The sequence below is a fragment of the Solanum verrucosum genome, unplaced genomic scaffold, assembly GCF_900185275.1.
Source record: "Solanum verrucosum unplaced genomic scaffold, falcon-dt-bn FXZP01000152.1, whole genome shotgun sequence".
Taxonomy (NCBI): Eukaryota; Viridiplantae; Streptophyta; class Magnoliopsida; order Solanales; family Solanaceae; genus Solanum; species Solanum verrucosum.
Genome location: NW_026020179.1, coordinates 28249 through 100337, shown reverse-complemented (window position 1 = coordinate 100337; position 72089 = coordinate 28249). Strand labels below are relative to the sequence as shown.

General features: G+C 36.1%; 2 protein-coding genes across 2 annotated transcripts; both read right to left on the bottom strand.

Annotated features, from left to right (window-relative positions):
• Positions 1-16968: 16968 nt before the first annotated feature.
• Positions 16969-17889, bottom strand: LOC125829150 (uncharacterized). The gene is made up of 2 exons (XM_049508403.1): positions 17596-17889; positions 16969-17352 (listed from the first exon to the last, which is right to left on the bottom strand). Exons 1-2 carry the CDS (start codon positions 17887-17889, stop codon positions 16969-16971), a joined length of 678 nt encoding a protein of 225 aa, XP_049364360.1.
• Positions 17890-40417: 22528 nt separating this feature from the next.
• Positions 40418-44778, bottom strand: LOC125829149 (uncharacterized). The gene is made up of 8 exons (XM_049508402.1): positions 43942-44778; positions 43530-43893; positions 42808-43397; positions 42514-42636; positions 42253-42423; positions 41593-42079; positions 41110-41274; positions 40418-40935 (listed from the first exon to the last, which is right to left on the bottom strand). The coding sequence occupies exons 1-8, from the start codon at positions 44776-44778 to the stop codon at positions 40418-40420; spliced, it is 3255 nt and encodes a 1084-aa protein (XP_049364359.1).
• Positions 44779-72089: the final 27311 nt, after the last annotated feature.

Below are 72089 nucleotides of genomic sequence, written 5' to 3'. Positions count from 1 at the left end.
TGGCCTGCTAATTGTTATGATTGGCTATACTCTGAGCCAAAGGCTAGATCACATTACGAAATTATACATTTATAGCCCGATGCTTTTGGGACTCAAGGAACTGCGTTAGCATTGTGTGTATTAGCATTCCAGGAGTTAGATCTATGAGGAGGTATGATTTGAAGCGCATAATGACATATTAGAGAGGAGAAGTTGAATCATATCTCACACACGATAAGAATAGCAAAGAAAGCGAAGTTTTCTTAAACCACTTTATAGCCCTCTCCTCATAGGGTTGGCGCTATTCACACTGATGAAAGGAACTCTACTTAGCACAACTCTCAGGCATCATAGGACTCTTGAACCTAATTCTCTGATATAATGTTTCTCATACCCCGAGGATACCCCCTTGACGTAACACGAGACCTAGGATCATGAGTGACCCCAAGCTAACCCTGATTATGGCATATCATAAGCATACTGAAAATAACTAAGTAAACATGAATAAATAAATTGATATTTGAAGAAGAACAAGCCCAACTACTCTGAATGTAAATAAAACATAAAATTTAAGTTTTAGTGAAGACTTAAACAACACTTGACAACTGCCATGATGAATCTACTACTATGTCTGAAAAGCCTCTACTAAGTTGAGTTTCTAGGACATGCCCCTAGCTAACTCTAACAAACTGAAAACTGAAAGTAAAGATAAAAATGAAAACATGTCTATTGTCCTCCAAATATGAGGACTCACAACTCAAGCATCTAAATGCGGATCGAGATTCGATCTATGCGTGATCTGGATGCTGAGTTCTTGAACCTACATCATGAAATGAGGTAGCCCAAGTTATGCGTTCGTACATGAATTGTATTGAGCATGCAGGCTATAGATACTAGGATGAGCAAATTACATAGGATGAACAATACATAACTGAGTAATGATAAAATCTAAACAGAAATATAGATATGTATTGAAGTATAACTGCAAAGAACTAATTGAGTCCAATGACCAAGTGTTAATCATGAAAGTACATATTGAACTGAATACTCAAATGTATATACTTAAAGCCTGGTCAATGCACTAGGAGTCTGACTGTGTGAGCTATTATTAACTGACATAAAGCACGAGAGTTAAACGTGGAGTCCAATGTATACACCCTATCAAGAGGACCCAACAAATCTTGCTAGGGCTATAGAGGCAGGATTGTTGCGTGATAACTAAATATGATGCCCAACTGAGGGGACTTATAAATCTACGCAAGCACATAGGTCTGGGACTTTGAGGGTACGTTGAACACTAGTCTAACTCGGTGCTAAGTCTCCTCCCATCAGAATACATATGAAGCTAAAATGCACTAAATGCTGATTAGCTCAAAATACTAACATGCTAACTGAGAATTATATACTAAGAATGTGACATTCGAAATCTAGAGCATGATTTTTATGTTTAAGTGACCTAGCAAGTATAATTCATGAACTAAGACAATTTACACAAACTAGGGTTTTGAGTTTATACAAGGAATTATGCAACATTTCTAAGAAAACTTATTATTTAGACTATGGATTTTATAGCAGCTGAAATCACAAAAAAATCCCAAGATTTTACAAGCCATAGGTCTAACAAGTTTTGTAGAATCAAGGAACTTACTGAATTCTACGCCTAATGGATGAAAAGAACCCACTAGTCAAATCCCACATACCTGGTGACTAAATCTACGAAGATATTCCTTGGATTTCAAGGCTGAACTTCAAAGAACACTGCTACTAGCTTTTGGGAGGTTTTGTTGACTTTTCCTATTCTTTTTGCTCTAATTTGGGTGGTTTTAGCAGAATGACGATTTTGAGTAGATTCTGACTAAGTTATTAGGCTTAGACTGAATATAAAAATGTAGTTTAGGCATCAAATGACGTAGTTTAAGTGCCCAAAGCACAGGGGAAAAGACCAAACTAATCCTGAATTAAATATGTCAAAGTTCCATCTACTACGAGATTGATGGACCGTCATTTGAACTACCGGTCCTCGTCTGGGTCGTGATTCATACTTTTCCCAATAGGGCTTCCTAAAATGAGCATAACATTTTACTTTGAGATTTGAATTTAGCAAACTCAGTGGCATTGGAAAGGGAATTCAATTATCTTTATTTTGATAGGTCCTAGACCACCGTATTCATTTTGTGCTAAAATATATGAATGCTTGAAGTTGACCCAAAAGCCATTTTCCTCTAAATAGTTGTTGACCCTCACCTACGGTCCGTAGGTCCAACCATGGACCATGCTGATCTGATGTGGGTGGGATCATAGATTCCTAAGTCGGGAACGCAATGACAGAACCCCACCTAAGGTGTGTGTTCTCACACACGGTCTGTCAGTGGCTTTTGTTGGTTCTGACACTAGATCTTGGAAAGTTGTATTTTTCCATCTTCTTGAATTAGAGGTGTTACAAACATGTGTCCTTCTGTATATATGTTAGTTAGTCTCTTTCCTTTGAGAGAACTTGCTGTGGTCCACTTTTTGGACTTTCATTTTGTTTATACTAGATTGCTCTCTATTTGTGACTTCTAGGTTCTCGGAGGGTTTCCATTCTATATAGTTTTTTGTTTTTCTTATATTTATGTCTTTTCTACTCGTTGGTGTTATTTTCTATTAAGTTATACCATTGAAGTCAGTACTTATCATTCTAGGTACGGTTGGCTTACCCACTGGTGGATTATAGTAGGTGCCATCATGACACGGGAAATCGGGTAATGACAATTTAATATTAGATCCCCAGGTTCACCAGCCTTACTTGTACAGAGGTAATACATAATAGAGTCCTACAAAGTGATGTGGAGTTATCCGTGACTTATCTTTGCAAGGCTACAGTCAGTCATTAAGAATTTCTCTCTTTTTGTATTGTTTTAGTGAAGTGTGTGTTTATTGGTTTCTTGAGATCTCACGTCTTTCAGTCTTTTCACGGGATTGCTCATATGCACTGCACATCGGTTAGGGTTAGAGGTATAACATCCCTAGATTGAGAGTAGGGTTCGGATAATACAGTGGACCCTCTAACGCCCCATGTTCTTGAACAACCGGTGGGGCCAAGACCTATTCAGCCACCATCCAGAATGGCTATGGCTGGAGACCTTCAAGAAGCCATTCCACAACTTTTGACTGTGCTTGGAGGAATTTAGTAGGCCATAAAACTATAACCAACACATGCACTAGTACCAACACTTGTTCCAAGTTAGTAGGATCAGCCTGTAACAGATCCACCTCAGGCCTTGGTACCATTCGAGGAACCCAGCCTCTGATTGTGGACAGCGGTATACCTCTAAAGGAGCAGAAGATGCTCAAAATGTTCTTAAGAATTTCACATCTACGGTTTTTTTCACGACCCACGAGTACCCCTTAGATGTAACACGGCGTACTCGATCCCGAAAGGGTATCGTATAAGCCCTTAGCATATCATGACATAAGAAAATTAGGAAAAATGGGGAAAATTATAGATTTTTCTTTACACTCAAAGTCTTTTATAAAATGAGAGAGTCTATACACTATGTCTCAACCCATCTTTAACATTTGGATTTAAAAGTCTTGAATATAATCCTAGGGACACCGCCCTTACAAAAAGGCTAAAACGTCAGAGAAAGACATAAAGGACATATGGTCAACTCCTCGAATACTATGAGGACTCACCAATCTTCTTCTTCTCGATCTACGATTGTACTAGCCACGAGGATGGAATCCAATATATCCAAACCCTACACTTACAGAAAATGTAGAAATATGGGGTTAGCACAAAACGTACTAAGTATGGAAGCCATGTATAAATATCTTTAAAACATGCATAAAAAGGGACATTTTATTTGAAACCATGCTATATGCCACTTTTCAACATCATAGTCAAATACCAAGATCATTTCATCATAATAGAACCATCACATAAGTAACCTTAAGCTCTACTTGTGCAATGCATAGATAGGACCCTATAATCTTATATATAGTAAGTATCACTTCTAGGCTACCATGATCATGTATAACATACCTTGACCTTATCCATAACCAACTACAATATACAAGGAGTCATTCATGTTCATATCTTGTAGTAAGTAAGGTAACTGATAGCAATAATCCATATCATGCATACATAAGTTCATATATCTTGCTAGCATAAGGAACTCATACCATAACCCCTTTACGAGTCTACTTGTGCAGGGTATAAGTGAAGTCCCATACCCCCACTTACACTAAGTAAAGCTCATGAAGAATTCATTAGTATAGTTCATGTTCATAATTCATATAAAGAATACATTTAACTTATAATTATCATATCATAAAAGAGACATGCCATGTCCACTCTCAAAGCCTACTTGTGTAATGCATGAATGAAGTCGCATACCCCCATTCATACTTGAGTAGAAACTCTTGAGTAATAATAGTACATACTTATGTTATTTTCATAATTCATATTCTTATCATATAGGGAAATTTAGCCTTAACCGACACAGACCATGTGAGCTACCTAGAATCCGGTGTTCTACCCCCACACCGAAAAAAGATGTCCTACTTGCCTAAGATAGAATGTACATTTTAGCTTTTAGGTGGATCCACATGCTAAAGACTTATGTGGTAACATAGTTATGGGATACAGAGATTGTTACTAGAAACCCTAACTACTAACATGGAGGTTTCCATCTCATGAGATAACCGTATTGGGAACCCAGCTACTAGCGTGATTGAACCCATCTAATACTCATATCCACTCGGTGCTAAGCATAATTCCCTTTAAAAGTCCTATTAAGTCTTTACATAAGTTCATGTTCATGGAAGAATGCACTAGGCACTCAAACCAACATAATATCATAATAGCTCATAGATTCATTAAGTGAGAATGTCCTTTGAACTTTAGAATCATCAACATGTGATTACACCTTTCACATCATATTTATAGTGGGTTCATGAGCATAGCCTTTAAATCAGCACAACAACATAATCATAGTCCTAGACAATTCATACATAAACATGTGTAACGGTAAGATGAGAATGACCTTCCAACAATTACCTCAATTACACAATAGTCATAGGATCTTCACTTTGTAAGTGAATCATGAGTTTATACACAATTCTCATGAAGATGTACACACCCTCATAACTTTGCCCTTCAAGGGCTATGAACCACAAGCAACACCTTAGTCACATCATAATCAGATTCATGCATGTGTGTGTGTGTGATTATCCTTCCAACGACACAACAACAACATTATCATAATTGACACTTTATCCTCAATGTATTCATAAACATGCATATAATATCATAATCATGCATAGACCTCATATCTTATATTCAAGGGTCATATTGGGCCAACACATTTAGCATTCTATACATGAAACATAGGTACAACCGTAACTCAAGTAATCCATTCATCTCATGCATACACTCATATGATCATGTTATGGGTCATTTGGGTGAAGTCATTTAACAATAATGCCATCTACAATTCAGCACACATACTAGCTTCCTTCTTAAAGCCTTATCATCCTTAGCTTATTCATTTTAGCTCTTTACCCTTAAGCCCTAGGAGTTATTTTCATGCTACAAGCCTTACCCTCAAGCAACGCCTCACATGATCATCCTGTATAATTAATTCTCAAGGTGACCTAACCACATGACTCATTCTAGATCAATTATAGTGATATAGGAAACATATAAACTCAATCTCAATTCTACACTACCATGATCCATCATAAGAGGACTAATCAATTAGTTTATGTCCCCAAGCTTTACTCATAAACAATTGATGTCTAGGTTATCTAATCTAAGGAAATTCATCAAGAAGTTCATCAATCTTAAAAGGTCACATCTAAACCCTCAATTTTCCTCTTTCATGACATAACCCTACAGTATATCAATTTCATTGTAGGATATTAGGTTAATCAACTATACATGTAGAATTATACTAAAATCATGCAATCTCATCATAATTTAATCACAACTAATCAATTGGATAAACGTGCAAAAATATTCTAAATATGAGGAAGAACCATAGCTAGGATTGGGGGACTCATGTATTCTTTGAATAATTTTAGTTAAAATCATATAAAATTAGTGACCCATTCATAAAAAATCATAATTCAACCTTTAAAAGCAACTTTAAAAGGAATCCATGCGGTTGAGTTGAAACCCTAGCTATTTGGGTTTTCTAGATTTGAGATAAAAGCTTTTGAATGGACTCCTTGGGTGATTGCTACCCAAGGATGAAAATTTCCATACCTTAGGTGTAGAATCCAACCAAATTCATATGAAAAAGCCCCCTTGTTCAAGATCCAACTTGGTCTTCTTCCTTGTTCTTCAATGGAGGTTCTAGAGAGAGAACTATTGGGAGGGAGAATAACTTTTGATTTGATTTGTGTTTTGGAGAATAAAGGAGTAAATGAAGTGTTTTAATACTTAAGAGTATTTATATATGTGATATAAAACAATTAAAAATGATCCCACACAATAATTAATTAAAAGGAAATTACCTAATAACCCTCAACTTGGGCAGCCCCCCGTCAGGGACTACGACCAACTAAACGGCCCTTCAAGTGGACCATGGCCCGTGGTCCCTTGACCAGTAGCATCCCTTGGCAAGCCAACCTTCCGCCATGCTAAGGCATGACCACAAGCCTTCCCATGTGCCGTGGTCATGACCATGGGCTGTGAAGTGGCTTGTGGACCTTTCGGCTGTGACTAGGCTCCAAGACATGACTTCCCACTAGACCAAGGGGTCTCCAAGGACCCCTTCACGGACCGTGGTCAAGACAACTGGTTGTGAACCCTGGCAGTGCTTGGTCAAAGGTTGGGCAGCCTTGGCTTTTGGCTAGGGTTTCCCCCACCCCCGCCTTGGCACATGCCCTTGTAACCCTATACCAAACCTAAAAAGGTCATTCAACTATGGAGTCTAACGCATACCTTAACGTTGACCCTCACGTTAAGGCTCTAGTTCACCTACTAGTTTTCCGGGCCGTTACATTATCTCCCCCTTAGGAACATTCATCCTCGAATGACACTTTAAACACTTTAGGGGGATTACCGACTCAAAACTAGTTACCCATCATGCATGAAACATCATAATGCACATAAACAAGGAGAAAACATCACTCCATCTCAAGACATTTGATCAATGCACTACAAGGAAGTATGGAATACATCTACAAACCCAAGATGCATGAAATGCAACATATCTCATGTTCATAGGAGAAACTACCTTCTCCAACTAAAAGCAATCTCAACACGACATTTGGGAGCCAATATGCCATTTCATCAAAACCATACAAAGCATGTTCGTCAAATCATCTCATGAAGTCCAATATGCCATTATCATACTAAAATGCACAATCATCATGAGGAACATATAAATCGTGGAAAACTCATTTTATACAAAACAATAATCTTTCAAGAGCATGCATAACATTAGTAGATCATGGAAATTTTCTAAAACACACATGACTCCAAAACATAATACATGCCCAAAAAGGAACTTTTGGTCTTATTTTGTGGCCACTTCCTCCACAACCATAAGAACCTTTCATACCGGCTAGACACTTACCATAATGCTTCCTTCCACATGTTTTGCAAGTAGGCTTAAGTAACACCGATTTACTATTGCTTCCTCTTATGGGCTTAGGGTTAGAAACCCTCTTTTGGCCAAACTTTGGAGAAGCCTTGGAAGAGCTTGGCCCCAAAAATCTTTATTGAGAGGAATTATCATCACCAATCCCATACCTCTTTGTTCCTCTAGACCGTTCTTCAAGTTTCTCCCTTTCCACCCATTGAGCATGGATCACAAGACAATCAATATCCATACCATTCTTAAGCATAACCATACTATATTCCTTTGCTATCAAGTCAGATACCCCAGACACAAACTTACTCATCTTCATCCTAGGGTTAGCCACTAGGGATGGAGCATATCTTGACAACCTAGTGAACACCCGAGCATAATCCTTAACACTCATCCGACCTTTGTGAAGGTTAATAAACTCAAGTATCTTAGCCTCTCTAATTTCTAAAGTGCAATACCTATGAATTAACCCATTCTTAAATCTTTCCCATTCCATGGGGCCTGCTTCTACTGGCCTCACTCCTTTCCATTAACTAAACCAAATTAGACCAACATCCTTCAATTGGTAAGCGACCCATTCCGCCTTCTCTACCAGAGTTACTCTTATAATTTTCAACACCCTAGAGATCTCATCTATAAACTCTATAGAATCTTCCTCTATCTTTGACCCATAGAATTTCGAAATCTCTATCCCGACTTGGGTCAACAATAGGAAATTATACCTAATCTTTTCATTAAACACATACTCCCCTATAGGGACAATTGGAACTTAGAGAGGAACCTCTTGCTCCACATTGTCTTCCTCTTTACTTTCAACATGAGCCCTTGGAGTAGTCATATCCTGAAAACCATACGACACACATTAGGAGAAATATCTAATAAAGCTAAACTCTAGGGCACAACTTAGAGAATGAAGAAGTAAATTTTTTCATAACATCTGATAGCCTCCTATTCATAAAATGTGGCGCGCTTCACATTTATGAACAAGACTCTACTAGATGTGGTTTGAGACATCCTAAAATTATCCAAAACCTTATTCTCTGATACCAAGTTTGTCATGATCCACGAGTACCCCCTAAACGTAACACGACGTACTTGACCCGGAAGGGCTCTCGTACAAACTCTTAGCATATCATGACATAAGAACATATGTAAAAATGCAGAAAATTTAAGACTTTTCTTTACACTCAAAGTCTTTTATAAAATGAGAGAGTCTACACACTAGGTCTCAACCCATCTATAACATCTGGATTAAGAACTCTTGAATACAATCCTAGGGATACAGCCCTTACAAAAAGGCTAAAACATAAAATAAGACATAAAAGACATATGCTCAAGTCCTCGAATACTATGAGGACTCACCAATCTTGTTCTTCTCGATCTATGATTGTCCTAACCACAAGGATGGAATCCAATATCTCCAAACTCTACACTTATAGAAAATGTAGAAATATGGTGTTAGGACAAAAAGTACTAAGTATGGAAGCCAATCATAAAAATCCTTAAAACATGCATAAAAAGGGACATTTTATTTTGAAACCATGCTATATGCCACTTCTGAACATCATCTTTGAACTAGTTGGAGAATTTTACTTATAAGACAACTCACATACAATTCATCATATCATAAGAGATATCATTATAATTACAAGCATAGTCTCCAACATAAGCATAATAGATATCCCAATCTTCACAAGACATAGTTCATACACATAGTCAAATACAAAGATCATTTCATCAAAATAGAACCATCACATAAGTAACCTTAAGCTCGACTTGTGCAATGCATAGATATGACCCCATAATCCTATCTATTCTAAGTATTACTTCTAGGCTACCATGATTATGCATAACATACCTTGACCTTATCCATAACCAACTACCATATACAAAGAGTCATTCATGTTCATATCTTGTAGTAAGTAAGGTCTCCAATAGCAATAATCCATATCATGCATACATATTTTCATATATATTCCTAGCATAAGGAACACATACCATAACCCTTTTACGAGTCTACTTGTGCAAGGTATAAGTGAAGTCCCATACCCCCACTCACACTAAGTAAAGCTCATTAAGAAGTCATTAGTATAGTTTATGTTCATAATTCTTATAAAGCGTATATTTAACTTATAATCACCATATCATAAAAGAGACATACCATAACCACTATCAAAGCCTGCTTGTGCAATGCATGAATGAAGTCCCATACCCCCATTCATACTTGGGTAGAACCTCGTGAGGAACCATAGTACATACACATGTTCTTTTCATAATTCATATTCTTATCATATAGGGAAATTTAGCATTAACTGACATAGACCATGTGAGTTACATGGAATCCGGTGTTCAACCCCCCACACTGAAATGAGGTGTCCTAGTTGCCTAAGGTAGAACGTACATTTTCGCTTTTAGATGGATCCACTAGATAAAGACCTGTGTGGGCACATAGTTTTGAGATAAGGAGATTGTTACTAGAAACCCTAACTACTAACGTGGAGGTTTCCATCTCATGAGATAAGCTTATTGGGAACCCAACTACTAGCGTGAAAGAACCTATCTCATACTCATATCCACTCGGTGCTAAGTATAATTCCCTTTAAAAGTCATATTAAGTCTTTACTTAAGTTCGTGTTCATGGAAGAATGCACTAGGCATTCAAACCAACATAATATCATAATAGCTCATAGACTCATTAAGTGAAATGTCCTTTCAACTTTAGAATCATCAACATGTGAGTAAACCTTTCACATCATATTCATAGTGTGTTTATAAGCATAGCCTTTCAATCAACACAACAACATAATCATAGTCCTAGACAATTCATACATAATCATGTGTAAGGGTAAAAGGAGATTGACCTTCCAACAATTACCTCAATTACACAATAGTCATAGGATCTTCACTTTCTAAGTGAATCATGAGTTTATACACAATTCTAATGAGGATGTACACACCCTCATAAATTTCCCCTTCAAGGGCCATGAACTACAAGCAAAACCATAGTGACATCATAATCATATTCATTCATGGGTGTGTGTGTGATTGTCCTTCCAATGACACAACAACAACATTATCATAATAGACACTTTATCCTCAAAGTATTCATAAATATGCATATAATATCATAATCATGCATACACCTCATGTCTTGTATTCAAGGGTCATATTGAGTGAACACATCTAGCATTCAATACATGAAATATAGGTACAACCATGAGTCAAGTAATCCATTTATGTCATGCATACACTCATATGATCATATTATGGGCCATGTGGGTGAAGTCCTTTCACAATAATGTCATATACAATTCAACACACATACTAGCTTCCTTCTTAAAGCCTTAAAATCCTTAGCTTATTCATTTTAGCTCTTTACCCTTAAGCCTAGGATTTATCTTCATTCTATAAGCCTTACTCTCAAGCAATGCCTCACATGATAATCTTGTATACCTAATTCTGAAGGTGACCTAACCACATGCCACATTCTTGATCAATTATAGTCATATATGAAACATATAAACTCATCTCAATTTTACACAACCATGATCCATCATAAGAGACCTAATCAATTAGTTTATGTCCCCAAACTTTACTCATAACCAATTGATGTCTAGGTGATCTAATCTAAAGCAATTCATCTAGAAATTCATCAATCTTAGAAGGTCATATCTAAACTCTCAATTTGCCTCTTTCGTGACATAACCCTAGACTATATCAATTTCATTGTAGGATCTTAGGTTAATCAAGTATACATGTAGAATTATACTAAAATCATGCAATCTCATCATAATTTAATAATATCCAATCAATTGGACGAACTTGAAACAATATTCATAATTTGATGAAGAACCATAACTAGGATTGGGGGAATCGTGGACTCTTTGAATAATTCTAGTTAAAATCATATTAAATCAGTTATCCATTCATAAACAATCATAATTCAACCTTTAAAAGCAACTTTAAAAGGAATCCATGGGGTTGAGTTGAAACCCTAGCTATTTGGGTTTTCTAGATTTGAGATGAAAGCTTTTGAAGGGACTCCTTGGGTGATAGCTACCCATGAATGAAAACTTCCATACCTTAGGTCTAGAATCCAACCAAATTCGTATGAAAAAGCCCCTTTCTTCAAGCTCTAACTTGGTCTTCTTCCTTGTTGTTCAATGGAGGTTGTAGAGAAAGAAATATTGGGAGGGAGAAGAAATTTTTATTTGATTTGGGTTTTTGAGAATAAAGGAGTAAATGAAGTGTTTTAACACTTAAAACTAATTATATATGTGATATAAAACAATTAAAAATGACCCCACACACTAATTAATTAAAAGGAAATTATCTAATAACCCTTAACTTGGGCAGCGCCCCGTCAGGACCTACGACCAACTAAATGGCGCTTCAAGTGGACCATGACCCGTGGTCCCTTGACCAGTAGCTTCCCTTGGCAAGCTAACCTCCCAGCACACTAAGGCATGACCACGAGCCTTTCCTTGCGCCATGGTCATGACCACAGGCGGTGAAGTGGCTCATGGTCCCTTAGGCAGTAGCTAGGCTCCAAGAAATAACCTCCTAATAGACCAAATAGACCAAATGGTCTCCACAGACCCCTTCACAGATAGTGGTCAAGACCTGTGGTTGTGAAGCCTGGCAGTGCTTAGTCAAAGGTTGATTAGCCTTGGCTTTTGGCTAGGCCTTGCCCCCCTTGCCTTGAAACATGTCCTTGAAACCCTATACCAAACCCTAAAAGATCCTTCAACTACGGAGTCTAACACGTACCTTGACGTTGATCCTCACGTTATGGCTCTAGTTCACCTAATAGTTTTCCAGGTCATTACAATTTTCTTGAGTGGTGGGTAAGGATGCCCACAAGCTTTTGACAACTTTCTTGGAGTGACTTCTTAAATTAGGTCTAGTGAAGTCCAGAGGATCCGACTTCACTACATATCAGTTTGATGGGCCAGCCATGTAATGGTGGTGTACCGTTACTGAGACCAGGCCAATTTGAGCTTTCTCCGGTCACCTAGATCGAGTTTTCTAAGGCTTTCTTTGCAAGGTTCATCCCACATAGTGGTAGAGATCATCTCAAGGATTAGTTCTCTATATTAGAGCCCATTTGTTTTACTGTGTATTAGTATGAGGCAATATTTTATGAGCTCTCTTGCCATGCTACTTTGATTCTACCTACTGAGGAGGCGAGAGTTTGATACTTTGTCTGTGGGTTAAGACTGCAGTTACAGATTGAGACTCATCCCATGGTCTCTGTGGCTCACCTATTTTTAAGATGTTGCTGACAACTCCTGCACTATTGAGCAGCTCCATCGTGAGGCCAAATGGGGCAATGACAAGAGAGGTAGATATGATGGTAGATATAGTTTGTCCTATTCAAAGGCTAAAGATGCACATGATAGGACTCAGCAGCGCTTGTAGCCAGGTCATCCCAATCGACCTGTTCATGCCTCATTATAGAGTTCAGAGGTTGACTGGTATAGCCAGAGAAACAATGGCTATAGTAAGAGTCATGAGCCTCAGTCTAGTAGTTCAGGCTGTGGTGGTTGTTATCTTGGGAGCAGATCATCATCTGGTAGTTTTGATTGTGCGGAGTTGGATAATTAGGCCAAATATTGACATGTGCATAGATGAATCGTTATAGCTCAAAATACAACTCTACCAGCTCCACTAGCACCACCTCCAGTGTCACGACACGAGAGCACCCCCTAGTCGTAACATGGCGTACTCGAGCCTGAAAGGGTCTTATACCAGCCACATAGTCATTCATTGCATTCAATAATGAGAATAGTGCAGAATTAAAAACTTATTTAAATGTAAAACATCAAAATACTCATTTATACATCTTTCAAAGACACAACGGAAGACTAAGTCTCACATGGCCATCTTAACAATGCACTTGGAAACTAAAGTAGGGACACAACCCATAATAATCCAAAACACTTGAATTGTCTATTACATGACTAAAATAGGAAATTTAAAAAGGACACTTGTCCTCGGTCAATGAGGACATACCACTCTTAGCTTTGGAGAAGACTCAATCCAAGCTCTTCAATCTAGATGGAAGCAATCACTTGCCGTAACCTACACTTGTAATTAAAAAGTTAGAAATATGGGTTAGTACAAAAAAATATTCTATTAGAAACCATGCACTATGCCACTTTTTAGAAACATCATGTACAATAGCACAAAAGACATACAAGACAAGTAACACATCATACAATTCATAATATCATACCTTGACAATATCAACATGGAAACCTTTACCTTCACCTAAAACCTTCACTTTTAAATGACCCTTATGCTATACCTTGTGCAATGCATGGATGGCGTCCCATACCACCATCCACACCAAGGCACCACATTAAAGCCACCAAGAGTGAACTTACCATTCCTTCCTTTTCAACTTTGCACAATATCCATATAAAATAGACATATCATATCATAAGGCATGACAAGGGAAAATAACTCATAATATAACCCAAGTATAGCATACATATCATATTAAGCATTTAAGAGCCCACATTCTTTAATAACTTCATTTAGGACACATTCATGTCATAGCCATTAGGATTTAGAGAAAATCACTATGACCCTCTCAAAGCCTACTCGTGCAATGTATAGGTAGCATCCCATACTACTACCTACACTTTGTAGAACTTATCAAGGAACCACAATGAAATCTCAAATGATGGGAAGTAAGAGTTAAACGGCATAGACCATTAGAGCTTCTTATAGAATCCGGTGTTATAAGTCCCCACACCGTAAAGAGGTGGTCTACTTGCCTAAGGAAGACCGGTTCATATATCTTAGGTGGATCTACTAACTAGACCTATGAGGGAACATAATATATTGGATAAGGTAGACGATCATTGAAACTCATGCCGAACTTTGGGGGAGTTTCCATCTAAGCAAATCCACTCGGTGCTTAGCCTACATTCCCATACAATAGTTCATTTCTTTGACATTATCACATATGAGAGGTGCCATTGGCCAACTGACTCCAATTAATTAACACATGAAAGGGTGCCATAGGCCTACCAATTCAAGGCTCATCGTTAACCTTCATTAGTAGAAGGGTTCCCTTGGCCTACCATTCCCAAGGTTGATTATTAATAGGTGTGGAAGGGTGATACTAGCCTACCCATCCAAGGATTCAACAATCAACAATACACTCATTTATATAAGAGGAGGATGCATAAGCTCTACCAATTCGAGATATACCATATATTAAAGAACCTTTCATATTCTATCATCAACATTCATAAGTGTCACATTTTGAAAATAGCCATTTAATAATAACACATTTACATTCAAAACATGATCACAATAGCTTCATTGAGCTCCCATTCATACATACAATATCATGATAACACTTCAACTTATCATACTATGCCTTCAAGGCCATGATCACAATGTACATAATAAGGAAACACCACCACCTTCCAAGTGGATCAATATACAAGGTAAGTAAACACCTCCCCTTTCAAGTGGATCAACAATTCATAAACAATTCTACTTTAACTTCTAATTAGGTCACAACTTGCCCCTTTCAAGGATATGATTACAAATCATCAATACACAAACAATTTACCATAATTAAGATATATATATATATATATATATATATATATATATATAATGATACAATCCAATAACCCAAAACAATTAAGGTATATTTCAATCATAAGCTTTCATAATCATCAAACCCACTTCATAAAAGCACAATTTAGGAATTGAGAGTAATAATGGGTTCATGGAGTATCTTCACCATAAATCATCAAGTAAATACAAATATAATCAATATATGACATTATAAGCCATTTGAAATCATTTGGAAGAAGAACCCATGAGATTGAGTAAAACCCTTGGTTTTCAGGAAGTTAAAAAGCTTTGAAAACTTCTTTGAAATTGACTCTTGGGTGAAGACTAACCCTTGATGAAGGATCACCATACCTTTTACTAATATTTACCCAAGAAATTTGTTGAAGAAAGCTTTGAATCCAAACCCTAGCTCCCACTTCTTCTTCTTCCTTGAGTTTTATAGAGTTATATAGAGAGAAGAACTTTGGGGGGGGGGGGTTGATTTTAGTTCTTGGAGAAATAAGGAGTAAAGGAAGTGTTTTAAGAGTTAAAACTATTTATATTTATGATATAAACCATTTAAAATCAACCCCACATAAATTAACATTAAAACAAAATTATTTAAAAACCCTTAATTTTGGCAACTCCGTCAGGAACCAAGGGAACTTTGACTGTCCGTGAAGGAGGACCACGGCACATGGTTCTCTAGGCAGTAGCTTCATTTTGTGGCCAAGCCTCCACCAGGCCAAGTAGCCTTCACCACCACTTCTACGGGCCGTGGTCAAGACCACCAGCCGTGAAGTGGTCCATGGGACTTGGGCAGTTGCTTGCCTAAGCTGCCTTGCTTGCCATGCCACCAAGTGACCTTCACGGCCACTTTAATGGACCGTGGTCAAGGTCACTGACCGTGAAGTGGTCTGTGGTCATGAGTCAGTGCTTGGCCAAGGTTCGGCAGCCTTGTCCTTTGGCTAAAGTCTTGTTCCCTTGGCTTGGCACCTGCCCTAGCAACCCTTAACCATCATCAAAAGGGGACTTCTAACAACATAGTCTAAAGCTCGGGACAATGTTACACCATATCAAATCCCTTTCCAAACCCAGACACACACACACACATTAGGTTCTAGCTTAACCTATAATTTTCCGATTCGTTACATTATCTCCCACTTAGGAACATTCGTCCTCGAATGACACTTTAAATACATAAAGGGGTAACGACTCAAGACTAGCAATCCAACAATCAAGACATATCAATATAATGCATATACCGTAGGATGAAACTTCAAATCCACATCAATAAGCTCGATGCAATACAAAAAAAGTAGGGACTACAACTACAAAATCACTATGCACGAAACATTAGCATTTATCATTTCATTGGAGGAAATTCCTTCTCCGCATCACATCATGCTCATTACCACAGTATAAGTCACTTAATATAACTATTTTCAGGAACACATTTAACCATGTACAACAAGTCAACTCATGAAGCATTTAGGCAACCCACCATAGATGCATATCAACATGAGGAATAAAATCATTAAAGCTCAATTTCTCATATGCACATAAATTTCATCAAAACATGCATAACGTAAGGAGACCATGGAAACTTATTTTCATAAAAGACTCCAAAACATGAAACAAGCTACAAGGAACTCTTGCTCTCAAGCTTGAATAGGAATAAGAGGAAAGAGATAAGGATATAAAAACTCACCACAACCTACTATTCAACATACCATCCCTCACTTAGGAGAACACCCAACTAAGGATAACATAAAAAACAACATAGGATCCTCATCCAGACATTCATGACCATAAGGAACTATCACTTACCAGTGCTTTCATCCGGATTAGCTTCTTTGTTCTTGTTAGCTTGGAGAGCATAGAAACGGTTCCTCTTTTGAGAAACTAGATCCGGACCACTAAGAGAAGCTTGCTTAGTCTCCCTTTTTCTAGCCATAAGAGTAGTACAATCTTTCACCTTGTGATCATTTTTCCCACAACGATAGCACCCATTAGTACCGGCTAGGCACTTCCCATAGTGCTTCTTGCCACAAGTGGTGCGAGTATGTTTAGAAAATTGAGATCCACCACCTTTCTCTTGGTTAACCTTTGGAGCATCTGAAAATTCTTGGTTTGGAGCCCTTTTCTTGAACCTAGGTTGACCTTGCTCATCGGATCTACCCCTCTTCAAATCCCTATTCACCCTCTAAAGTTTGGACTCCTGAATGGATTGAGAATACACCATGAGCCTAGAAATGTTCATGTCATTATGGAGCATTGCCGTATAGCACTCTTCCTTGACTTGGTCGGATACACCGGTCACAAACCTACTCATCTCATCTCTATGGTTGGACACCAATGATGGAGCATACTTAGACAATAGGGTAAACTTTAATGAATATTCCTCTACATTCATGCCACCTTGCCTAAGGTTTATAAACTACTCAACCTTACACTCCCTCTTCTCACAGGGAAAGTACTTACCAAGGAAAGCTCCCTTAAACTCCTCCCATTCTATAGGACCTGCTTCTAAAGGCCTATTGGGTTTCCATTGTGTGAACCACACTTGGGAAACATCCTTGAGTTGAAAGGAAGCCAACTCCGCTTTCTCCCTAGAGGTTACCCCCATAGCTTGGAATATCTTATAAACTTCATCTAGAAACTCTTGGGGATCCTCTCCCACTTTAGAGCCAAGAAAAGTGGGAGGACTCATTCTCACAAAGTCTCTCAACGTTGAGGCCATGGTACTCTCATTAGCATTCACCCTACGTCCCACATCTCGATTAGCTTAAACCGTCATGTTTTGAGCTAGAGTTAGAAAAGCCACCCTAATCTCTTCATTGGCCATGTATGGAGGAACCATTGGAACTTGATTTCCTTGATTGCCTTGAGGACCTTGAAGACCTTGGGGAGGAACTCCCTCGTTCACAATCTCCTCTTCCATCCTTCTTGGGTTAGCCCTTGTATTCATATTCTATAAACATAAGACAAGGGTTAGGAAAAGGACATCTATAAAGCTAAACTCTAAGGCACGACTTTAATAATATGAAATAAGTGTAACTTTCTAACGTCCTATAGCCTCTCGCTCATAGATGTGTCGTGACTCACACCAATGAACAAGACCCTACTAGACGTGGCTTGTGAGACTTTGATCCCAAAACCATTTACAAAATCTTATACTCTAATACCATGTTTGTCACGACCCGAGAGCACCCACTAGTCATAACATGGCGTACTCGACCCCGAAGGGGTCTTATAACAACCACTTAGTCATTCATTGCATTCAATAATGAAAATAGTGCGGAATTAAAAACTTATTTAAATCCAAAACATCAAAATACTCATTTAAACATTTTTCAAAGACACGGCGGAAGACTAAGTCTCACATGGCCATCTTAACAATGCACTTGAAAAGTAAAGTAGGGACACGACCCATAACAATCGAAAACCCTTGAATTGTCTATTACATGAATAAAAAAGGAAACTTCAAAAAGACACTTGTCCTCGGTCAATAAGGACATACCACTCTTAGCCTTGGAGAAGACTCAATCTAATCTCTTCAATCTAGATGGAAGCAATCGGTTGTCGGAACCTACACTTGTAATTAAAAAGGTAGAAATATGGGTTAGCACACAAAAATGTACCAAGTATGATGACCATGCAAAAACATGCTTTGAAAGGAACATTTTTGGTTAGAAACCATGCATTATGCCACTCTTTAGAAATATCTTGTGCATTAGGAGAAAAGACATACAAGACAAGTAACAATATCATACAAGTCATAATATCACACCTTGACAATATCAACATGGAAACCTTTACCTTCACCTCAGACCTTCACTTTTAAATGACCCTTATGCTATACCTTGTGCAATGCATGGATGGAATCCCATACCACCATCCACACCAAGGCACCACATTAAGGCCACCAAGAGTGAACTTACCATTCCATCCTTTTCATCTTTGCACAATATCCATACAAAACACACATATCATATCATAAGGCATGACAAGGGAAAATAATTCATAATATAACCCAAGTATAGCATACATATCATATTAAGCATTTAAGAGCACACATCGTTTAATAACTTCATTTAGGACACATTCATGTCATAGCCATTAGGATTTAGAGAAACTCAGTATGACCCTTTCAAAGCCTACTTGTGTAATGTATAGGTAGCATCCCATACTACTACCTACACTTTGTAAAACCTATCAAGGAGCCACAATGAAATCTCACATGATGGGAAGTAAGCGTTAACCAACATAGACCATGAGAGCTTGTCATGGAATTCGGTGTCATAAGTCTCAACACCGTAAAAAAGTGGTATACTTGCCTAAAGAAGACCGGTTCATATAGCTTAGGTGGATCCACTAGCTAGACCTATGCAGGCACATAGTTTATTGGATAAGGTAGAGGATCATTGAAACTCATGCCTAACTTTGGGGGATATTCCATCTAACCTAACCCACTTTGTGTTTAGCCTACATTCCCATAGAATAGTTCATTACTTTGACATTATCACATATGAGAGGTGCCATTGGACAACTGACTCCAATTAATTAACACATGAAAGGGTGCCTTAAACCTATCGATTCAAGGTACATTTAGGAAAGCTCATTAACTCCTCTTGAAAGGGTGCCATAGGCCTACCGGTTCAAGGCTCATCGTTAACCTTCATTAGTGGAAGGGTTCCCTTGGCCTACCATTCCCAAGGTTGATTATTAACAGGTGTGGAAGGGTGATACTAGCCTACCTATCCAAGGATTCAACAATCAACAATACACTCATTTATACAAGAGGAGGATGCATAAGCTCTACCAATTCAAGATATACCATATATTGAAGAGCCCTTCATATTCTATCATCAACATTCATAAGTGTCACATTTCGAAAATAGCCATTCAATAATAACACATTTACATTCAAAACATGATCACAATAGTTTCATTGAACTCCCATTCATACATACATGATCATGATAACACTTCAACTTATCATACTATGTCTTCAAGGCCATGATCACAATGTACATAATAAGGAAACACCACCACCTTTCAAGTGGATCAATATACAAGGTAAGTAAACACCTCCCCTTTCAAGTGGATCAACAATTCATCAACAATTCTACTTTAACTTGTAATTAGATCACAACTTTCCCCTTTCAAGGCCATGATTACAAATCCTAAATACACGAATAATTTACCAAAATTAAGACATATATAATGATAGAATCCAATAACCCAAAGCAGTTAAGGCATATTTCAATCATAAGCTTTCATAATCATCAAACCCAGTTCATAAAAGCACAATTTAGGACTTTAGAGTAATCATGGGTTCATGGAGTATTTTCACCAAAAATCATAAATTAAATACAAATACAATCAATATATAACATTAGAAACCATTTGAAATCATTTGGAAGAAGAACCCATGAGATTGAGTAAAACCCTTGGTTTTCAGGAATTTGAAAAGCTTTGAAAATTTCTTAGAAATTGACTCTAGGGTGAAGACTAACCCTAGATGAGGATGACCATACCTTTTACTAAGATTTCACCAAGAAATTTGATGAAGAAAGCTTTGAATCCAAACCCTAGCTCCCACTTCTTCTTCTTCCTTGAGTTTCAGAGAAAAATATAGAGAGAAGAACTTTGGGGGGGGGGGGGTTGGTCTTGGAGAAATAAGGAGTAAATGAAGTGTTTTAAGAGTTAAAACTATTTATATTCATGATATAAACCATTTAAAATCAATCCCACATAAATTAACATTAAAACAAAATTACTTAAAAACCCTTAATTTTGGCAGTCCCGTTAGAGACCAAGGGAACATTGATGGTTTATGAAGGAGGACCAAGGCCCGTGGTCCTCTAGCCAGTAGCTCCATTTTGTTGCCAAGCCTCCACCAGGCGAAGTAACCTTCACGGCCACTTCTACGGGCTGTGGTCTAGGCCACCGACCGTGAAGTGGTCCGTGGAACTTGGGTTGTAGCTTACCCAATAGTAAACAAACGAATAATAAATAAAGAAATACAAGATATTAGGCTAAAAATCCAATTAAATATGTACATTTAGGAGGAACAGAAATACTAATAAAAGCATGTTTTAGAGAAGGAATAGATACACCTATAGAAATATACTTAGCGGATGATAGAATTATACAACCCATAGAAAAAAGTATAATAAGTGCAGTAAAATGTAGCCTCATATACCAAAAATTTAAATTTATAATAAGTGCTAACTACTCAGTAGCAATAAATGACAGAAACATAGATAAATCACTTGTATTATATTGGAAAATTTCAGGGATAGAACTAGTCCCAGGAAGTAAAATATTTACAGCTAGATGTAAAAATTTATATGTTTTAACAACAAAACATAAAATAACAACAAAAAATAAAATAAAATAAATAAAAATAGAAAGTCCTTTTGAAAGGATAGTTATAGTCATAGATAATAATGATTATAGTTATAATGAGATTGATATAGAAGAAGATTTAGAAAAAGTAAAAGAAAGATTAAGCACATAAAAAAGAATAAACTATGAAATACCCCAAATATCATAAAAAATGAGTACCTCAAGAAGAATGGATAAAACTCCACAAAAATCAATAGAAGAAGAAATAAAACTATATCATTACCACATAACGGGAGTAATGGAACAACGAGAATATCTAATATTGATAAATACAGGACAAGAAGAAAACTACATTACAAGGGAATTAGTAACAAAAGATGAAATAATTACTACAGAACAATTATGCCCTGAACTACCAAAGGCATTAATATATACCGAAGAAACTACAGAAAAGGAAATGATCATTGGAGGAGTACCAATAGTAATAAAGTTTAAAGTATATCAAGGAGATAAAAATATCATTTTAGGAATAAAATGGTTAGAACAAGTAAAACCATATAATTTAGAAGACAAACAGTTAACAATAAATTATAATAATAAGAAGATAATAATAAAAAGAACTTTCTTATGATAAAAACATGAAAATATATATACTTGCAAAAATGATAATGGAAGGATATTACAACAGATATTATACACCAATGATAGACACAGGAGCAGAAGCTAACATATGTAAATACAATTGCTTACCTGAAGGTAAATGGGAAAAATTAAAAACACCGATAGTAGTAACGAGATTTAATAATGAAGGAAACATGATCACATATAAGACAAAAAATATAAAAATACAAATATGGGATAAGATATTAAATATAGAAGAAATATATAACTTTGAATTGACCACAAAAGATATGCTATTAGGAATGCCATTTTTAGAAAAATTATACCCACATATAATAACAAAAACACACTGGTGGTTCACAACACCATGTAAACAAAAAATAGGAGCAAAAAGAGTAAATAACAAAAGACGAAAAACAACAGAATGGATAAAAGGAAGTGAAAAATTACACAAAAATTAGAAAATATAAAAGAAGAAGACTCTAAAATAGAATTAATTATATTCTCTATAGATAAAGTAAAAATAATCCAAGATAAGTTAGAATTATTATATAGTGAAGATCCTTTACAAGGATGGGAAAAACATAAAACAAAAGTAAAAATTGAGCTAATTGATAATAATAGTATAATAACCCAAAAACCATTAAAATATAATTTTAATGATTTAACAGAATTTAAGATACATATAAGTGAATTACTAGAAAAAGGATATATACAAGAAAGCAATAGTAAACATACAAGCCCAACATTTATAGTAAATAAACATAGTGAACAAAAAAGAGGAAAAAGTAGAACGGTTATTGATTATAGAAATTTAAATGTAAAAACTAAAACTTATAGTTACTCAATACCAAATAAAATATTAAAGATAAGACAAATATAAGGATATAATTATTTTAGTAAATTTGACTGCAAATCGGGATGTTACCACTTAAAGTTAGAAGAAGAATCTAAAAAACTTACAGCATTTACAGTACCACAAGGATTTTATGAATGGAACGTATTACCATTTGGATATAAAAATGTCCCAGGTAGATATCAACACTTTATGGATAACTACTTTAAACAACTAGAAAATTGTGTAGTATATATTGATGATATATTACTATATTCTAAAACCCAAGATGAACACATAAGATTATTAGAAAAATTCATACATATTATAGAATATTCAGGCATAAGCCTAAGTAAAAAGAAAGCAGACATATTGAAAAGCCAAATAGAATTCCTAGGAATACAGATAGATAAAAATGGAATAAAAATGCAAACACATATAGTACAAAAAATAATTAACTCAAATGAACAACTAGACACAAAAAAGAAATTACAATCATTCTTAGGACTATTAAATCAAGTAAGAGAATACATACCAAAATTAGCAAAGAATTTAAAACCATTACACCAAAAATTAAAGAAAGACATAGAATACCAGTTTGATAAAAAAGACCAAACACAAATACAAAAAGTAAAACTATTATGTAAGAACCTACCTAAACTATATTTTCCGGATGAAAACAAAAAAATCACTTATATAGTAGAATCTGTCGCCAGTGAAAAAAGTTATGGAGGAGTTTTAAAATACAGGTATGATAAAGAAAAAATAGAACATCATTGTAGATATTATTCAGGAACATTTACTAATGCAGAAATAAGATGGGAAATAAATGGAAAAAATTTTTAGTCAGTGTATAAATGTTTACTATCATTTGAACCATATATTGTATATAACAAATTTATTATAAGGACAGATAACACACAAGCAAAATGGTGGCTAACAAGAAAAATACAGGATTCAGTAACTACAAAAGAAATTAGAAGATTGGTATTAAATATATTAAATTTTACATTACTATTGAAGTAATAAAAACTGACAAGAATATAATACTTATTGTAATATTCTTCTGATAGTTATCTTAATCTGACTATTTCTTTAATATTATTTGTGATATATTCTAGATACAACATATCTTGGGTTCTTAGGTACATATGTAAATTATTTTTCATTAATTATTCTAACAGTTTTATGTCTTTCATAGCTTCTGTTATAAATATTCGTAGTTCATTTTAATCTGAATTTATTTCTAAATCATACCATTCTATTCTTTCGAGGTCTAAATCATGTAGGTCTATTTCATACCATTGTTGGTCTAATATATATTCTGATTCGTTATCATTAAATATTTTTTCCATATGATTCTTCTTAATTCAATTATCTCTATACCTCTTAGTATATATAGGATTAAAGTTTCATAGTTTTCTATTATTTCATCATGCATGTATGTAGTCATGTTCGTTGTTATGCAGATTTTTTATTTCCAATTATTCCTTCCTATCATATCCATAATTGATTAAATTCATATTAGATCATTATGAACTAGATTATCTGTTTATCATGTTCTCCTGTCACTACGAGCATCGTACTTTAGCAGATACTTCCTTCTTATCAGCGCCTCAACTTTGTTTACTCCCCTAAACGGCTTTCCTTGCCTACCGGTTTCAACATTAAGATGACATAGTATAAAAGTTTTCTCCCTGTTTCCAATGTGCTAATAAACTAGAAATCATGATTCAAATAATTCTAATACATAATAACTAACATAACTTTATTCAATCATATATATGATATTCAGGAATATATGAAATTAGTTCTGCATATTTGTTGAACAATATACCTTTGCCTCTTGCTTGTCTGTGGTATCTGAGGGTTGCTCCATTATCTTTTAAGTATGAATATTGAGAGAGTGTTTTTATGGAAGCTTGCCTCGTTTATTGAAGGCTTGCCCCTTATGTTACATGTACATTCCTTTATATGGAAAGGAAATTCTATCCTATATCTACTACACTTATATTTATCTGCACACTACTTTAATAATGCACACCTACCACACCTACCGCTTTACACTTGTCCATTCATAATGCACTCCACTCCACCTACCACTTTAATATGTACCTACTTTAATAATGCATACTACCCTACATTTGTTGACTAATTTACATAATTTATTTCTACTCTACTAACTTTCTTACAATAAGACGAAAAATAATGTACCTAATAATTTACAATAATGCTCCTACATAGTACTATTTACTTTATACTATTTACTTTTGGCTTTTCTAGCCAAATATGTCTTCTTTACCTTATCACTTTAGTTGTCTTTATCTTCTTTGTCCCTATCTTCTTTGTCTTCATATCTCTTTGACTTTATTCTAGCTGGACATCGGGAATCACATTGTCTTCTCCATTTCATTTTGAACATATGTGATCAGGATATTTGTGTCCAATTAGCTTATAATATCTGGTTAATAGTTCTGAAGAAATAAATCCTGCCTTTAATGCTCTTGTCATAGGCCTTTCTTCTGATTTTAATAATGATAAAATCCATTTCTGAACTACATCCATATCTGATTTCCTTAGTTCCCTTTATTTGGCATAAATCACTATTTGATCTCTAGAATAGTAACTCCATATAGCATTTCCATTCAAATAATTGTTGGGTAGTTCTTGTATTATAGTTGATATACCAATTATTCTTTTATTGGCATAAAGATTGGGTATCTCAAATTTTGGTATTTCTGGTTCTTCTCCAATATCTTTCGGTATTATCATTTCTTTGGTCAGGCCTTTCTTTACAACTTGAATAGGAGGTTTGGTCGTCAATGTGGTCGTGAACATGGGGCAATACTTGACTTAAAATGTCTTGGCTTCCCTCATCCTAAGATATCATCACGAGCCTTCCCACGAACTGTGGTCAAAACCACTGGTCGTGAAGTGGCTCGTGGAGGTATGCCACTTAGAGGCAAACCCTAGGGAGCTACTGCCTTGGCCTCACAAACCGTACCATGAGCCATGCTCCACGCCACTGGTTCTGGTGGTGGTCGTGGACTTGACGAAGTGTGCTCCAAGTTTGGGGCAGCCTTGGCCTTTGGCTTAGGCTTTGCCCCTTTTGCCTTGTCACTTTCCCCTGTAACACTCAACCAAACCTTAGGTTGTCTTCTAAGTTGTAGGGTATAACACGTGCCTTGACGTTGAACCCCTAAACCCCTTATTCTAGGTACTGGAAGTCTTATCTACGACTCTAACCTTTAACATCAAAATCTAGAACCCTTGCTTGAGGCTCTAGTTTGGTCTACTAGTTTCCGGGGTATTACGATATCTCCCCATTGGGAACATTCATCCTCGAATGATATTCCTAAACAGTTTTTTAAGGGAAACGACTCTAGACTAGAAGCCCATCATGCATGCAACATCTAATGCAACACAAGGAAGTAGAAACTTCATCTAACAACCCATTATGCATGAAATCTTATAACTCATCATATTCATAGGAGGAACTACATTCTCCAAACTAAATCATGCTCAACAAACACTCATGGAGCTCATATGCATTTTACTCTAAAAAAACATTCATTGAAGGAGGAATCTCTCAACTCCAAACTAGAGCATGATCATAGATTCCTCTCATGAAGTCTATATGCAACTATAGTCAAATGCACTACAACATGAAGTAAAACAATGCATATAAGTCATTTCTAACAAGGACTAAGTAGTTTCATGAACATGCATCATATAAGGAAATCAAGGAAACACATAAACACACAATAACCTTACTTTTTAGGAACAATATATCCCCCTTGGGAGTAAGCCTATTCAATCACTTCTTAACATCATTCATGCTAAAGACAACTTTAAGGTCTAACATAACAAGTCACAAAAGACAAGAAAATCTGAAAATTACTAAAGCATAAAACACATATTGAAAACAACATGAGGAGATCACTCTTGATCTTCTGTAGATTGGAAAGCATAAAACCTATACTTCTTTTGAGCACTCTCATCCGGACCACTAGAGGCAACCTTCTTATCCTTCCTTCCCTTAGCCTTAAGAACCGGACAATCTCTCATTTTGGGCCCATCCTTCCCATACCCATAGAACCATCCATGTCGGCTAGGCACTTACTATAATGACTCCTTCCACACTTGGTGCAGGCAGATGTAGGAAATAGAGACCCACTACCCTTTTCTTTGTCAAACCTCGGGATGTTGGAAGAATCTTGGCCGGAATACCTTTGTTTAGATTTAGGCCTACCTTGTCCATCAGACTTAGCATTAGAAAAGTTCACATCATTGGTTCTAACTCTTTTTATCTCCTTATTCATTTTCTTGTCCTTTTGCTCCTCAAATTGTTCGGCATGAACCATAAGACTTGAAATATTCATACTTGGGATATGAATTGCCGAACGACACTCATTCTCTACCAAGTCGGACACTCCCATCACAAATTTATTCAATCTAGCCCTCGTGTCTTCCACTATAGTTGGAGCATACTTAGATAGTTGGGTGAACTTAAGAGCATACTCCTTCACACTCATACCTCCTTGACGAAAGTTAATGAATTCTTGCATCTTTCATTGTCTTAACTCTAGAGGAATGAACCTATGTGGGAATGCTTCTTTGAAACCTTTCTACTCTATTAGGCCCGCTTCTACCTGCCTATTGTCCTTCCATTGTTCATACCATATTTGTGCAATATTCCTCAATTGATAAGCGGCTAGCTCCGCTTTCTCTAGCGAAGTCAATCCCGTGATGGCAAGCACCTTATACACTTTATCTATAAAACCTTGAGGATCTTCCTCCATTTTGGATCGATAAAACTCCCTTTTTCTAGAAGCAACCATCCCACTTATTGGGTTTGCCAGAGCTACAACTTCTCTATTGTCTTGCGCCGTCAAGGCTTGAGCCAACAATTCCATAGAAGCGCTAAACTTCGCAAGAGTTACATTCTTAGCTAGAGGGTCAGTTGGAACTTGAAGAAGAGCTTAGTGTGGGACTTGGAGAGTAACCTCTTGCTCCACATTGTCTTTTTCATCTCTCCTGGAATTTTCACTTGTATTAGCCATACCTTGAAAAACCATAGGGCACAGATTAGAAGAAGGACCTACTAGAGCCAAACTCTATGGCACGACTTGGAGAATGAAAAAGTAAGATTTCCTAAACATCCAATAACCACTTAAGAATAAATGTGGCGCGCTTCACATTTATGAAAAAAGACTCTACTAAAGGTTGTTTGAGAGAATCCTAGAACCATTCTAAACCTTCTGCTCTGATACCAAGTTTGTCACGAACCAGGGGTACACCGTAAATGTAAATGGCGTACTTGACCCCGAAGGGGTCTCATACAAGCCCTTAGCATATCATAACATAATATAATAGACAAGAATGGAAAATTTAAAAACTTTTATCCATACAATCAAAGTCATTTTCATAAAAACAAGCGGAAGTCTTTCTATACTTTGTCTTAAAGCATCTAATGCAACTTTAGAGTAAAACACTTGGGACACAGACCATACAATAGTCTAAACATGAAAAAAAGGCATCAAGGAACTAGTGGATTTTGTCCTCGAAGCTATGAAGACTCACCAAAATCTCCAACTCCTTTGCTCCTTAGAAATGTATCTCCAAATATAGCACTCAAGTTTCCAAACCCTACATTTGATTAGAGTGTAGGCAAAGTATGCATTAGTACAAAATGTACAAAATATGTTAGGCATAATCATAAGAGCATAAGACAAGGGTTATTCAACATACTACATAATCCATAATCATATGAAATACTTCATGAAACATAAACTATAAGCATAAGAGACAATATCATAATAATAAGCAAAGTCTCCAACATACACATCATATAAGGTTTACTCAACTCTTAGTCATTCACATCATAAAGGACTATTCTCAAGTAACATCAAGGCATACTTGTGAAATGCATGAATAGCATCCCCTAGTACCATCCAAGATAAGCACCCCTTTTTGGCCATCTTAACCATAGTCTATATGCATGGTCAATCTTAGGCTTTCACTCTATAGGAGTACTATACCTCTAAGTAACCTCAAAGAACACTTGTGCAATGTATGAAGGGAATCCCATAATACCATTCATACTAAACATAGCCTTACAGCCACCATCAACATACCTACCATTCACTTGGTCTTATTATTAGATTTATTCATATAGACAGGGGAACTATCGCCCTAATTCAATCATCTCATAGATGGCAACTATAGCAACAATCCATCAAACATACATCATGAAAGAACACTTTCTTGAATAACCTTAAGTCATACTTCTCCAATGCATGGATAGCATCCCATAATACTATTCACGCTAAGTACTAATTTTAGGTCCTTACACTAAGGCTTCTTAGTTTGGACCTTAGTTCCTCTCTTTAACTTTAGAACGCTGTGAGGTATTCCCTTAAGGATATCTTAGTTAATTAGTAGGTTGAACCCTATGAGACACTTCTTTAAGCATGTCTAAGTTCATTATCAACATGGATCCTATGATATACTTACTTAAGCATGTCTAAATTCATGTATACCTTGAACACTATAAGATACTCCTTTAAGTATGTCTTCGTTCATTAATAAGATTGACCCTATGAGATACTACCATAAGCATGTGTAAGTCCATTTATTCTCTTGAACACTATGATATACTTCATCTAGAATGTATTAGTTCATTAATGCTTTTGAACACTATGAGATACTTCTTCAAGCATGTCTTAGTTCATTGTATACGGAGATTGCTACTAGAAACCTTAACTCAACTATATTAAGGCTTCCATCTCATGAGACCTAACTTTGGGAAAACCCACACTCTTCTATGTAAGAGTTCCCCCTTTACATTGGATATTCCTCACATCAACTAGGTGTGGTTCTCCTTTCAAATTGGAGCCCAGACCCTCTCTTGTGTGACACTCTATCTCATTGTCAATATCGACTTGGGGTCAGACATACACCCCATGATTTCACTATTAAGCCTTGCTTAACGTTCATGTCTCATGGAAGGATGTCCTTGACAATCAATCCATGTTTAAGTGATTCTATCACTTTATACTTCCAAGAATTCATAAGGTAGGTTAGGTGAGTATAGGCCTTTCACCACAATTCTACCTGTTAGACTTCTATTCATTACATTAACTTTACTCTCAAAGACCTAGTGATTCAACATTCATGACTACAAGCCTTACTCTCTATGCTTTACTTCATTCTATCATCATGCATGCCTAGTTCACAAGGCATTCACCCACATTCTTCATTACTAGGTATTCTTAGTCATAATTCATCATGTAAGTTCAATATCAAGCCTTACTAATCAAGTCTCATCATATTCACATTATTCTAGTTCAATTCAAGTATATGTTTTTAGCTTTAGACAATTACTACTCAAAGAATCAATTCTAGAAGATTACCTATGAACCTCCAATTTCACCTTCCCTGGCATAAACCCACATAATTCAACTTCATCACCTAGACTAGGGTAACCATGGAAATTACATGAATTCACCATAATATCATAAATCAATACTAAATTATCCATAAATAAGTATTATCCATCCAATTGGAATCATGCCCAACTTTACCTACACATTGGAAGAAATCCTAGCTTAGATTGGGGTTCTTCTTCACAAATTTGAGGTAAACTAAGTGGGATCTATGGGTGGAAGAACCCATAGATGAATAAGCGAATATACCTCAATTCAGAGCCTTAACATAAGCTTCCAACAATGGTGGCTTTGTTCTTGACCTAAGCGTCAAGCTCTTTCTCCTTATTTAAGTCTTAGGTTTTCTAGGGAGAGAAATATTTTGAGAGGAAGAACCTTTTTGATCTTTTGGGGTTTTGGATACATTCCCGGTAGTGGATACTGGTGCGTTACCTGCTGAGGCACTTTTGCCTACTCCAGCCCCTGGGCCTTCAGGTATATCTAGCACTGCCCTTTTCATGCCGCCTAGTTCCTCTACAACTCCTTTTCCTCCTAGGTCTAGTGCCTCTGCTGCTGCTAGCCATTCTGCTGATAAACACACTTCCAGGCTTGAAGCCACCATTCTTGGCATAATCAAGAGGGATCTGGCTAATGCTATGACACCCCTGAGCATATCTATTGATGCCCCCATGGCACGGATAGCGGTGTGTGAGCGAGGCCAAGGGGACACAGAGGAGGTGACGGCATAAAAGGCTGCTATTGCTGAGTTGAGGAAGAATGTGGACCAGCTTACACTACATGAAAAAGCTTTATTTAAGACAAATATTTAGGAACAAGTTAATAATCCCATCTTTAAATGTGTATGTATTGGGACGAGATTTTAATCCGGTCTTTAATTTCTTGTGTTATTGTGAAGGTACTAAATGTGGTCTCAAGAGAAAGTATAAACTGGTCCTAATTTATAATTTAGGGGTCTTGAGAAATTTATTAAGGCGGGAAAGTATTGAAATGTTAAAAAAAAAGAGTCTATTTTCAGCAAAACTAGGCGCCAAAATGTCCATTACTAATTAAAATTGTAAGAGGAAATCAAAAAATAAAACACCTCTATTTCTCAAAACATAACGTGAAATATAACAACCCTAGTAGCGATTTCTCCTAACAACGATCTTCACAATACAACGATCTAAGAGTAGCTCTCTACAGAAAATCTTTGTATTCTCAAAATAGAGAAAGAACAGGTCTACCTAGAAGCAGACGCAACAACTTGTTTCAGTTATTCATTTGTATTATTTAAGAACAAAGAAAGTACATGCCTGTTTAGCACCGATCTCAATCACTATCTTCCATTCACTCGAATCTGAGGTATTATTCCACTTCTTCCTGTTTATTTGTTTCCTTCTATTAGGCTGATTTTTTTGTTTGTTTTGTTCAAGTTATAACTCTTCTTGTTTAATTTAGTTTTGTTCGCTGATCACACTAGCTGCTGATCATCATTTGTAAAAAAAAGATTCAGTTTTACAGTGTTTTATGATCCCAAAAATAAAGGGGATCTATCCTTAAAGAACTAAGTGTTCCTAAAGTTTAACAACAACGAACTAAACTTTAAAAGGGGAACTAACAAGCATACAAGCTAAAACAATATGATCAATATCGAGAGAATTGTGTTCAAGTTGAGAAATCCATTATGAAGTACAAGCGAATCGTTTTTAAGCTTTTAAGCCTAACAGAGCAAGTGAGAAAACTAATTGATGTATGTTACAATTGGAAAAGTGATAAATTGATAGTTTTGTTTTGTTCTAAAAAGTAATAAAAGATGTAAAACGAAATAGAACTTATGCAAAAGACCTCATGTGGTGATGCACATAGAAGGTGGAAAAAGTGATAATTTTGTTTGGGTTTGAAACTTGAAAAACTTGATATCTTTCAAGAAGATACATTCTAACAGTTTCTTAAAACATTATTAATCCGTTTTTTCTAACAGGTTGTCTTATTTTATTATAGTTGTATCTCAGTTATTTCTCCTCTTTGCGAGTTGATTTTTTCTTCTATAAATCTAAGTGTAGGTCTCAGCTGAAAATCTTTTATTTATCAAAATAGAAAAAACATAGGTCTGCCTAGAAGTAGTGGCAACAACTTGGTTTCAGTGTTTCATCTGTATTTTTCAGAACAAAAAAAGCACAGGTCTGCTTAGCTCTGATCTCAACTCAATGTGTATCTTTTATTCACTCGAATCTCAGGTATTTCTCCACTTCTTCCAATTTATTTGTTTCCTTCGATTAAACCGATTTGTTGTTTGTTTTGTTCAAGTTATAACTATTCTTGTTTAAGTTAGTTTGGTTCACTGATCACACTAGCTGCTGATCATTATTTGTAAAAAAAGATTCAGTTTTATATTGTGTTATGCTCACAAAAATAAAGGGGATCTATCCTTAAAGAACTAAGTGTTCTTAAAGGTTAAGAACAATGAACTAAACTTGAAAAGAGGCATTAACAACTAGATGAGCTAAAACAATATGATTAATATCGAGAGAGTTGTATTCAAATTGAGAAATTCATTATGAATTACAAGTGAATCATTTTTAAGCTTTTAAACCTAACAGAACAAGTGAGAAAACTGATTGTTGTATGTTACTATTGGAAAAGTGACAAATTGATAGTTTTGTTTGGTTATAAAAACTAATAAAAGAGGTAAAACGAAATAGAACTTATGCAAATGATCTCATATGGTGATGCACATAGAAGGTTGAAAAAGTGATACTTTCGTTTGGGTCTGAAAATTGGAATACTTGTTACTTTTCAAGAAGATACATTCTAACGGTTTCTTAAAACATTATTAATCCATTTTTTTCTAATAGGTTCTCTTATTTCTTTCTAGTTGTATCTGAGTTATTTCTCCTCTTTGCGAGTTGTTTTTATCTTTTCTAAATCTAAGAGTAGCTCTCAACTGAAAATCTTTTATTTAACGAAATAGAGAAAGCAAAGGTCTGCCTAGAAAGCACAGGTCTGCCTAGAAACAGACGCAACGGCTTGGTTTCAGTGTTTCATCTGTGTTTTTTCAGGACAAAAAAAGCACAGGTCTGCCAAGCTCCGATCTCAATACAATCTTTATCTTTTATTCACTCGAATCTCAGGTATTACTCCATTTCTTCTAGGTGATTTGTTTCCTTCTATAAAGATGATTTGTTGTTTGATTTGTTCGAGTTATATATAACTCTTCTTTTTTAAGTTACTTTTGTTTGCTCACAATAACTGCTAATCATTATTTGTAAAATGAGTTCAGTTTTATAGTGTGTTATGATCCCCAAAATGAAGGGGATATATCTCTTATTTCTGTAGGCATGTATCTCAGTTGTTTCTCCGCTTTTGCGAGTTGTTGTTTTCTTCTCTAAATCTGATTTGTTGATTCTTTCCTTCTGACATCAGAGTGTATAGTGTGTGCCTACAAAATCGATCATTTTTTCACAATGAAATTAACTTGAGCTAATGAAAGATGAAAGAATTATAATAGAATTGAACCAAATTAACTCTTGTATATGATGTTCATAGTAGGTCGAAACAATAATAGTTTCATTTAGGCTTCAAAACTTCGCAAACTTGAGAATTTTCAAGATACATTCTAATAGTTGCACCATATATTCTTCCATTTTTGTGTAACTGAATCTTTATATTTGTCCTAAAGAAACTGAACAGTGAACTATTATGAACATAGACACTCAAAGATTGTGAATTAAGACAATGTTCAGAGAGAATATAGAGGGAGTTATTCAACTAAAGAAATCTATTCTGAATTACAAGTGAACTATTGTTTCCCTATTAAGGCTAAGAAATCAAGATGGAAAGTGGTTGCATTTATTTAAACTGATCCAAATGTGTAGTTACCTACAACTAATTCCTTAAGGTACTGGTTACAGAATCACAAGTTGTGTGCATCTTACACTTTTTCTTATCGTTCATATTTTCTTAATCTCTTTTTATATATTCTCCAAGATTTCGATAGAAAATTTGTAGAGTAATAGTGACTAGGTGAAGCTATATGTGAGAATAAATTTTCTCTCAAGTAACTTACCCCGTTTCAAATGGGTCCCTCTCGGACACCCGCTTGACGCATGAAGACTAGCCGATGCGTTACCCCACTCACTCTCTCGACCTGAGTGTTTGGATATGGGACTAGGGCTCACCCTCTCGGGCTGAACCTCATGTCGACCCACTCCTTAGGCCATCAGTCTAGCGGTCTTGGTTTCGCGACCTCTCTCTCGAGAGGAAAACACATGGGTGGTTTTGTATTTGCTACTACAACCCCATTAGATTAAACCACAACCACTAGGTGAAATCACCATTAAAATACATCTAACCTATCAGCAAGCAAGACCCAACAACACACTTAACCCATATTCGCTAAATCACACCCCAAGAATTGGGGGTTTTAGCCACACATCAAGATATAGAAATTTGTACCTAAATGAGCTTGCATTCAAAATGGGTATGAAGATTTAAGTCCTGTTACAGGCCAAGAATGAAGAATCCAAGAGACCCAAGTCCAAATCCTTGGAGATGAAACCCTCTTCTTCTTTAAGTTTCAAAACCCTCTCAAACTCAGGACTTATCACATACACCCCAATATTTCACTATTAAGCCTTTCCTAACATTCATGTCTCATGAAAGGATGTCCTTGACAATCTATCCATGTTTAAGTGATTCTATCACTTTATACTTTCAAGCATTCATAAGGTAGGTTAGGTCAGTATAGGCCTTTCACCACAATTCTACCTATTAGACTTCTATTCATCACAATAACTTTACTCTCAAAGACCTAGTTATTCAACATTCATGACTACAAGCCTTACTCTCAAAGTTTTACTTTATTCTATCATCATTTATGTCTAGTTTTCAAGACATTCACCCACATTCTTCATTACTAGGTGATTTTAGTCATAATTCATCATGTAAGTTCAATCTCAAGCCTTACTAATCCAGACCCATCATATAAACATTATTCTAGTTCAATTCATGTATATGTTTGTAACTTTAGACAATTACTACTCAAACCATCAATTAAAGAAGATTACCTATGAACCTCCAATTTCACCTTCATGACATAAACCCACATAATTCAACTTCGTCAATTAGACTAGGGTAGCCATGAAAATAACATAAATTTATCATAATATCATGAATCAATACTAAATTAACCATAAATAAGTATTATCAAACCAACTAAAATCATACCCAACTATACCTACACATTGGAAGAAACCCTAGCTTAGATTGGGGTTCTTTATCACAAATTTTGGGAAAACTAAAAGGGCTCTATGAGTGGAAGAACCCATAGATGAATAAGCTAACATACCTAAATTCAAACCCTGAACACAAGCTTCCAAAAATGGTGTCTTTGTTCTTGAACTAAGCTTCAAGCTCTTTCTCCTTCTTCAAGTCTTGGGTTTTCTAGAGAGAGAAATATTTTGAGAGGAAGAACTTTTGGGATCTTATGGGCTTTGGAATTAATTACCTAGTTGGGGTGGTTAATGACTTAAAATACTTTATATAGATGTATAAAATCCATATAAAATGACCCCCACTTAAAACTAATAAAAAGGGAATTTACTAAACGGCCCCTCACTAGGCAGCCATTCCCAGGCACTACGAGAGCACCTCATGAGCCGTGGTCAAGACCACAAGCCATGGTCCTGCCCGTGATCCTTGGGCAGTGGCTAAGTCTTTGTTTCTTGGCCTCCAAAGATCCAAGGAATGACCACGAGAGCTCCCACGATCCGTGGTCAGGACCACGAGTGATGGTGATAGTCGTGGTCCCTAGGCAGTGGCTTATCCTCAATGCCTTGCCTCCCTCAAACTTAAAGGGACTTCACGAGACCCCTCACGAACTGTGGTGAAGACAACTGGTCGTTAAGGTGGTCGTGAACATGGGGCAGTACTTGACTTAAAATGTCTTGGCTTCCCTCATCCTAAGACATCTTCACGAGCCTTCCCACTAACCGTAGTCAAAACCACTGGTCGTGAAGTGGCTCGTGGAGGTATGCCACTTTGAGGAAGGCCCTAGGGAGTTACTGCCTTGGCCTCACGAACCATACCACGAGCCATGCTCCACACCACAGGTTGTGGTGGTGGTCGTGGACTTGCGAAAGTGTGCTCCAAGTTTGGGGAAGCCTTGGCCTTTGGCTTAGGCTTTGCCCCTTTTGCCTTGGCACTTTCCCTTGCAACACTCAACCAAACCTTAGGTGGTCTTCTAAGTTGCGGGGTATAACATGTGCCTTGACGTTGAACCCCTAAACCCCTAATTCTAGGTACTGGAAGTCTTATCTACGACTCTAACCTTTAACATCAAAATCTAGAACCCTTGCTTGAGGCTCTAGTTTGGTCTACTAGTTTCCTGGGTATTACAATATCTCCCCCTTGGGAACATTCATCCTCGAATGATATTCCTAAACACTTCTTAAGGGAAATGACTCTAGACTAGAAGCCCATCATGCATGCAACATCTAATGCAACACAAGAAAGTAGAAACTTTATCTAACAACCCATTATGCATGAAATCTCATAACTCATCATATTCATAGGAAGAGCTACATTCTCCAAACTAAATCATGCTCAACAAACACTCATGGAGCTCATATTCAATTTACTCTAAAAAAGCATTCATGTAAGGAGGAATCTCTCAACTCCAAACTAGAGCATGCTCATGTATTCCTCTCATGAAGTCTATATGCAACTATAGTGAAATGCACTACAACATGAAGTAAAATAATGCATATAAGTCATTTCTAATAAGGACTAAGCAGTTTCATGAACATGCATCATATAAGGAAATCATGGAAACACATAAACACACAATAACCTTACTTTTTAGGAAAACTATATCCCCCTTTGGGAGTAAGCCTATTCAATCACTTTTTAACATCATTCATGCTAAAGACAACTTTAAGGTCTAACATAACAAGTTACAAAAGACAAGAAAATCCATAAATTACTAAAGCATAAAACACATACTGAAAACAACATGAGGAGATCACTCTTGATCTTCTCTAGATTGGAGAGCATAAAACCTATCCTTCTTTTAAGAACTCTCATCCGGACCACTAGAGTTAACCTTCTTATCCTTCCTTCCCTTATCCTTAAGAACCGTACAATCTCTCATTTTGGGCACATCCTTCCCACACCCATAAAAACCATCCATGCCGGCTAGACACTTTCTATAGTGAATCCTTCCACACATGGTGCAAGTAGACGTAGGAAATGGAGACCCACTACCTTTTGTTTGTCAAACCTCGGGATGTTGGAAGAATCTTGGTCGGAATACCTTTGTTTAGATTTAGGCCTACCATGTTCATCAGACTTAGCATTAGAAAAGTTCACATCATTGGTTCTAACTCTTTTTATCTCCTTATTCATTTTCTTGACCTTTTTCTCCACAATTTGTTTGGCATGAACCATAAGACTTGAAGTATTCATACTTGGGATATGAATTGCCGAACGACACTCATTCTCTACAAAGCCGAACACTCCCATCATAAATTTATTCAATATAGCCCTCGAGTCTGCCACTATAGTTGGAGCATACTTAGATAGTTGGGTGAACTTAAGAGCATACTCATTCACACTCATACCTCCTTGACGAAGGTTAATGAATTCTTGCATCTTTCGTTCTCTCAACTCTAGAGTAAAGAACCTATGTAGGAATGCTTCTTTGAAACCTTCTATAGCGACCCTATCAAAATGGTACCCCTATTTAAACAAAAAATCTAATTAAAATACTCGCGACATTCAAAACCAACTAATGAGGCATACTGATTTTACTCTAGTAGAGGGATTAGATTCATAACTAACTCAAAAAAAAAAATCTATTCAATTAACCGACCAGATCTTCATGGATATATTAACCTCACACTCGAGGTGAATAACAAGAATATTACACTTCCGAGTACCGAAATCAGCCAACTCATGCTTCACACAACTTTCAAGCCATATAGCAAATTAATATATTACAAAACTTGGGTTTACACACCCCAATAAAATAAAAAAATATAAAACATACTTATATTACAACACATGGTGACATGATCAAATCAGCCCCCAAAATCTCATGTAAATATACAGCACAAAGATCATGTACAAGTCCCTAGGTTTATACAAAATATAGATGCCTATATGCAAATGTGATTTTCCTTAAGACTTTCAGAATCTCCATCATCAATGGCCAACTTCAAGCATCATCGCGAACAGCCCCTACGACAGAAACAACTATCGCTAAGCATATAGCTTAGTGGTGTGCAAACTATAGGTTTGGAGCCCTCAAATTCACCAAGTTATCATTCTCAAGTCCAGGGCACCACGATCAAAACAAAATCAGTATATCAAGTAACCAATATACAAGGAGTATCAAGTTCAATATTTAAAGGTCCAAATGTTAAGAAAGCTCATAACACAACTTTTCAAGAGATTCAATAACAAGGCTCACCCAATATATACATCATGTCGTCACACCAGGCACGAGCAGGTGTCAAGAAGGGTCAAAACCCAATAATCAAGAGAACCAAGAACCATATTAAAAATGGCTTTCTAGTTCGTACTTAAAATGGACAACTTCCATTGTTAAGACGGATTAAAAATCCAGAGTCAAGATGGCAAATGATCAGAACTAAGAGGCATGCAAAGAGTGACAAAGTCACAGCCACAAGAAGGACAAGGTCCCAACAAGAGTGCCAAGTGATCAAACAGTCCGTACAAGGGGGCGAGTTACATAAGCGTCTTTAATGTATTAAAGAATACCAATACGACAATGCAAAGTGACAAGAGGTAACCAAGGTTCCAAGATAACTTTCAAATATACCAGTAGGTAAAAAAGAGTACAAGTATAAGTTTATACACAAACCTCAGTTCTTTAGCACAAAAACAGCCCAACACAACCTCACGAGTTCAAATCGTAGACCAACCAGCGCATCAAAGTCTTCAACTCGTACACGAGGATATAAAACCTTTAAAAAATGAATTCAATAGCTTATTTATTTTCTAGTAGCTCAATAATGATGGCGTAGCACAGGGTTATCATCACAAGTAAGCCTAACTTGTACAAATACGACTATACTCCCGAAACAGAAATTCTGCCCAATAAAAGCACTCCATATAGCAACTTAGATTTGAAACAGAAAAAGGCAAAAATGGAATTTATATCCTTCATAAAAGATGTAGGTACATCTCTTAAGCTTGCAAATAATCAAGAATCACCACAAACTACGCTTTGTACAAAAAGATATAAACAAAACACTAACAGTTGAACATACAAGATTTCAAATTCCCGAATCTGGACAGAACATGTCATAGGTTTCGTCCCTTATTTCGTAGTCCTAATAGCTAAATTAGAGTTTACCATAAACATAAGAGTTGTAGGTATAGGAATCAAGCTTTCCAAAACATATTTATTCACCTCAAAATAAGTTATACACAACAAGTTATTCTAAAATTACTAAACACTACCCAGCTTCAAAAAAACAAGTTTTGATTACTCACTAAAAGGTAGGATGTCTCGACTTCCAGCTAGAAGGACCAAGGTTTTCTCTTGTGATTTTGATGAAAAACTGGTTAGAAAATTTTCTTATGTTCTTGGACTTCAGTTCCAAACGAAAATCACAAGAGGAGGTGTGATAATATAGTCTAATGTGTGATGCTTAGTCACATATACAACTGTCCCTAAAGGGTGCTGCCCCATTTTATTGTGTGCTGCCCTAAATGTATACATATACACCTATATGTATATAATTGTTACGAACACTTTCAATTCATATGTGATTTTAATTAGAAAAAATTACGTAAATACCCCCATACAATACCTTAAATTACAAGAACAATCTATTTTAAACAAGGTTGCATATATCACAAAATTTCAAGTTCCCAAAATAAGAGTAAAACATATTGTAGTAATTAAGAAATGATGCATCGACATGCAAGAGTTGATCTAGTATTTTAGGGGTGTTACAACTCACTCCTCCTTAAAAAAAATTCGTCTCAAAATTTACCTTATGCTAGTCCTGGATCAAGTGCGGATATAGGGTCCTCATGACTTCTTTTGTTTCCCAGGTAGCTTCTTTTCCAGAATGGTTCCTCCAAAGTACCTTTACTAAGGGGATTCTCTTGTTTCTAAGTTGCTTTACTTCTCGAGCTAGGATTAGAATAAGTTCTTCATTATACGTCAAGTCAAGATTAACCTCAATAGATTCAACTGGAAGAACATGAGATCGATCAGAACGATATCTTCTAAGCATAGAAACATGGAAGACATTGTGGATCTTGTCTAACTCAGGTTGCAACGCCAATTTATATGCAACTGGTCCAACCCTTTCAAGTATCTCATAAGGTCCAATAAATCGGGGACTAAGTTTTCTTTTCTGGCCAAATCTCATAATCTTTTTCCATGGAGACACCCTTAAGAATACTTTATCCCCAACTTGATATTCAATATCACGCCTTTTAAGATCAGCATACGACTTTTGTCTATCCGAAGAAATCTTTAGATGATCTTTGATAATTTTTACCTTGTCCTCTGTTTTTTGCACAATTTCAGGACCAACAAGATTTCTTTCACCAACTTCACTCCAACAAAGAGGGGTCCGGCATTTTCTTCCCTATAAGGCTTCATAGGGAGGCATTCCAATACTCGATTGGTAACTGTTATTGTAAGAAAATTCTATCAAGGCCAAGTGTTTTTCCCAACTACCTTCAAACTCCATAATGCAAGCTCGAAGCATATCCTCCAAAATTTGTATCACTCTTTCCGACTGGCCGTTAGTTTGAGGATGGAACGAAGTGCTAAACTTCAACTTAGTACCCAAAGCTTCCTGCAAGCTACCCCAAAATCTAGATGTAAACCTTGGGTCCCGATCTGATACAATAGACACAGGGATTCCATGTACTCTTCCAATCTCCTTAATCTACAACTCAACTAAACGCTCAAGTGAGTAATCCATCTTGATTGCTAAGAAGTGAGCACTCTTGGTTAGCCTGTCCACAATCACCCATATTGCATCATGATTCCTCTAAGTGCGAGGAAGTCCAGAAACAAAGTCCATAGTTATTCTCTCCCATTTCCATTCTGGCATCGACAAGGGTTGTAGTAAACCCACTGGGACTTGATGTTCAGCCTTTACTTGTTGACAAACCAAACATTTAGAGACGAACTCTATAATGTCTCTCTACATACCATTCCACCAATAATTTTCTTTGATGGTCCGGTACATCTTTGTACCTCCAGGATGCATTGCATATGGTGAAGCATATGCTTCATTCAATATTTCTCTCCTCAATTTGTCATCATTAGGGACGCATAACCTGGTTTGATAAAATAAGCCACCATCCTCTGTATATGTAAAATCAAGTTTTTCCCCACTTTTAACTTCTCTGGACAATTTTACAAGCTTGTCATCTAACATTTGTGCTTCTTTCACCTGCTCGAGTAATATTGGCTTTACTCGTAAATTAGCAATAGCTGAACCATTTGAATCAAGTGTAAAATAAACATTCATCGCTCTTAACTCAAGGAGCAAGGGTAAAGGACTCAAAGAAATGCTTGCGAAGGATTTCCGACTTAAGGCATCTGCAACCACATTGGCTTTAGCTGGATGATAATCAATCGTGCAGTCATAATCCTTGATGAGTTCAAGCCATCTACATTGTCGAAGGTTTAGCTCCTTTGAGTACCCAAGTACTTTAATCTCTTGTGATCAGTGAAGATATAACATTTCTCTCCATATAAATAATGCCGCCATATTTTTAAAGTAAACACTATAGCAGCAAGTTCAACATCATGAGTACGATAATTCAATTCATGCAGTTTTAATTTCGGAGAGACATAAGAAATTACCTTCCCTTCATGCATCAAAAGACATCCGAGACCATTGTGACAAGCATCACTGTATACTACGTAGTCTTTCCCTTCAATTGGTAGAGTAAGTATAGGCGCTTGAGTCAACAAGGATTTGAGAGTTTCAAAGCTCTCTTGACATTTGTCATCCCAGATAAACTTTACTTCCTTCTGCAAGAGCTTAGTCAAAGGAGAGGCGATAATGGAAAAACCTTTCACAAATCTTCTGTAGTATCCTGCTCAGCCTAAGAAACTTCTTACCTCAGTCAGACTTTTGGGAGGTTTCCATTCAACAAATGCTTGTATTTTACTAGGATCCACTTTCACACCTTCGGTTGATACAACATGTCCTTGAAAAGCTACTTCATCAAGCCAAAATTCACACTTGGAAAGTTTAGCATAAAGTTCTTTCTCCTTCAAAATTTTCAAAATAATCCGGAGGTGTTTATCATGGTCTTTACTACATCTGGAAAATATTAAAATATCATCTATAAAAACAACCACAAACTGATCAAGATAAGGCTTGAATACTCGATTCATTAGATCCATGAATACCGCAGGAGCATTTGTCAATCCGAATGGCATCACCAAAAATACATAATGACCATATCGAGTTCTAAAAGCAGTTTTAGGAATATCTTTCTCTCTAACACGCAGTTGGTGATATCCAGACCTTAAATCAATTTTTGAGAATACTTTAGCACCTTTAAGTTGGTTAAACAAATCACCAATTCTTGGTAGTGGATATCTATTCTTGATTGTTATTCTGTTCAATTGTCTATAGTCAATACAAAGCCTAAGAGTGCCATCTTTCTTCTTTACGAATAAAACAGGGGCTCCCCAAGGAGAAACACTAGGACGAATAAAACCTCTCTCAAGAAGTTCTTGCAGTTGAGATTTCAATTCTCTTAATTCTGCTGGAGCCATTCTATAAGGAGTGATAGAAATAGGGGTAGATCCAGGAATAAGCTCGATTGGAAATTCAACCTCTCTTTCCGGGGGCAATCCCTGAAGGTTTTCTGGAAATACTTCTGGAAAATTACATAAAGTAGGTATGTCTTTGATACAAGAACTCTTCAACTGTGTATCAACTATGTGAGCAAGGTATGCCCCACAATCTTGACGTATCAACTTTCTTGCCAAGGCTGCAGAAATAATACTAGATGTCACTAATCTTTAACCTTGTACAATGATGTGTGAAAAGGTAGGATCTTTAAAAGTCACATGCTTAGACCTACAATCTACAACTGCATGATATTTATAAAGACAATCCATACCGATAATAACATCAAAATCCTTGAAGGGTATTTCAATCAAATCAGCAGGGAAGACTAGGTTTTGAATCACGAAGGGACAATCTTGGTAAACTCGATTACACACAACTTGATAACCCAAAGGACTTTCAACCAGCATATCATAATTAAGACTCACAGATTTCACATTTTCAGGAAGAACAAACGATGAACAAATATAGGAATGTGTAGAACCAGGGTCAAATAATGTAAACACACATAAGCCAAATAAGTGAAATTTACTAACAACCACGTCTTGTCCATCTTGATCATCCCTCTGCCTTATCGCATAAGCATGTGCAGTAGCCCTTTTCCCACTAGCTTGATTAACTCTACTTGTACCTGCTGCCTGGGTGTTTTTAGGTCTTGAACCAATATTATTTTAAGGAGGATTGACAGAAGGCTTATGAACTAAGCCTTCAGTTCTCAACGATGGAGCATAATTAGGATTAGGACAATCCTTCACTTTATGATCAAAGCTCCCACAATTGAAACATGCACCAGAAGCTCTCCTGCAAGTACCATAATGATTCTTTCCACATTGTGGAAAGGTGGGAACACGAGGCTTGCCTTGGCCATAATTTGGAGTGCTAGCTGTAGAAAATTCGGATGTGTTTTGCCTTTGTTGAGGTGGCCTGTTATCACTGCCAGCCTTAGAATTATCAAACCTTCCCCTTTTGGATGGACCCCCAAAATCTGGTCTAGGCTTTCGAAATCTGTTTTCATTTCTACTAGTTTCTTCTTTATCAAGTAGTTCCCAAGTAAAAGCAGCAGACACTAACTTACAAAATTTCTCATGTTGCAGGATCGCCACATTCTTCCTAATGGAATCATTTAAACCGTTTTCAAATTTCCTGCGCTTGTCTTTTTCCTCTTTAATAATACCACTAGCATAGCGAGAGAGCCTTAGAAATTCTTGTTCGTATTGAACAATAAACATGCCTCGTTGCCTTATATTCAAAAACTCCTTTTTCTTTGCATCACAATAAGCAGGTGGAACATACTTCATACGAAATTCCTTAAGAAAATCAGCCCAAGTAAGAATAGGAGGTTTTACCTTGGCATTCAGAACACTTACCCACCAATCGTAAACATCCTTTTGTAATAATGAAATAACATACTTAAATTTTTCAACATCTGAACACTCTATTTGCTCAAATACCCTCTCCATGCGATCAAGCCATTGTTCAGCATCAGTGGGATCAACAGTGCCTTCAAACTCCACTCCACCCATTTACCTCATTTTCTCAAAGTTAATCCTGTGGGGATCATGCATCGATTCAGCCATTTGGTGGATGAATTCAGCCATTTGATGAAGATGAGGATTCATGGTTTGAGTACCATGACTCATGTGAGGATGTGGACCACCTCTTGCACATTGATGGTTTCCCACTTCAGAACCACTAGTGTGGGGAACATACTGATTCGAGATATGTTCTCCAACCCCTTCTAGTGCATGAGGTTGGGAAACAAAGGCACCTGAACCTTAATGAGCACCTTCCATAGGTTGGTCAAAAGAAGTGGCCATAACTTAATTCCTTCAAAAGGAAAGATTACATTTCATTAGGGACATGTACATGATGCATGTGCACTCTACATGCGATAAAATATTATAAACCATGTAAGTGAACATATAATCCAAATAGAACTTTTTCGAAAGCGAACAAGTATACAAGTAATTCACAGCAAAAGTCCTAGAACCACAAACCTAGGCTCTGATACCAACACTTGTAGAGACCCTTTCGAAACGGTACCCCTACTTAAACACGAAATCTAATTAAAATACTCGCGACATTCAAAACCAATTAATGAGGCATACTGATTTTACACTAGTAGAGGGATTAGATTCAAAATGAACTCAAAAAAAAATAAAAAAAATCAAGGCAATTAACCGACCAGATCTTCATGCATATATTAACCTCACACTCGAGGTGAAATAACAAGAATATTACACTTCCGAGTACCGAAATCAGCCAACTCATGCTTCACACAACTTTCAAGACATATAGCAAATTAGTATATTACAAAACTTGGGTTTACACACCTCAAAAAGATAAAAAAATGTATAACCACACTTATATTACAACCCATGGTGACATGACCAAATCAGCCCCCCAAATCTCATGTAAATATACAACACAAAGATCATGTACAAGTCCCAAGGTTTATACAAAATATAGATGCCTATATGCAAATGTGATCTTCCTTAAGGCTTTCAAAATCTCCATCATCAAGCATCATCGCGAACAGCCCCTACGATAGAACCAACTATCGCTAAGCATATAACTTAGTGGTGTGGAAATTATAGGTTTGGAGCCCTCAAATTCACCAAGTTATCATTCTCAAGTCAAGGGCAGCACGATCGAAACAAAATAAGTAAATCAAGTAACCAATATACTAGGAGTATCAAGTTCAATATTTAAAGGTCCAAATGATAAGAGAGCTCATAACACAACTTTTAAAGAGATTCAATAACAAGGCTCACCCAATATATACGCCAAGTCGTCACACCAGGCACGAGCAGGGGTCAAGAAGGGTCAAAACCCAATAATCAAGAGAACCCAGAACCATATTAAAAATGGCTTTCTAGTTCGTACTTAAAATGGACAATTTCCATTCTTAAGACGGACTAAAAATCCAGAGTCAAGATGGCAAATGATCCGAACCAAGAGGCATGCCAAGAGTGACAATGTCACAGCAACAAGAAGGACAAGGTCCCAACAAGAGTGCCAAGTGATCAAACAGTCCGTACAAGGGGGCGAGTTACATAAGCGTCTTTAATGTATTAAAGAATACCAATACGACAATGCAAAGTGACAAGAGGTAACCAAGGTTCCAAGATAACTTTCAAATATACCAGTAGGTAAAAAAGAGTACAAGTATAAGTTTATACACAAACCTCAGTTCTTTAGCACAAAAACAGTCCAACATAACTTCACGAGTTCAACTCGTACACGAGGATATAAAACCTTTAAAAAATGAATTCAATCACTTATTTACTTTCTAGTAGCTCAATAATGATGGCGTAACACAGGGTTATCATCACAACTAAGCTAACTTGTACAAATACGACTATACTCCCGAAAAAGAAATTCTGCCCAATAAAAGCACTTCATGTCGCAACTTAGATTTGAAACAGAAACGGCCAAAGTGGAATTTATATCCTTCATAAAAGATGTAGGTACATCTCTTAAGCTTTAAAATAATCAAGAATTACCGCAAAATACGCTTTGTACAAACAAATATAAACAAAGCACTAACAGTTGAACATACAGGATTTCAAATTCTAGAATCTGGACAGAACATGTCATAGGTTTCGTCCCTTATTTCGTAGTCCTAATAGCTAAATTAGAGTTTACCATAAACAGAAGAGTTGTAGGTATAGGAATCAGCTTTCCAAAACATATTTATTTAGCTCAAAAGAAGTTATACAGAACGAGATATTCTGAAATTACTAAGCACTACCCAGCTTCAAAAAAACAAGTTTTGATTACTCACCAAAAGGTAGGATGTCTCGACTTCCAGCTAGAAGGACCAAGGTTTTCTCTTGTGATTTTGATGAAAAACTGGTTAGAAAATGTTCTTATGTTCTTGGACTTCAGTTCCAAACGAAAATCACAAGAGGAGGTGTGATAATATAGTCTAATGTGTGATGCTTAGTCACATATACAACTGTCCCTAAAGGGTGCTGCCCCATTTTATTGTGTGCTGCCCTAAATGTATACATATACACCTATATGTATATAATTGTTACGAACACTTTCAATTCATATGTAATTTAAATTAGAAAAAATTACGTAAATACCCCCATACAATACCTTAAATTACGAGAACAATCTATTTTAAACAAGGTTGCATATATCACAAAATTTCAAGTTCCCAAAATAAGAGTAAAACATATTGTAGTAATTAAGAAATGATGCATCGACATGCAAGAGTTGATCTAGTATTTTAGGGGTGTTACACCTTCCCACTCTATTGGGCCCGCTTCTACCTGCCTATTGTCCTTCCATTGTTCATACCATATTTGTGCGATATTCCTCAATTGATAAGAGGCTAGCTCCGCTTTCTCTAGCGAAGTCAATCCCGTGACGGCAAGCACCTTATACTCTTCATCTATAAAACCTTGAGGATTTTCCTCCATTTTGGATCCATAAAACTCCCTTATTCTAGAAGCAACCATCCCACTTATTGGGTTTTCCAGAGCTACAACTTCTCTATTGGCTTGCACCGACAAGGCTTGAGCCAAAAATTGCATAGAAGTGCTAAACTTTGCAAGAGTGACATTCTCAACTAGAGGGTGATTTGGAACTTGAGGAAAAGCTTAGTGTGGGACTTGGAGAGTAACCTCTTGCTCCACATTGTCTTCCTCATCTCTCCTAGCATTTTCCCTTGTATTAGGCATACCCTGAAAAACCATAGGGCACAAATTAGAAGAAGGACCTACTAGAGCCAAACTCTATGGCCCGACTTACAGATTGAAGAAGTAAGATTTCCTAAACATCCAATAACCTCTTAATAATAAATGTGGCGCGCTTCACATTTATGAAAAAGACTCTACTAGAGGTGGTTTGAGACAATCCTAGAACCATTCTAAACCTTGTTCTCTGATACCATGTTTGTCACGAACCAGGGTTACACCTTCGATCTAACATGGCGTACTTGACCCTGAAGGGGTCTCATACAAGCCCTTAGCATATCATAACATAAGATAATAGACAAGAATGGAAAATTTAAAAAAATTTATCCATACAATCGAAGTCATTTTCATAAAAACAAGTGGAAGTCTTTCTAAACTTTGTATTAAACCATCTAATACAACTTTAGAGTAAAACACTTGGGACACAGACCATACAATAGTCTAAACATGAAAAAAAGGCATCAAGGAACTAGTGGAGTTTGTCCTCGAAGCTATGAAGACTCACCAAAATCTTCAACTCATTTGCTCCTTAGAAACGTATCTCCAAAAATAGCACTCAAGTCTCCAAACACTACATTTGATTAGAATGTAGGCAAAGTATGCATTAGTACAAAATGTACTAAATATGTTAGGCATAATCATAAGAGCATAAGACAAGGGTTAGTCAACATACGACTTAATCCATAATCATATGAAGTACTTCATGAAACATAAACTATAAGCATAAGAGACAATGTCATATTAATAAGCAAAGCCTCCAACATAGGCATCATATAAGCTTTACTCAACTCTTAGTCATTCACATCATAAAGGACTATTCTCAATTAAAATCAAGGCATACTTGTGAAATGCATGAAGAGCATCCCCTAATACCATCCAAGATAAGCACCCCTTTTTGGCCATCTTAACCATAGTCTATATGCATGGTCAATCTTTGACTTTCACTCTATAGGAGTACTATACCTCTAAGTAACCTCAAAGAACACTTGTGCAATGTATGAAGGGAATCCCATAGTACCCTTCATACTAAACATAGCCTTAAAGTCACCATAAACATAACTACCATTCACTTGGTCTTATTATTAGATTTATTCATATATACAAGGGAACTATCATTCTAAGTCAATCATCTCATAGATGGCAACTATAGCAACAATCCATCAAACATACATCATGAGAGAACACTTTCTTGAATAACCTTAAGTCATAATTTTGCAATGCATGGATAGCATCCCATAATACTATTCATGCTAAGTACTACTTTTAGGTCCTCATACTAAGGCTTGTTGGTTTGGAACCTAGTTCCTCTCTTTAACTTTAGAACGCTGTGAGGTACTCCCTTAAGCACATCTTAGTTAATTAGTAGGTTGAACCCTATGAGACACTTCTTTAAGCATGTCTAAGATCATTATCAACATGGATCCTATGATATACTTACATAAGCATGTCTAAATCCATGTATACCTTGAACACTATAAGCTACTCCTTTAAGTATGTCTTTGTTCATTAATAAGATGGACCCTATGAGATACTACCTTAAGTATGTCTAAGTCCATTTTTGCTCTTGAACACTATGAGATACTTCATCAATCATGTATTAGTTCATTAATTCTTTTGAACACTATGAGATACTTCTTCAAGCATGTCTTAGTTCATTGTATATGGAGATTGCTACTAGAAACCTTAACTCAACTATATGAAGGCTTCCATCTCATGAGACCTAACTTTGGGAAAACTCACACTCTACTATGTAAGAGTTCCCCCTTTACATTGGATATTCCTCACATCAACTAGGTATGGTTCTCCTTTCAAATTGGAGCCCATACCCTCTCTTGTGTGACACTCTATCTCATTGTCAATATCCACTTGGGGTCAAGCATACACCCCAAGATTTCACTATTAGGCCTTGCTTAACGTTCATGTCTCACGGAAGGATGTCCTTGACAATCAATCCATGTTTAAGTGATTCTATCACTTTATACTTTCAAGAATTCATAAGGTAGGTTAGGTGAGTATAGGCTTTCACCACAATTCTACCTATTAGACTTCTATACATCACATAAAATTTACTCTCAAAGCCCTAGTTATTCAACATTCATGACTACAAGCCTTACTCTCTATGCTTTACTTCATTCTATCATCATGCATGTCTAGTTCACAAGGCATTCATCCACATTCTTCATTACTAGGTAATTTTAGTCATAATTCATCATGTAAGTTCAATATCAAGCCTTACTAATCAAGACTCATCATATTCACATTATTTTAGTTCTATTCATGTATATGTTTTTAGCTTTAGACAATTACTACTCAAATCATCAATTCTAGAAGATTACCTATGAACCTCCAATTTCACCTTTCATGGCATAAACCCACATAATTCAACTTCATCACTTAGACTAGGGTAACCATGGAAATTACATGAATTCACCGTAATATCATGAATCAATACTAAATTAACTATAAATAAGTATTATCCAACCAATTGGAATCATGCCCAACTTTACCCACACATTGGAAGAAACCCTAGCTTAGATTGGGGTTCTTCTTCACAAATTTTAGGAAAACTAAGTGGGATCTATGGGTGGAAGAACCCATAGATGAATAAGCGAACATACCTCAATTCAAAGCCTTAACATAAGCTTCCAACAATGGTGGCTTTGTTCTTGACCTAAGCGTCAAGCTCTTTCTCTATATTCAAGTCTTAAGTTTTTTAGGGAGAGAAATATTTTGAGAGGAAGAAATTTTGTGATCTTTTGGGGTTTTGGATACATTCTCGGTTGTGGATACTGGTGCGTTACCTGCTGAGGCACTTTTGCCTACTCCGGCCCCTGGGCCTTCAGGTATATCTAGCACTGCCCGTTTCATGCCGCATAGTTTCTCTACAACTCCTTTTCCTCCTAGGTCTAGTGCGTCTGTTGCTGCTAGCCATTTTGCTGATAGACGCGCTTCCAGGCTTGAAGCTACCATTCCTGGCATGATCGAGAGGGATCTGGCTAATGTTGTGACACCCTTGAGCATATCTATTGATGCCCTTGTGGCATGGATAGCGGTGTGTGTGCAAGGCCAAGGGTACACTGAAGAGGTGACAACTTAAAATGCTGCTACTGCTGAACTGAGGAAGGACGTGGACCAGTTGACACTACAGGAAAAATCATTGTTTAAGACAAATATTTAGGGACGAGCTAATAATCCCATCTTTAAAGGCGTATGTATTGGGACGAGAGTTAAATCTGGTCTTTAATTTCTTGTGTTATTGTGAAAGTAGTAAATATGGTTTCTAGAGAAAGTATAAACTGGTCCTAATTTAAAACTTATGGGTCTTGAGAAATTTATTAAGGTGGGAAAGTACTGAAATGTTAAAAAAAATCTATTTTCAGCAAAACTAGGCGCCAAAATGTCCATTACTAATTAAAATTGTAAGAGGAAATCAAAAAATTAAACACCTCTGTTCGTCAAAACTTAACGTGAAATAGAACAACCCTAGTAGCGATTTTTCCTAACAACGATCTTCACAATACAGCGATCTAAGAGCACCTCTCTACTAAAAATCTTTGTATTCTCAAAATAGAGAAAGCACAGGTCTGCCTAGAAGCAGACGCAGTAGCTTGTTTCAGTCATTCATCTGTATTTTTTCATAATAAAGAAAGTACAGTCTTGTTTAGCACCGATCTCTATCTCTATCTTCCATTCACTCGAATCTGAAGTATTACTCCACTTCTTCTTGTTTATTTGTTTCCTTCTATTTAGCTAATTTATTGTTTGTTTTGTTCAAGTTATAACTCTTCTTGTTTAATTTAGTTTTGTTCGCTGATCACACTAGCTGCTGATCATTATTTGTAAAAAAAGATTTAGTTTTACAGGGTATTATGATCCCAAAAATGAAGGGGATCTATCCTTAAAGAACTAAGTGTTCCTAAAGTTTAAGAACAATGAACTAAACCTTAAAAGGGGAACTAACAAGCAAACGAGCTAAATCAATATGATCAATATCGAGAGAATTGTGTTCAAGTTAAGAAATCCATTATGAATTACAAGCGAATCGTTTTTAAGCTTTTAAACCTAACAAAGCAAGTGAGAAAACTAATTGATGTATGTTACTATTGGAAAAGTGAAAAATTGATAGTTTTGTTTGGTTCTAAAAAGTAATAAAAGATGTAAAACGAAATAGAACTTATGCAAATGACCTCATGTAGTAATGCACATAGAAGGTTGACAAAGTGATAATTTCGTTTGGGTTTGAAACTTGAAAAACTTGATATATTTCAAGAAGATACATTCTAACAGTTTCTTAAAACATTATAAATCCATTTTTTTCTAACAGGTTCTCTTATTTCATTATAGTTGTATTCAGTTATTTCTCCTCTTTGCGAGTTGTTTTTTTCTTCTATAAATCTAAAAGTAGCTCTCAGCTGAAAATATTTATTTATCAAAATAGAGAAAGCGTAGGTCTGCTTAGAAGCAGTGGCAACAACTTGGTTTCAGTGTTTCATCTGTGTTTTTCAGGACAAAAAAAGCATATATCTGCTTAGCTCTGATCTCAACTCAATGTCTATCTTCTATTCACTGGAATCTCAGGTATTACTCCACTTCTTCCAATTTATTTGTTTCCTTCGATTAAACCAATTTGTTGTTTATTTTGTTCAAGTTATAACTATTCTTGTTTAAGTTAGTTTTGTTCACTGATCACACTAGCTGCTGATCATTATTTTGTAAAAAAAGATTCAATTTTAGATTGTGTTATGATCCCAAAAATGAAGGGGATCTATCCTTAAAGAACTAAGTGTTCTTAAAGGTAAAAAACAATGAACTAAACTTGAAAAGAGGCATTAACAACTAGACGAGCTAAAACAATATGATCAATATCGAGAGATGTTGTATTTAAGTTGAGAAATCCATTATGAATTACAAATGAATCATTTTTAAGCTTTTAAACCTAACAGAACAAGTAAGAAAACTGATTGATGTATGTTACTATTGGAAAAGTTACAAATTGATAGTGTTGTTTGGTTTTAAAAACTAATAAAAGATGCAAAACAAAATAGAACTTATGCAAATGACCTCATGTGGTGATGCACATAGAAGGTTGAAAAAGTGATAGTTTTGTTTGGGTCTGAAACTTGGAATACTTGATATCTTACAAGAAGATACATTCTAACAGTTTCTTAATACATTACTAATCCATTTTTTCTAATAGGTTCTCTTATTTCTTTCTAGTTGTATCTGAGTTATTTCTCCTCTTTGCGAGTTGTTTTTTTATTTTCTAAATCTAAAAGTAGCTCTCAACTGAAAATTATTTATTTAACGAAATAGAGAAAGCACAGGTCTTCCTAGAAAGCACAGGTCTTCCTAGAAACAGACGCAACATCTTGGTTTTAGTGTTTCGTCTGTGTTTTTTCAGGACAAAGAAAGCACAGGTCTGCCAAGCTCCGATCTTAACACATTCTTTATGTTTTATTCACTCGAATCTCAGGTGTTACTCCATTTCTTCTAGTTAATTTGTTTCCTTCCATAAAGATGATTTGTTGTTTGATTTGTTCGAGTTATATATAACTCTTCTTTTTTAAGTTACTTTTGTTTGCTCACAATAGCTGTTGATAATTATTTGTAAAACGAGTTCAGTTTTATAGTGTTTTATGATCCCAAAAATGAAGGGGATCTATCTCTTATTTTTGTAGACATGTATCTCAGTTATTTCTCCTCTTTTGCGAGTTGTTTTTTCTTCTCTAATTCTGATTTGTTGATTCTTTCCTTCTGACATCATAGTGTATAGTGTGTGCCTACAGAACCAATCATTTTTTCACAATGAGATTAACTTGAGTTAATGAAAGATGAAAGAAGTATAATAGAATTGAACCAAATTAACTCTTGTATATGATGTTCATAGTAGGTTGAAACAATAATAGTTTCATATAGGCTTCAAAACTTCGCAAACTCGAGAATTTTCAAAATACATTCTAATAGTTGCACCATATATTCTTCCATTTTTGTGTAACTGAATTAGTATTTTTGTCCTAAAGAAACTGAACAGTGAACTATTAATGAACATAGACACTCACAGATTATGAATTAAGACAATGTTCAGAGACAATATAGAGGAAGTTATTCAACTAAAGAAATCTATTCTGAATTATAAGTGAACTATTGTTTCCCTATTAATGCTAATAGAGCAAGCTGGAAAGTGGTTGCATTTATTTAAACTGATCTAAATGTGTAGTTACCTACAACTAATTCCTTGAGGTACTGGTTACAGAATCACAAGTTGTGTGCATCTTACACTTTTTCTTATCATTCATATTTTCTTAATCTCTTTTTATATATTCTCCAAGTTTATGGTGCCTTGTAAGCAATGGATGCAACTTTCTCTTGATAATCGGGTCGACCAAGCTTATTTAGATGGTGTGAAAAAGTTTTTGGATTATGCTTTTCAGAGATCAGAAAATGAGGATGAAATACGATGTCCATGTTACAAATGTTGTAATAAAACATTATGAACTCATGAGACAATTGATACACATTTGAAAGTATATGGAATATTTCAAAATTATACTTTTTGGTATAACCACGGAGAACATTTAGGTGAGCTAGTGTCAAATTCTGAAGATGAAACTGATGATGATGTAGAAGGTTATGAGAGTGAAGATGAAGTACATGAATAGTTGAAAGATTTATATCCTAATATTGATGAAGCATCCACCCACACTAGTTATGAAGATGCTATTGAGGAGGAGCCAAATGTTGAAGCTAAAAGATTTTACAACTTATTGAAGGATTTGGAGCAGCCACTATACAAAAATTCAAAGGCTTCAAAGCTTTCATCTTTGATTAAATTGCTTCACATCAAGAGTATGGGCTGTTGGAGTAATCCGTCTTTTAGCATGTTATTAAAAATGTTAAAGGAGGAGTTATTGCCTAATGGGGCTGATTTACCAAACTCATATTATGAGGCAAAGAAGATTATTCGTGATCGTGGGCTTTTTTACAACAAAATTGATGCTTGTACTAATGATTGCATGTTATATTGGAAGGAGGATAGCTTACTTAATTCTTGCAAAATTTGTGGTGCGTCAAGATGGAAAATGAATAAACATACCAGGGAAATAAGGAATAAAAAGGGTAAAAAGATAGGCTCAAAGAGTTTGCGTTATTTTCCATTAAAGTCTAGGCTTCAAAGGTTGTTTATGTCTACAAAGACATCTTTTATAATGACAAGGCATAAGGATGAAATAATTAATGATGGAATAATGAGGCACCCAATTGATTGAATGGCATGAATGTCATTCCATAAACTTAATCCTTCATTTGCAACCAAACCCCGTAATGTTCAACTTGGATTTGCTAATGATGGATTTCAACCATTTTGCAATTCAAAACGCTCACATAGCATTTGGCATGTGGCTCTTATTCCTTATAACTTACCACCTTGGTTGTGTATGAAACAAGAAAATTTTATCTTGTCAATGCTTATTCCTGGTCCAAATGGTCCTGGAGATGCAATTGATACATATCTTCAACCTCTGATAGAGGAACTGAAGGAGTTGTGGGAAGTTGGTATTGAGACCTTTGATGCATCAACTAAACAAAATTTTAAGTTGCATGCTTCTTTGTTGTGGACTATCAATGACTTTCCAGCATATGGAAATTTATCAGGATGGAGAACAAAGGGAAAATTGGCATGTCCATCTTGTAATAAAGACCCATCCTCAATTCGATTGGCTAATTGTAAGAAACAGTGCTTTATGGGTCATCGACGTTACCTTCCCTAGGATCACAGATGGAGGAATCACAAAAACTCATTTGATGATACAATAGAGAAAAGGCTCCCACTGAAAACATGTTATGGAATTAATATACTTAATAAAGTGCAAGATCTTAAAGGGAAACTATTAAAAAAGGATCCTGAGAAAAAGAGGAAGGTATCACACGGAAAGCGAAAGGATAATTAGAACAAGAAAAGTATCTTTTTGTACTTCCATATTGGAAATCTCTCTTGTTGCGACATAATTTGGATGTCATGCATATTGAGAAAAATATATGCGATAATATTATGGGGACAATTATGAATGTCAAAGGAAAGAAAAAGGACACAATTAACACTCGGTTAGACTTGAAGGAAATGAATATTAGGCCAGAATTGCACCCTATCCAAAGAGGGGAGAAAGTTGAAGTTCCAACTGCGTGCTACACATTGTCGCCTGAATATAAGCACAAGGTATGTCTTTTCTAGAAGAATTTAATGGTCCCTGATGGGTTTTCATCTACTATTTCTCAATGTGTAAACTTGAAAGATCACAGGATATCTGGATTTAAAAGTCATGATTGTCATATTCTTTTACAACATATACTCCCTCTTTCTCTTCGTAGTATGCTTTCCAAAGAAGTGTGTGAACCTCTTATTGAGTTATCAAAATTTTTTTGTGTTCTTGGAGCAAAAGAGTTGAGGATGATGACTTGAAACATATTGAAGCACAAATTCCCATAATACATTGCAAGTTAGAAAAGGTCTTCCATCCTTCTTTTTCTGATGTCATGGTGCACTTGCCAATTCATTTAGCAGGTGAAGTTGAGATTGTTGGACCTATTCATTATCGGTGGATGTATCCTATTGAGCGATGGTTATATTTTTTTAAATCTCTCATTGGTAATAGGGCATGTCCATAAGGTTCTATTGCAGAGGGCTTCATTGCAAATGAATGCATGACCTTATGTTCAAGGTATCTGCATAGAATTGACACAAAATTTAATCGGCCTGAAAGAAATTATGATGGGGACTTAGAAACATCAAATGAGGTTTTTCTGAACTAATAGTCATGATTTTTTATTACTACATTGTCGCACATGATTCTTGTTTGGGAGGAGGCGATCACGAGATTGATTTGTCCTTTCAATTCTTGGTAATAACTTACTGTTAATATTTCTATCCTTCATTACTTTGATTCTATCCTTTGGTTCACTGGTAACTATCTGAAATACTAATTATATTCTGTTCTTCAGTTTACTGGATAAAAAGTTATCCTATATTTTTTCTACTTTTGGCTCTTTTTGCAGGTTCGATATGAAAACTAAAAATTAGGATGGATCAATTATGAAGAGTACTATCAGATACTCATTTTTTGCACCGGGGCAATTCAAAGAGGAAGAGGACGAGGGATTAAATCTTTGACCTCAAAAGGAAAATTTTCAACTAAGAGTTCATTATTTCAATCTAGTGATCTTGTTAAGCAATATATCCAAGAATTTGACACAAGTATTTTTTTGAATATATGTGGAGTTCTTAATTACATATATATCCATATCTTCTATAAATTTATCGGTGAGTGTTACTTTTCTACAGGTGCTATTGAGAAGGGACGACAACAACAACTTACCAACGTCCCAAAGTCTTCTAGTCATGAAAAGGGAGCAATAAATGAGAAGTCCAATATGTCTCTTGAGAAAGCGTATATCGAAGTTAATACTTCATTTCATCCATCCCCCAAGCAAGCTAAGCAATACATCCATGATGTTGAAACAATTATGTTTTTTCATGGCTTGTGCTCTTTCTGCTAATTTTATCCATATTCTTTGTAATGTCAAGTCTTACAAGTTGAGGCCTTATTTTTTGTAGAATTAATTTGCATTCAATACAATACTTTTTCAAATAGTCACAGTGAAATTGAATTCAAATAATAGTGATTTGTTTTCTGTAGGTGCTATTGGTAAGAGACGAGGAAATGGACATAAAAACTCCACCATGTGTTCTAGTCAAGTTCTTACTCCCTTTCATTTACTAATCAAGTAAAGAAATGTACCAAAGAAGTTGAACAAATATTTTTTAAAAAAATTTGTGTTTCTTATTCCATATATAATGAAAATAAACATCTATATCTTTCTGCTCATCTTTAGGAGTTTCTGAATATATTGTGAAATCTAGTCAAGGATTAACATCAATCGATAAAAATACCCTGGTCCTTGAGAAAGAGAACACAGAAGATAAATCCCCTAGTTCTATTGATCAAGTTATGCTGCCCTCCCAAATAACTGAAACATGTATGAAAATTTACAAATCTATGCACTATCTATCTGTAAAATTAAATTTTATTGCTACAGTTCTACTCAATTGTACAATTATAGGATCATCTAATCCTAGAAAGTTAAAAAGAGTTTGAGGGAGTAACAAGTGTAAAGAAGTTGCATCACTTGAAGCTGGAAAGAGGCTGAAAGTAACATTTTACAATAATCAAACGGTTGGAATAAATAACAATTTGTTTTCAACGCACTTGGGAAAAGTTATTCGTGACTGTAATATGTATCCACTGGGAGTATCATCGGCAAGTGACATTAAGTAACAAAAAATAGATCACATGTGGGTAGCTATTACAGTAACAATTTTTAATTATATCATTATTGTCTTTATATTCTTGTTTTTTGTGTTCTCTGTTAATTATTACATGAATCTAATCAACTAATCATAAAGATAAAATGAAGGATGTATACTAAGAATACTACACTAGTGAATTACAATCATTAATACATAGTTTTGTATATTTGACCAACAATGTTCACTCTTCTTTTTTATTTAAACTCACTTTTTAAATTATTGTAGGATAAATTTGAGAGTGTTGACTTGAATGATCATCGTGACCATATATTTGGATGGATTAATGAGTTATGGAACAAATGGAGAGGATACTTGCATACTACTTATGTGAAAAATAAGCCAATCGTTCAGGCTCTTAAGAATATTCCAAAGGGAGTAGAAAAGAAGGAATGGGAGTGGTTAGTTAAGGAACATTGTTGTTCCAAAAGTTATTAGGTATGCCTAGTGATCTAATAGTCTATAATTTCGAAGCATCTATTTTACAACTCAACGTGATATTTAGATGTGAAACTTCTTCTTTAACTGGGTAAATTTTTTTAAATATTAAAGTTTTACATAACAATACAGGCGAGGAGCAATAGAAATGTAGTAAATCGAGCTAAGTTAAAGATGTATCATCATATTGGTAGCAAGCCTATTAGAGATATTATTTATCAGCAGGTATTATCGAAAAATGACTTTCCTAAAGAAAATATTTAGGAAGTGCTATTTGACATGTTTCTCTTTGATGTAAAGGGCGGAAAAGATGGCAATCCGCCAAATTTGGCAACTATTTTCTTCGATACTCGTAAGAAAGATAATGTGCTTGTTGAACCAGAAGCAGTTGAAAAACATGTGCGTTTGGTAAATTCAATATTTAAATTACTTCAAATTATTATGGGATCTATTGAAATGTACTTGTATGTATCTTGTAGGCTGAAATAGAAGAAATACTAAAAGCTGAGCAATCTCTCCCTAGCATAGAGATTGTAGAAAAGTGTTGTGGACCTCAAACTCGTACCCATGTATTTGGCTTTGGTGGTAAAGGCAAAGGACATGAGAGATGGCACTTCTTCAAAGACTGAATTACTGTCTCAGCTACGTTAAACTCAAGAGGAAAATAAATCTTTGAATGAGAAAAAAAATCCTTGAATGATCGCTTGTCTACCTTAGAAGATGACATGAAAGAAATAAGAAGAATTCAAGAATTCTTTGCTGTTCAGCAATCGCATAAACCACATATGACATCACCTTTATCAATTGAATGGCCAATGACTTCTTTTATTAATCAAGTAAGGAACAATATACCAAACTCTATTTGTGGATAGTTGTTTAAGTAGTTAGTGTATCGCTGAAATCTTATGAAACTAATGAAGAGAGGAATGAACAAATATCATATCCTTTTTGAAACTGGAAGACGTACGATAGATTGATAATTGACATGCTTTCCATCAGCTTTTCTATTATTATTGATATGCCTGTTTAAAGTAATTCTTCACTTGTGAGGTACTTCGTTGGGATATTATCTTCTCTTACGTAGTGGTTATTTGACATAATTGTGTTATGATTCATGATACATATCATGTTATTATTTGTTTGTTGGATTGATAATGGAAAACTCTATTGCTTTTTAGGGGTCTGTCATGAACAAGATACTAAAACTTTTTCCTATGAAGTGGAAAATTTGATGTTTCAGTAGAATGATGACCAGTTCCGTTTAGTAGATTCTAGTAAAGATGCTGATTTGGTTGATAAAACAGGGAAAGATGAACTTCTATATCCAATACAAGTAGCTGAGTGATAAAATTATTAGCAAGTTTAAAGTGCTCAATTTGCAGAACTAACTCTACATAGTTATACATCCATGATTTGAATTGCAACACCAGTATAAGTTCAATTCCGACAACAGTTGGTTTCCCACTTGTAGCTTTGTAGATAGGATTTGAAATTCAGGGAAAAGAAGCGTATTATACATAAAGTTTTACTCCTGACAGCAATCTTCCAATCCACAACTCTTCTTTTCATAAAAGCTATCAGAAAATTAAGTGAAAATGGTATATAAAAACTAGCCTTTAAGATATATTATCTCTGCGATGCCAGTTTTTTCAGGTGTTGCAATGTTTTCTGTTTCATCCACTGTTGGTCATAGGGAGGTAATCCTGGATTGAGTGATCATACATTAATGCACTCATATCAGCAAGGCCATCTATGAAATTATAATAATCTGAGATGTCGTAACTTATTTCTCTGATGGCTAGGTTCAATCCCTTGAGTTTCCTCTCATACAACGCACAAATTCCATCCATTGCTTGACTTATATACTTGTAATCCATGAAAATGTGAGTTGCTCAGTTTTTGAGATGTCTATGTGAGAACAACAGTGTGATTGTTTGCCATTTTACGAATGAATAAGGATTGAGCTTGTATTTGCTGAAATTTTGAAACAACGAATCATAAACTTTATTTAGGCGGCTATAGCGGCGTCTTCGCTGACAATAGAATTGTTTAAAAGATTACATCCTTCTTAATCGGTGTTGTTTCTATTTTATACAAATACAATAGCATCCACACATCTTTTTCCTCTATTTTTTTTTGTTTCGTACAACTGTGTGCGTATGTTTTTTTATTTTCTGCAGAACTATACATAGTAAATGTAGTATACGACTTTCTGGGATTTCATGCGGCCTATAGTTGTCTAGGATTTAATGCATTTATAATGAATGTAATCTGTAGACATTTTATAAGACATGGGATACACTATCAAAATTTTCTTACTCAATTTTTCTTATATGTTCTTCCAGCTTGTTAAAATTTTTGGAAAACCCTTGTTGAATTTCGGTGTACTTTTGTGAAGATTGAAGCTACAAGTCAAGATGCAAGTATAGGAGATGCACAAGACTATTATTATTTTGCTCGAGATATTGTTAATTTGCTAACCGCTTGTTAAACAAATATTAAAACTAACACCATGGGATGTTTACCTTTTTTTGTATTTATATCAAACTTTTTTATGGAGATTTACCGTAGAAATCTTACATTTATTGATAAAATTTATATTATTTTTGTTAAATGAAGTTCCAGAAGTATTGATGGTTAGTAAGAGACCAAATATTTTGCTCATCTCTAAACATTCATCTAAGACGAGATAGTTTCTTGTCTCTAAAAGTTTCATCTAGGATTAGACAACATCTTGTCCCTAAAAGATCATCTAGGACGAGGTGTTGCTAGTCACAAAAACAATATAAGACGACGTGGTTTCTTATCAAGAAAAAGTAATCTAGGATGGGATAGTTGTTCGTCCCTAAAGAGTAATCTAGGGCTGGTTCGTTGCTTGTCATTAAAGAGATTTAACGACCAGAAAATGAATAGTTTTCAAAGAAGAAAATCCTCTATTTGGGACGAGATATATAGTTTTCGAATGTATTTTGGGGACTAGCAGTAATTCCGTCTCTAAATTCATTCAGCGACCAGCTAAAGGAACTCGTCCCAATTGACCTTTAGCGAAGAAGCATTCTAGGACGGGTGGCGACCAAATTTGAACTTTTTACGACCATATTTCCCTTCCTTAGAGGCTGTTTTTCTTGTAGTGTGAAGTCCACGGATATGTCCATGATTTTTGGGATTGTGGAGTTCCTTAACATGCCAGCTGATGCAGATGTGCCTCCGGCTACCACCAGAGATAAGGTTCAAGCTGAGGAGGTAGATGCTGCCGAGTCTGAGGCTGAGACCGATTAGGAGCAGCTTTGTATTGATGAGGTGACCTCTTTTGAGGGTCTTACAACAGTCGAGGAGGCTATGGTGGATTTAGCCGTGAGAATCTTACTTGCAGACATACCTATGGCTGGCCCTAGTGGAGCAGACAATGTTGATGATTCACCGGGTATTGATGCCCCGGTAGATGGAGCGACTGCTTAGACATGACCGTTACCTCCCTCTCTGTCACTATTATGGATTTTTAGTGTTTTTATTGCATCTTATGAAAAAATGTTTTTATTTGTGGTGAGGTGAGGTATTTCCATACCTTACATCTTGTGATTATTACTTTTGTTTGTATATTGGGATTTGTGCTGTAAATTGTGTTTTGGCACTGTGTTGTGGATGTTTGAGCTTGTGGTTCCTTATTTTAAATGCAAATGGCTTTGACCCCTTTTGAAAAATGGTGCCACCTCTTGTTGTGTTTGAATGTGATTGTTCTTGTGTGAATTTGAGTGTTGATCATGATCAACACCGATGACTCGAATAGTGCTCTCAATCGAACAAAAATGAATGTTCGGCTATGATGAGGCTAAATAAAGTTGCATATAAAATGTGTGAACTCTTTGCATCTCCTTGTGACTAGCCGGCTATCAAATGAGGCTCTTATGATGAACGTTGGACACTAGAGAAAGTGTGGAGTCTTGTTTGATGTTGTTGCCAATGCCTTGTGTGATGAGCTTACTGTAAACGATGTGTGAGGACACCTATAACTTTCCCCATTGGTCTGGTTGACTAAGTGATGTGAGCTCTTGAAATGAACTTATGCAACAATTTTGAGAAGTGAAACAATTTGACAATATACCTCTTTTGTGGCTAACTTTGTGAGTGTGTGAACCTTGTTTGAACTATCTTTTTGAGCCTTATCCTCTTCTTGGAAGAAACTTGAGAAAATAAGACCTTTTTTTACCCATTCACCCATAATCCTAATGAAGTGTGGTTTGTTTGAATAGCCAACTTAGGCTAAATGCCTATGTTGGGGGTGTTGTGAAAGGAGAAGGTAAATCAAGAAGTTCAAAGAAGTCCCCATTTACCCATGGTTTTTGGAAAGATAGAACCCCTCCATACAAAAAAAAAAAAAAAGAGAAAAGAAAAAGAAAAATGAAAAAGAAAAAGAATGAAAAGTTTTGAAATAAAGTTGTGAAAGTGCAAAAGAAATGTGGTGTCCGGTAGTCCATGAGAAGTAAATAATGAGATGAATTTTGAGCATGGGTGAAAATGTTAAAGAAAAGGAAAGAAAGTGTTGTTCATACCACATTTCATGAGGATAGCAACCATTGATCCTAAATGACCATACCTTTACACCCAGTCCCGTTATAAGCCTTGAAAGGACCTTTTTGATCTTGAGTGAACTGAAACTAATGTTGGTTGGAAAATAAGGCCAAACCTATGGGTGAAGTAATTCATCTGTTCATCTTTGTGAGTGTGAGGGTTGCATGTGTTTCTGGAGCTATAATTTGTTGAAGAATAGTGTGTGAATATGGAATCGTTCATTGTGTGAGGGCATTTTAGTTTCTTTGTTGAGCTTGAACTTGCATTTGAAGCAAGTATTCTGAACTTGAGAATCTTTGGTACTGGTGAGTCACAACTTGAACCTTTGAGAGGACAATTAATCATTGCATGAGTAAGTTAAGTCTTGTTGTGTGCATTTATGATTGAGTCTTGTGTAGGACTGTTTGAGACATCCTCAGGAGATGGCCATGAGGGCTAAGCAGAGAGACATTGATGCCATTACTGGTGCTGATCACAGAGTTGTATCGGCAAGCTAGAGTGCCCATTGTGGCAAAACTGGATATGGAAGTGACTCCCACTTCCTCTAATGAAATTCAGAGGATTGAGGTTGAGTACACCAGGGATGAGGATTAGTGGAGGAGGAAAGCACCGGTGGACACATCTGCGGATGTTGATAAAGACACGTTAGAGGTAGACACTACTCCCTTCACTAAGGCTTGTGAGCCTTCAACTACACCTACTTCATCTGCTCATATTACATCTGTCCTTACTATATCTGCTCCCACTACTTTTGCTGGTGCTGCTTCGCGCCCCTCTTTGACACAAGCTATGTTATATAGAATGGGCCACCTAGCCCATTCAATAGATGTTTGTGCCTCCTGAGTTCCGACAACTATCCATGGGCTAATTGAGCATGCCATTGTTGTTGCCCTTTCCCCCATTCAGGATGATCTGCGAGAGAAGAGAGAGATGATTACAACTCACCACATGGCATCAGATTCACTTACTGTGCGAGTTGAGGCATGTGAGCAAGGAAGCCAGAAGTTTCAGGATGTGTCAGCCTTGAAGGCTGAGGGGGCTGGTTTGAGACGAGATATTGCTGAGCTTAAATCCACCGACATTTTGATGTTCTCGGGTAGTGTGGACGTTTCTGAGGGTCCTAGTTCAGAGGTTCATGCTATTTTCCGATATCCCTCCGACCATTGCGACTGGAGTGCTATTTTAGCTAATGAGGGTGATAAGTTGGACACTCCTGATACAAATAAGGAAGAGCTGGGGACCCTGAGGATACTGTATATGATGATCTCAAGTTTTTAGAGGGATCGATGGTGTAGACTGTAATGGGGGCTTCACTCCAGGATACCTCAATGGTTGTTTCCAGTGGAGCACAAACTATTGCTAGAGATGAGTCGGTCACTGATGCCAGACTGAGAGAACTCTTAATATGCAACATTCACCTCAGGCTTAGCCTGATAGGGGGATATTGACTCTCTTCTTGTTTTATTTTTGAGACATTTTATTTCATGTCAAATTGAGGACAATGTTTTGTATTTTTGGTGGGGTATGGGTATTATCATATCTATGCCCTTGGGTTGTATCTCTTTGGCTTTGGATGATTTGGTTTTGGATGATTTTATGAGTTATGTGTCAGAATTTTCTCGTTTGTTATGGTTAAATGTGGATATTGGTTTTTAAGTGTCAATGTTGGTTCTTGATCTACCTCCTGATTTCTGAATTTATTAATATTGTGGTTGTTCTCTTGCATATTTGAGTATCGGTTGCGATCAATTCCGATGACTTATGAATTACTCTTCATTTCTAGTCGATTATAGAAATGAGTCTTGTGATGATCATTGCACGTGACATTAACCTGTGGAGTCATGATCGATGATTGTGTTGAATGCATTGTGTGGTGAGATTTTCTTGAAAAACATGCTTGGTGATACCTAGAACTTGTCTTGTTGGTCCAATTGACTAGCACTGGTGAGTGAAACACATGTACTTAGGCACAAATTTGTGCGGGTGAACCAAGTTCCTACTACACCTCTTTGTGACCACTTCGTTATAGTATGAACCTAGCTTGACACCATTTGAGCCTAACCTTGTCTTCGAATTAAAAAAACACATTTGGCCTCTTTCCTCCCCACCTAAAACCTTCATGAAGCCTTGGTCCATTGGAATAGACGAATTTAGGTTAATAGCCTAAGTTGTGGGTGTGGTGAAGAATTAGGAGATAAACTGAGCAAGAATATTTTGAAATTCACCCTTAAAGAATTATGTGGAAAAGAAATGGAACCCCTCCATATAAAAAAAATAAAACAAGTGAAAAGAAAAAAGAAAAGACGGGAATAAAAGTTTGAAATTTGTGCACGGATGAGAAGAAAAAGGGTGTCTAATGAGCCATACAAGAAAATTTTTTGGTGTTTGAAAATACTTAGGGAGGATTGTGAAAATGAAAAGAGTGAAAGAAAAGGAGAAGAATTAAAATTCAGGCCATGCTTCATGAAGGTAAAAGCCACTAAGCCAAAACGGTCATACCTTTACACTCAAGCCCGGTACAAGCCTTGAAAGATCTTGGTGATCTTGATTTAGCCGAATGATAGGTTGATCGGAAAAGACGAGCAAGCATATGGGTGGAATCATGCATGTGTTTATCTTTTTGAGTGTGAGAGTTGATTTTGATTCCTTATGTAATGTCCCGTAACTTAAAATACATTTGCGACTCGTAAACACCAATGCATAAATATGATATCAGGGTAAGTATATCATTGAAAATGGTTAAGCATACCATGTAACCCTTATATTTAGTCATTTGAACAGTTAAACAAAAGTTTTAGGCCAAAGTGATCATTAAAGAAAAGATTCAAGTTTAAAGGTTGATTGTGGAGGAATACTACAAATGATCTCATTTCTCATCTGACTTTGAACGAGCATATCTCCTAATAGATAACGAGTTAGAGGGTCTACAACCTATCTATTTAAAGGTATTTCAGTCCAGTTTCCAGAAAAACAAACCGCTCGTTAAAATATTATCGGAGTAAAAAGTTATGTTCATTCTACGACAGACGTGCGAACTGCCCAATCACTGCAGGACATGTGGGACTTTAGAGAAAGTCGGCCAAACTTGTTGTTTTTATATTCTAAGTTTGGGATATACTTTCTCATATACTCATGAACGTATAGGACTGGTTTCAAGTTATTTCTTCAAGATTTTCTCATCTTCAATCCTCCAAAGCTTAAGGTAAGTTGGTTTCTTCAATAATCAAGTATCTTCCTCTCGATAGACCTGTAGATATACTTAGCTAAATGTTTTATTGAAGGAAAAATTATTTTTCTTGGAGAATAAAAAAGGGCAGGGGCAGATTCTCTTGGATATATAGGTATTCCTCCTCTTCTATATACATAAATAGTATTCCAAGGCTGCTTTAAGTATAATTTGTAGGTAGGACTCACGGGACGGTGATAGGAAGCCGTGAGTCCATGTTTTACCCATTGTAGTTGATGTTTCGGTGAGGAGGGAGTTTGTAGAAGGTTGTGTTGGCTGTTGTTTTGACCAAATGAGGGGTCAATGGTATTGTATTGAGGAAATAAGCAGGTTACATTAAATGGAAGGCTACGTATAGAGAATGTGACTCTTATAGTTCTTGAAAGTTTGTCTCTCACAAAGTGTTTGATGAAATGCCTAAATCGCTAAGAATATGTTGTAGCTGGTTATATGAGCTCCTATAATTTTAATTTATGGCATTAGTTCTCTACCCACTTAAATTATGATCATATAAAGGAATTTGACATCGTTAACAAGGAACCCGTGGAATGGTGATCGGAGGGCATGAGTTTTACTTTTATGTTAATTGTAGATGAATAAGGGGGCTGGTTCTTTTTGGTTAAAGGATTGAGGAGTAATACTTAACATGTAAGTAAGTCATAAGACTAAATGGAAAGTACAGAAATAGAAGGGCGTGGTGAAACACAATTCATCTATGGTAATTGTTGAGATTGTCGCTCATGAACTATTATTGTGCTTTGGCATTGTTGTGACTCTTGATTAGTTTCTTATACTATCCTTTTATGATTTTATGTTATAGATAAATTGTCAGCAAAGGAATTTGACAACGTAAGATATTAAGTCCCGAAGTAAGGTATGTAAGGCTAATACCTCTTTTGCCCTTAAGGCACGACCTAAACTCGCATGTCCTTCTCATAAATGTCACTAGAGATTCTATGATACTTGAAAGAAAGTTATCCTACTTTATAAACCCTCTCATGTTGAGTCCTAAACCTATAGAGTTACAATACTCTTTAAGAAAGCACAACTATATATGTGTACAGTTGAAACTCTTAGAAGTTAGCGGTGTACATGTTGAATAAATTTAAATAAAGCAACCAGCCACAGACGGTTCTAAGTGTATAGGTCACAAGATATATGATTCTCAAGCTAAAGAAAGTAATCACGAATTGTATCATGAGCTATGTGATTAATGAATTAATTATTATAAATAATTGCAAGCAGTTGAGATTATAGACTACTCTGCAGCGTGAGGTGGGTATTTTTAGGGATACTACGTGCGATGCTACTCTGTGCACATAATTCAGATGTAGTCAGCTGGAATTTCCCGTCGTGGATTCAATTGATTGATACAGGCCTGCGGGCAGACCATACAGGAGCCTTAAGGGGCGGGGCGTACCTTGATAGACCTCTTTACCAAACTATATGAGATTACACGCGTGGTCGTGACAATGGGCTATAGATGCGATACAAGGTTCCCTAATCGCCGTCAGTAGGCCATCATGTGATTCCCTGACAGTTAGTTTTATAAAGAGCAAAGAAGCGATATAATGAAGTAAATATATCACTTAGGCAAATTATAGGGATTCTATATATAAATGACTCAGCCATGAAATGTTAGATGAGGACCCTTGAGGGTGGTCACAATTCCAGTTACGGATTATGTCTCCTGCATACACATGCTTAGATTTGCCTATCTTTATATTTGATGCATTTTAGCATTTTTACATGTCTATTTGTCATTCAGTCTGCTCTACATACTAGTACATGTTTTATATGTACTGACGTCCTTATTATTTTGGCGCTTCATTTCTATCACTACAGGCTCAGGTATTCTGGATAACAAGCATTTTCAGTAGACTAGAGACTTCTAGTTTAGCAGTTAGTAAGCTCCACCTCTTCCTGGATCTATCAGATATTTAGAGCCTATATTTTGCTATGTATGTACATATATCAGAATTGCTATGTCGAGGCCCTGTCTCGACTAGTTATCAGATTCTCAGAGGCATACTCTTTAGAGGCTTTTTAGACTTAGTTTTGTTTCCGTTGTAAAGTAGCCCAATGGGACCTTTTGTTATCTATGTTTTAGTATGTGTCCTCATATAGGTTTCACTGCTTATGAATCTATAGCTTTGGCATGAAATTAGTAAGATAATTAGTAGGTGCTTGTGTATATCGTTGATGTCCACCCCTTTCTAGTTAGGGGTGTGACACCTTAAGCCATAATATTTGATGAATTTTGTGTGGGCATGGAATCCTTCTTGATGTGAAGGCTTTAAAATACCCTTGTTGAGCTTGAATTTGCATTTGATGCAAGCATTGTGAGCTTGATTTCTATTTGATAATGGCTAGACACAGTTTGAAACTTTTAGTTCACAATTGAACATTTCTTGTGAATACTAAACCTCGTGTGCATTCATCTTGAGTCTCAAGTAGCACTATTTGTAGATATCTCTGTTGAAGTGATTGATTTTGTAATTTAGTTGAGGACAAGCAAAAGTTTAAGTTGAGGGTGTTGATGAGTCGGGGATTTCGACTCATTTATAGTTTGACATTTGGGAAATTAGTGTCCTCAATACCTATTTTATGCTTATAACTGATGTTAAAATGTCAATATGCAACAATGAAGGAAAAAGAGTAGGGCAAGGACACTACTAGGCAAAAAGGAGAGAAAAAAAATCAAATAATTTTAGGATAGTAAAGCTAGGTCTCGTCAAAGCCATTTAGCTAGTCGCCTACTGGAGCTTTAGCTCGCCTAATGTTCTAGCACGGAAGCCCATGAACCAGACCAACTCGGCGAGCAAGAAATCAGTTCGGTGACTCAACGAACTGATCAACAATGCCGATTTCAATCGTCGAAAGTTACAGAAAAGAGATAGTGAAAAGCCACACCAAAAAGGTGAGAGAAGAAACACTCGCCGCATGGCCGATCAGGTCGGCGAGCTAGACTTACTTCACCGAGTGACTCTAATGTTGAAATTTTGGGGAAGTATAAATGTTTTTTTTTTCAAAAGAAGAGTAGAGTTTTGAATAGTTCTAAAATATTCTCCCATTGTTCATCGTTGTGTTTTTTTTTATAATTTTTTTACACTTTTTACAATGGATTTAGAGATTGTGAGACTTTGACTTTAATTTGTATATTTGGAGACTTGTGGATCGTTGCCAAATCAGATGGAAAACATATTTGATAATGATTTCTTGTTCTTTATTATGTTTTGCTAACACCCCTATTCTTGGGTGTGTGATTATGTCGTTGAATTTGTTAATTAGCTAATGGGTGTGGTGGGTTACTTATTTTATTGTTGAATTGATGTGGGTTTAATTAATTGTTCATATTTTGGCTAAGAGAGTATATAGAATTTGTGTAATCTCCTTATCCTATAATGTCAGTCTTTTTTATCTGCTAGATCTCTATACCATAGATTTTGATGTTATTCATGGTATAGACTGGCTCCATTCTTTTTATGTTTCTACTGATTGAAGAACCCGAGTGGTCAAGTTTCAGTTTTCAAATGAGCTTTTCATAAAGTGGAAAGGGGGAAATGAGCTCGTCCTAGAGTGGAATGGGGGAAATCTTATGCCCAAGGGCCAGTTTGTTTCTTGTCTTAAATATAGAAAAATGATCTCTAAGGGTTGTGTGTATCATCTTGTTTGGGTTAGGGATACGGATTTCGAAACCCCTAATCTTGTGTCGATCATCGTTGTAAATCACTTTCTGGAAGTACCCGATGTACCCGATATTCCTCCCAAAAGGGAAATAAACTTCGGAATTCACCTTCTCCTAGATATGCAACCTATCTATATTCCTCCTTACCGTATGGCTCCAGTAGAACTTAAGGAATTGAAAGACCTATTGAATGATTTGTTGGATAAGGGTTTCGTCCGTCCTAGTATCTCTCGATGGGGTTCTCCAGTCTTGTTTGTTTGTAAGAAAGATTGTTCACTTTGCATGTGTATTGATAACCGACAATTGAAAAATGTTACCATTAAAAATAAGTGTGATCTCCCAATGATAGATGATTTTTTTGATCAACTCCAAGGAGCGAGTTACTTCTCTTAGATAGCCTCCGTTTGGGTTATAAGCAACTAAGGATGAAGGATTATGACATACCGAAGATGATTTTTCGGATTCGGTATGGTCATTATGAGTTTTTAGTAATGTCATTCGGTTTAACTAATGCTCCGGTCACATTTATGGACTTGATCAATAGAGTGTTTAGATAATATCTAGCATGTTTGTGATTGTGTTTATTGGCGACATCATGATTTACTCAAAGAGTAAGGATGGACACGACTATCATTTCATGATTGTGTTGCAAGTCATCAAGGACCAACCATTATTCACAAAGCTTAGTAAATATGAGTTGTGGTTGAGATCTATGGCTTTTCTTGGTCATATTGTCTTTGGTAATTGTATTGAGGTAGATCCTAAGAAGACGGATACGGTTTAGAGATGGCCCAGAACTCTATCCCCTTTGAATATTAGAATCTTTTTGGGTTTGGCTGATTATTATAGAATGTTTGTGGAAGGTTATTCTTTGATGATTGTGTTGCAAGTCATTAAGGACCAACCATTATTCACAAAGTTTAGTAAATATGAGTTTTGGTTGAGATCTATGGCTTTTCTTGGTCACATTGTCTTTGGTAATGGTATTGAGGTAGATCCTAAGAAGACGGATACGGTTTAGAGATGGCCCAGAACTCTATCCCCTTTGAATATTAGAATATTTTTGGGTTTGGCTGATTATTATAGAATGTTTGTGGAAGGGTATTCTTTGATTGCCACTCCATTGACTGCATTGACCCAAAAGAAACAATACAACATTTTAGGTCTTTAGCTTCTCCAAAAAAGTGTGGCCTTAACTATCAAAAAGTTTAGCCTTTGACTTAAGGCCACACTTTTAGACCTTAGGCAATACTTTTCGGGGGTGGCCTAAACAAGCGTAACATTTGATTTAAGGCCACACGTTCAAGTGTTGCTTTCATTTCTACGCTTCAAAAGTGTAGCCTTTATGCTACAAAGTCTACGCTTATAGGACCTCATATGGCAAAGTTTTCATGACGTCGCACTACATTTTTTCAAGTCTGGCCTTAACTATCATAGGCTACACTTGCAAAATGAAGAATTTTCTATCTCCTCTAAAGCAACATTTGTTAAGAGTGAATTTATAAGAATTCAAGATAGATTAGTGTGAAGAATGCCACATTTATGAATAGGAGATTATAAGATGTTACGGAAATTTCACTTCTTTCATCATTCTAGGTCGTGTGATAGAGTGTAACTCTACATGTCTCTCTCCTAATCCTCATCCGATCTCGTTTCAGATATGGTCCCTTGAGCTTATGTTAGGAGGAATGCGAATGAGAATGTGGAATGAGAAGCTCCTCAAGATGCTTAATAAGATCCACAAGTTCCAGCCGACCCTTTGGCAGAACATGTAACCAATGCGGAGTATCAAGCTACTTTCCTAGTGTTGGTTTAAGCCAATAGGGAGGTTGTGGTCCCTATGAACC

What these genes read in the sequence shown, in the direction of transcription:
- LOC125829149 (XM_049508402.1), bottom strand. Translation starts at nt 44,778, where the DNA reads ATGGGTGGAGTGGAGTTTGAAGGCACTGTTGATCCCACTGATGCTGAA. An exon ending in GATTGACAAATGCTCCTGCG is followed by an intron (nt 42,637 to 42,807) that starts GTATTCATGGAT and finishes AAACTTTCCAAG; the next exon opens with TGTGAATTTTGGCTTGATGA. An exon ending in TTGCATTATGGAGTTTGAAG is followed by an intron (nt 40,936 to 41,109) that starts GTAGTTGGGAAA and finishes TGCAAAAAACAG; the next exon opens with AGGACAAGGTAAAAATTATC.
- LOC125829150 (XM_049508403.1), bottom strand. Translation starts at nt 17,889, where the DNA reads ATGGCCTCAACGTTGAGAGACTTTGTGAGAATGAGTCCTCCCACTTTT. An exon ending in GTGAGAAGAGGGAGTGTAAG is followed by an intron (nt 17,353 to 17,595) that starts GTTGAGTAGTTT and finishes TCCAAACTTTAG; the next exon opens with AGGGTGAATAGGGATTTGAA.